The following is a 72,089-nucleotide window of genomic DNA, read 5'->3' as shown; positions in this document are numbered from 1 at the left end:
GCACTCAAATCAACACGCTCTCTACCGTCTCCGAACAAGTTATCCGATCCGAAAATCGCCTTCATAAGCAGTTGAATGATCGGATGGACACTATGCAAGCCACTCTACTTGCTCAAATTGATGCAAAAATAGACACTATGCAAGCCTGCATTGGCACTCAACTCACTGAGGTCATCCTTCGGCTCAACCAAGGTGATGCCAAAAAGGGGGAAGAAGAGCAACGTAGAGCAGCAGAGGCAAGAAGACGTGAAGAAGAGTCCAGAAGAAAAGAAGAAGCCGACAGAAGAAGAAGAGAAGGCGATAGGTCAGGAGGAGCCAGTTGGTTCAAAAGATGAACAACTTATCTCTTCTTTACTTATCGCAGCCGCATCTTATTTTTTTCTGTAGGTGTAATAAAAATGCTTATTGTACTTAATGAAATTCATTCTCTCAATGAAGTTCATTTTAATGCTTTCATATTGTTCTTGGAGCACTTAAGTTTTGTCATCACCAAAAGGGGGAAATTGTTGAATCCGATATTTTGGTGATAACAAACAACAACTCATTGTATAGGAATGTGCTGCCAACCATTGTATTTCAGAAATCTACTACAACTTCTACCGGAAGCTTGTCAACCGCCTTTGCCCTCGACCGGCTGAAGTCACAAGCCTATCGACTGGCTATCAAAACCAGCAGAGGATAAATCTATCTACCGGAAGCTTGTCAACCGCCTTTATCTCTCGACCGGTTGAAGTCACAAGCTTATCGACTGGTTATTCAAACCAGCAGAGGACAAATATCTCTACCGGTAGAATGCCAACTGCCTATCTAGATATCTCGAGACAAGTACCTGTGACAAGATGTTCTTTGCAGGATCCTTTATTAAAAGCAGAACCGGCGTTTCAGAAGATTTGTTGACTCCTGCAAATCAAGACAACAGGTTGTACCAAAATGGCAAAAACACAGAATGACTGCAGATAAAGCATTCGACCGTTTATTCCAGTTTTGGACCCTGGAAGTTGTCTGCAGTGTACGATCCTCATGCAGAATCATCAATGCATTTATGAGCATTAAATGTGCATTCAATGCAGCATCAGAACGTTCAAAATAAAGACGTTGATGATTGACCTATATAAAGGGAAGATTGCTCAAAAAGAAAAAACAACAAGAACAACAACAAGTGATACGAGACAACGAAGAGAGACAAGCAACTCAGAAAAATTTCAATCACTTGACTAATATCAAAAGTCCTCATCTGATATACTTGAGCACACTTACAAGATCATTCATCTGCTGCTCAAATAAACCCTCGCCTACAGTTCACATATCTGATCGTCAAGGATCATCCTAGGGTTTTCAAGCCTCTCGACCGCTCTGCAGTCTGAGAAGCTCAACTCAACTATACTCAGTGTTGAAGAGACTTGAAGCTGCTCTGAAAGCTTCCACCAGTCTGATAAGAACTGAGAATCTTATCTGTGTAAATCTAGGAGTTTCGGATTAGGCATTGGATAAGTCCTAAGTCTGAAGTGGGTGTATTACAAGACGTTGTAATAACCAAAGTCTTCTAGTGAATTCCTTCCTAAGTGGAAGAAGGGGAGACGTAGAAGGATTAAGCCTTCGAACTTCCATAAAATCGTGCTTTAGCATTTACTGCCATTTATCTTACATCCTGCTCATACACTGCATTATAAACTTTGCATCACTAAAACCTCTGAACTATTTCCGCACTATTTAAGTTGTTCAAAACGTTTTAGAAGTTGAGAAAACTGATTAAGTGAACTAAACCTCACTTGATCATTTTAAAGAAGAAGAAGAAAAGTTTCAGAGTGTATTCACCCCCCCTCTACCCTCTGAACCGATCCCAACAGCATGTCATCGATGCATTGTTGAAGTGGTGTTGATAGATGTAGTGTCATATCAGTATTCCCAATGAAAAAGAGCTAAAATTGCTAAAAATAAAAAAAATACCGAACTATTGAAATTTGATCATTGGAAACTAAAATCGCAAATTGGACGTGATCCCATGACAACAAATTACTACAAGAAAAATGATCATCGACAACGGCTAAAAATCGTTGTCGTCCCTAAAAATTTTTGTTAAAAGCAGTGTTGTTAAAAGTGATATTGCTCACAGACAACGGTGAAAAACTGTTGTCTTTTGGTCTACGACACCGGTTTTGCAATAGTTTTTCACCGTTGTGTTTTTGCGCATTCGACAACAGTTTGACAACAACTTTAAATTATTGTCTTTGAGTGATATAGATAACAGTTTTGCAACGTTTTTAAACCGATATCTTTGGGTGTAATAAACAACACTTTTACAACAAATAAAAATCGTTGTCTTTTTTCTAAAAAAAAACAAAAAAATTAAAATTAATAAACAATTTTTCAGTATTATAAATCATTTAAAATGTAAAATTCAAAAATAAAATTTAATACACAAATTTTCAATATTTGAAAATAATATTTACAACATTCTACGGTTGAACCTTTTCCAACTCTTCCCGAACTTGGAACTTCTTGTCCTCCATGGATTCCAAAGTTCTCCGACAACCACCTCATTTTGAAGATCCCCACCCCCCCCCCCCCTCCGACACTTAGTGCCCTTTTCATGTTTATTCTTTCCTTACAATCCAATAAATATATGGGATCCTTCAAAGGACCTGATCGTCACTACAAGAAAAAAGGTCATAGACAATATTTTTTATGCATTGTCTATCAGTAATACAAGAAAAAATGCCAATAACAACGTTTTTTTTATGTTTTCGTAGGCCATTTAAAATTGTTGTTAAAAAGTGCGCTAAAAACAATGGTTTTTTTTTTCTATTGTCTTTGCCTTCAAAAAGACAACCGTTTTACAACGATGAAAAACCGTTGTGTTTGCGCTCAAATACAAACCGTTGTTTTTTATCGTGTATTTTAACAGAAAAAGTTTTAACAACAGTTTTAAAAAGCCTACAACAACTAAAACAATGTTGTCTTTATTTAAAAAAACAAAACAAAAAAATTAAAATTTAATATACAATTTTCAATATTATAAATCATTAAAAAATTCAAAATTCAAAAATAAATTCAATATTCAATATTACAAATCACTCAAAATTTGAATCCTAATTCCATGAAGATTAAAAAAAATAAAACTATATTGCATTAATCTTGATAACTAGAGCCAGTACTAATTATTTCACAACTACACTTGCTTAATTGGCCCGAGATTTCTCATAAAAGCTGCAACGATCTCTTTTCCTTTACTTTGTATATCCAAACTGTAAATTATTCAACAAACAAATAAAAAACAAAATCATTAACACAATTCAAGTAAATAAAATTCCTAGCGAATAATATCTTTAAACTCATATATACTTAAATAAATATGCTTGAAAAATAATATATTCAAACCCCTAGATTCATTTCTTCACGGCCCCAATATCTTTAAACGTTTACTTCGCTATCTCAACGGCACTCTTGATTATGGTCTTCATATCTGGAAGGATACTGTTTTGTCTCTGCATGGCTTCACTGATGCCGACTGGGCTGGAAATCCTGATGACCGGTGTTCTACTGCTGCATACGTCATTTTCTTGGGCCCCAACCCAATTTTCTGAAGCTCAAATTAAGAAGCAATGGTCGCTCGCTCGCTCGTCAGCCGAAGCTGAATATCGCGTCATTACATCTGGTGAGGCCGAACTCACTTGGATCAGCTCTCTACTTCGTGAACTTGGCATCTCACTGCCCTATTCGCATCTCCCATGTTTCTTCTCAAGACCAGCTGGCAGATGCACTCACAAAACCATTTAACTCTGCTGACCTACGTGATTTAACGTTCAAGATTGGTGTTTTCCATGAATCACCATCTTGAGGGGGTATGTTAGCAAATATTTTTGTAGATATTGTTGGAACACGGTCGTTCTTCGGATCGAAAAAAAATGATACTCGTTGCAGCGGAAGTTTAAAATTTTATATGAAACGATTCCATATGGGTATCAAATTCCTACGATTAAAATTGATAACATAAAATTTAAACAATATAAATTTTACCACAAAATCTCGAAGCGAGATTATGGACATCAACAGATTAAACTGCTCTTGTTGTATATCCCAAGAACTGATGAATGAACAATTCTTCAATCAGGTTCACGAACAGAAATTTAATCCCTCTGACAGACTGCACTAGAAAGTCTATCAGAAGTTTCTACGATGAGATAGAACAGATATGATCTGTTAAATCAGTCTGCAAATTCAAAAATTCACAGACTGAATTTTCGAACACTGTAGGGAAGAGGGGCGGCCGAAAACCCTAAGAGAGGAGGCTCTAGGTTTTCGAAAATTTTGTGACCTGTTGTGTCTAATTTCTGCACTGCAATAACTTATTTATAATGTGGGCTGCTAACAGCTTAGGGCCCATTAGTCATAAGTTCAAGCCTGACAAGCAAAGCTCGCATGTTCAGAAATTAATATAAAATTCATCGTGACTCAGATAGATAAACCAATTTCACCAATGTGCACAGAAACCATTTCTGCATCTTTTAAAGTCAAGATAAATTTTCTGAATCCAAATTCAGTGATTTTCAAAAATGTCCATCACTATGTCATTTTAGGAAATCTTACTCCCTCTATTCTTAAATAAGAAGTCCAACTTCTTTATTCACTAAATTTAACTCTTTAAATTTAATTATCTCAACGGAGATTAGAAATCCATTACTTGTGTGACCCTCAATGGTTCAGGGATACAGCTAGCCGTGGGCTCACAACTCCTTGTGACTCGGAACAACAATTTCCGACTTACCCAACGAATCATGGTAAGAGCGCCTAGCAACATCGCCCCATGATTCTCTAGGTATCACTAATAGTGCCTGCAAGAACCAATAGATTTTGGTTAGCGTACAGTACTGTCCTTTCATCCATATATCCCGATCGAATCAACAACCATTGGTAAATCGAGAGTCGTTCGAGATTCGATAACTATGCAATGCATCTTGAAGATCAAATAGTGACATCGCATGTGCTACTAGGAAACCAAGTAACCTAAAACACATCATGTACTCTGGCCAGAGATTCGTCACACTAATATCTCCTCAAATTGCATAGGATATCCACACTCGAAAGTGTGCGGTGTATCCTTGACAACAAAGCATCGACTCCTATATGTGTCGTAAATGTACCCAATCCCGACACCTGATGACCTTAATAGAGTCGGTAAACGAGTCAAAGCACAGTACTAGAATATAGAGTCTCAATGATGTTTCAAGTAATAAGGACTAATGGTGTACAACCAAAACCGCGGACTATATCCACTCGATAAGTGATAACCACTTGGAAAGTCCGAATATGGTAGTTCGATCATTCATCATATGAATATCCATTTGCATGTTTCGAACATCTCTATGTTTCATACCAATGAAACATGGTACTCGGCATCGCAAATGCTAGTCTCAATCTCGAGCGATCCTTATCCTTATTTGTGGACGGCTCAATTGACTAGGAACTGTTTAGAATATACAGTGAACATAAGATGTGTTTCATGACAGTGATCTCTCTATATTCACTATCTCATCTTACTTAAGTATATTCAAGGCCTTTATTAAAATAGCAATAGTATATCATTATATAATAATAAGATAAAGTGAACGCCATTTAAAGAACGTATATTACATTAAACAAAGATTGTTTACAAAAAGAGACTCTCAAAGCCCTTAGCCACAAGTTGGCTAGCGGGGCATCAACTCTTTCAATCTCCCACTTGCCCTAAAGCCAACTAGTCATACTACGTAGTCCCATTGCTTCGCAATGTTTGTCAAATAATGGTCCTGGCAAGGGCTTAGTAAGTGGATCATCGATATTGTCTGCAGAGGTCACTCTCTCGACAGTGATGTCTCCTCTTTCCACGATCTCCCGGATGATGTGGTATTTCCTCAGTACATGTTTGGATCTTTGATGAGACCTTGGTTCCTTTGCCTGAGCAACGGCACCCGTGTAGTCACAGTACACCGGGACTGGACCAACAGCTTCAGGAATAACTCCCAACTCTTGGACGAAATTCCTCATCCAAACGGCCTCTTTAGCAGCAGCTGATGCCGCAATGTATTCTGCCTCAGTGGTGGAATCCGCTGTGGTGTCCTGCTTGGAACTCTTCCAAGAGACAACACCACCATTGAGCATGAACACAAATCCAGAGGTTGACTTCGAGTCATCCACGTCACTTTGGAAGCTAGAGTCGGTATAGCCTTCTAATTTCAGATCTCTTCCTCCATAAACCATGAATACATTCTTAATTCTTCTCAAGTACTTAAGAATATCCTTCACGGCTTTCCAATGCATTTGACCGGGATTGACTTGATATCTGCTCGTGACACTCAGAGCAAATGCCACATCCGGTCTGGTAGATATTATCCCATACATGATACTCCCTATGACTGACACATATGGTATGTGTGTCATTTTCTCTATCTCTTCGTCAGTCTTGGGACACATAGACTTGGATAGAGAGACTTCATGACACATAGGTAGATGTCCTCTCTTGGACTCATCCATTGAAAACCTTTTCAATATAGTGTCGCTGTAGGTAGCTTGAGTAAGTCCTATCATTCTCTTAGATCTATCTCTATAGATCTATATCCCTAGAATATAGGACGCCACACCCAAATCCTTCATCAAGAATCTACCTGACAACCATATCTTTGTTGACTGCAACATCCCTACATCATTCCCAATGAGTAAGATGTCATCAACATAAAGTACTAAGAATGTCACAGCATCCTTAACTACTTTCTTGTACACGCACGGTTCCTCCGGGTTCTTGATGAAATCAAAGTCCTTTATTGTTTCATCAAATTTCTGGTTCCAACTTCTTGATGCCTGTTTGAGACCATAGATCGATCTCTGAAGCTTACATACCTTATGCTCGCTTCCCATGGATGTGAATCCCTTGGGCTGCATCATATAGATCTCTTCCTTAATGTTTCCATTAAGGAATGCAGTCTTCACATACATTTGCCATATCTCATAGTCATACCATGCAGCAATGGCAATAAGGATTCTTATGGACTTGAACATTGCGACTGGTGAAAAAGTTTCATCATAGTCAACACCTTGTCTTTGAGTGTAACCTTTTGCAACCAATCGTGCCTTGTAGGTCAGTACCTTACCATCAGGCCCAAGCTTTTTTTTGTAGATTCATTTACACCCTATTGGAACTATTCCATCGGGAGGATCTACTAAAGACCAAACTTGGTTTGCATCCATCGAGTCTATTTCCGACTGCATAGCTTCAAGCCATAAGTTCGAATCAGCATCAGAAATTGCTTCCTTGAAGTTTCTCGGATCACATCCAATGTCGGGTTCACTTTGATCCCCTTTAAGAAGAAGACCATATCTAATAGGAGGCCTAGAAGTCCTCTCGGATCTTCTAGTAATAGGCGTGTCTTGTGATGATTCTTAAGGTATAGGATCGTTATTTTGTATCTCGGGTTCTTCTCGAATTTTTTCGAGTTCCATCATCTTGCCTTTCTTATCCAATAAGAACTTCTTCTCCAAGAAGGTAGCATTCCTTGAAACAAATACTTTTGTTTCAGTAGGATGATAGAAATAATATCCGATTGAATTCTTCGGATATCCTACAAAATAACATAAGGTGGATCGACTATCCAACTTATCTTCCACTGTCTGCTTCACGTAAGCATGACATCCCCAAATCCTTAAGTACGAATACTTAGGAGCTTTGCCATTCCATAACTCGTATGGTGTTTTGTCCACTGCTTTAGTGTGGACGTTGTTCAACAACAATACCGCTGTTTCAAGAGCGTAGCCCCAAAACGAAGGTGGGAACTCAGTAAAGCTCATCATAGATCGAACCATGTCCAACAAGGTTCGATTGCGACGCTCCGAAACACCATTCAGCTGAGGTGTCATAGGAGGAGTCCACTGAGAGAGAATCCCATTCTCTTTTAGATAATCCAAGAACTCGGTACTTAAGTATTCTCCACCTCGATCTGATCGAAGTGCTTTAATACTCTTACCTAGTTTGTTTTCTACTTCAGCCTTGAATTCTTTGAACTTTTCAAATGATTCAGACTTATATTTCATCAAATATAAGTACCCATACCTAGAATAATCATCAGTAAAGGTAATGAAGTAGGTGTGACCAAATTTTGTACCAATACTAAATGGTCCGCAAACATCTGTATGGATCAAATCCAATAGATTTTGACTACGCTCAGGTTTTCCTTTGAAAGGAGATTTAGTCATTTTTCCTTTCAGGCAGGACTCACAAGTAGGTAGAGAGTTAATATCAGACATATCAAACATGCCCTCTCTTACTAGCTTGTTCATCCTCCTTGAGGAAACATGACCTAGCCTAGCATGCCAAAGGTTTGCCGGGTTTTGATTATCAATTTTCCGTTTATTTGTTGTTACCGGTTTATCAATATAATTAATTGGAACGTCTTTTAATTTTAAGTTATATAGATCGTTTTCAAGTTGTCCACATCCAATTAAACATTCATTCTTGTAAATATTGCAAATCTCATTCACAAAATTGCAAGAAAAATCATCTCTATCAAACATAGAAATAGAAATAATGTTTTTAACCAAATCTGGCACATATAAAACATCTCTCAAAAATAACTTAAAATCATTCTGCAAAATTAAACAAATGTCTCCCACAGCTTTGGCTTCAACTCGAGAACCATTTCCGAGCCTCAGCTGGGTCTCACCCATCCTAAGCTTGCGACTTCTTGTCATCACCTGCAAATCATTGCAAATGTGAGATCCACATCTGGTATCCAATACCCAAGAAATAGTATTAAGTGAAACATTTATTTCAATATAAAACATACCCTTCGCAGTTCGCAACTGCTCGAGATATTCCTTGCAGTTACGTTTCCAATGACCGGGTTTCTTGCAGTGATGGCAAACATCCTTGGATTTTTCCACTTTTGAAGCCTTTGTCTTGTTTTTCTTCTCGGGTCCGGTTTTCTTGGATGGGGCAGAACGTTTCTTACCCTTTGTACTTAGCCCCTTCTTAGCAGAAGAAGAGGAGCCCACCAAGAGAACCGGTTTATCCTTCTTTAAAGTGGCTTCATAAGTTACAAGCATATTGACCATCTCTTCAAGGGAGGCCTCTATCTTGTTCATATTGAAATTCACCACAAAACCATCAAACGATGAAGGAAGAGAGAGAAGTAATAAGTCTACATTGAGTTCATGCTCCAATACCAATTCAAGCGTTACCAACTTTTGAATGAGACAAATCACGCGTACCCCATGATCACGGACTGAAGTCCCTTCACGCATGCGACACGTCATTAACTCTTTTACAGTAGCGAACCTTTCAGCTCTCGATTGAGCCCCAAAAAGTTCCTTGAGTTTTGCGTGAATGTCAGCAGCATTCACGGTATCCTCAAATCGCCTCTGGAGTTCATCAGACATCGAAGCTTGCATATAGCATTTGGTCTTGATATCATGGTCCCACCATTTATCAAGTTTGGCCAACTCTTCCGGACTTATATCAGCTGGTGCTTCCTTCGGAGGAGATTTTTCTAACACGTAGAACATTTTCTCCGAGCTCAAGACAATCTTCAACTTACGGAACCATTCCGTATAGTTTGCGTCAGTCAGTTTGTTTTGTTCGAGAATAGAGAATAGTGGATTGCGCGAATTTATCTTAATAAAATATTGAAAAGAAACAGACAATAATCAGTGATTGTTTAATTAATTTACTAAGACATAAAATAAGGTGAAATTTATTTTATGAATCTCACTCCCACTATTTTAACGATTTCACAACCCTCTAGTGAAAACGAGAAACATTTTCTTTAGTGAGAACAAGGAGTCCAATTGACAAACTATAGTTCCGAATAATATCAGCCAACCATAATTTTCAAAAGGTAGAGCCCAATTGCTTCCAAAGCAACCTCCATGTTTTTACCTCATGTCCAATAAGGGCCCAATAATATGACGCTATTTATTGTGACACGTCAAGATGACCCATCAATATTAAGTTGTGATGGACGGTCGCCATGTGGATCTCCAATAATATGAACCAATCCCATGGGAGTTCCACCCAACTTACAACATGTGTCGATCCAATGTACAACTTTCCGTCGAACGGGCCCCCCCAATAATATGAGTCGGACCGTATCCGCGGGTAGCATCTCATACATTGATCGTTAATGGAAGGTAGAAACATTTAAAAAATATTTAAATGCCCTTTTGTTTATCTTGATATCAATTTTAAATCATATTTAAAATGAGGGATTTTAATTTCGAAAATTTGTCTCATCATTTAAAATTTGTATGCTTGCGGGATTCATACAATTTAGTCTAAACATGCATACAATAATAATATCATATATTATTTTAGGATGATCGATTCCATTACTAATCGACCCGTGGTTGCCAATCACGAGTCTAAGTCCAATCCTAGGTAATATGCAAGTATGCAATGCAATCCTATTACATTGAGCTTCCAATTTACATTTCTTCGGTCTTTATTGTCTGCTGGGCCCACCTTTGTCTTCAAATCTTCATCTCCCACTAAGTCTAAAATTTACAATAAATTTCGATCACAAGCAGGGGATACATATTTAAGGGGTGGGAACGGGCCATAAACCAGACCCACTTTTATTACATATGACAATTCATATTGGGCCATAAACCAGGCCTATTAATAAATCTAACAACAATAATTAAAACCAAATGTAAACAACCTAACATACACCTATAATATTGGTCATGATAATCGATCATCCTTATCCAATAATATTTAATTCAAAAATTAATTTATTGGATATCATGCAATGACAATAAATATAAATAGATAAAATCATATTTCATACATAAAATCTTATCTTATATATAAAATCATATTTTATCTAGTTTATCCATAAAATCATATTTTACATATAAAATCCAATTTTATACATAAAATCATATTTTATTATCAATTGTACCAAAATTATTAATTTTATAAAATCTAATTTAATGGATAAAATTTATAAATTTTCCAAAAATTCAAATTTATCCAAAAATCAATTTTTAAAATTTCGGACTCAAACAATTTGATCCGATGCCTCGTGGACCAATCAAAATCAATTTTCAATCGGACCAAAAACTGAAATTTCAAAAATTTCAAAAAAAAATCAAAAAATTAAAATTTAAAATTTCCGGACTGCCCGGGACAATCCCGGGCAGCCCGGCCTCCACGTGAGACAGGGCTGCCCACGTGGAGGTGGGCAGCCAATCGCTGCCCGATTGCCTTGGAATTTAATTTAAAATTTTCGTTTTATTTTTATGAAAAATCGAGGCTGGTACAATCGAATAAATTTTAATCGTAAAATCCGAGAACAACCTGGCTCTGATACCACTATTGGAACACGGTCGTTCTCCGAATCGAAAAAAAAAATGATACCCGTTGCAGCGGAAGTTTTAAAATTTTATATGGAACGATTCCATATGGGTATCAAATTCCTACGATTAAAATTGATAACATAAAATTTAAACAATATAAATTTTACCTCAAAATCTCGAAGCGAGATTATGGACACCAACAGATTAAACTGCTCTTGTTGTATATCCCAGGAACTGATGAACGAACAATTCTTCAATCAGGTCAACGAACAAAAATTTAATCCCTCTGACAGACTGCACTAGAAAGTCTATCAGAAGTTTCTATGATGAGATAGAACAGATATGATCTGTTAAATCAGTCTGCAAATTCAAAAATTCACAGACTGAATTTTCGAACACTGTAGGGGAGAGGGGCGGCCGAAAACCCTAAGAGAGGAGGCTCTAGGTTTTCGAAAATTTTGTGACCTGTTGTGTCTAATTTCTGCACTGCAATAACTTATTTATAATGTGGGCTGCTAACAGCTTAGGGCCCATTAGTCATAAGTTCAAGCCTGACAAGCAAAGCTCGCATGTTCAGAAATTAATATAAAATTTATCATGACTCAGATTGATAAACCAATTTCACCAATGTGCACAGAAACCATTTCTGCATCTTTTAAAGTCAAGATAAATTTTCTGAATTCAAATTCAGTGATTTCCAAAAATGTCCATCACTATGTCATTTTAGGAAATCTTACTCCCTCTATTCTTAAATAAGAAGTCCCACTTCTTTATTCACTAAATTTAACTCTTTAAATTTAATTATCTCAACGGGGATTAGAAATCCATTACTTGTGTGACCCTCAATGGTTCAGGGATACAGCTAGTCGTAGGCTCACAACTTCTTGTGACTTGGAACAACAATTTCCGACTTACCCAACGAATCATGGTAAGAGCGCCTAGCAACATCGCCCCATGATTCCCTAGGTATCACTGATAGTACCTGCAAGAACCAATAGATTTTGGTTAGCGTACAGTACGGTCCCTTCATCCATATATTCCGATCGAATCAACAACCATTGGTAAATCGAGAGTCGTTCGAGATTCGATAACTATGCAATGCATCTTGAAGATCAAATAGTGACATCGCATGTGCTACTAGGAAACCAAGTAACCTAAAACACATCATGTACTCTGGTCAGAGATTTGTCACACTAATATCTCCTCAGATTACATAGGATATCCACACTCGAAAGTGTGCGGTGAATCCTTGACAACAAAGCATCGACTCCTATATGTGTCGTAACTGTACCCAATCCCGACACTTGATGACCCTAATAGAGTCGGTAAACGAGTCAAAGCACAGTACTAGCATATAGAGTCTCAATGATGTTTCAAGTAATAAGGACTAATGGTGTACAACCAAAACCGCGGACTATATCCACTCGATAAGTGATAACCACTTGGAAAGTGCGAATAGGGTAGTTCGATCATTCATCATATGAATATCCATTTGCATGCTTCAAACATCTCTATGTTTCATACCAATGAAATATGGTACTCGGCATCGCAAATGCTAGTCTCAATCTCGAGCGATCCTTATCCTTATTTGTGGACGACTCAATTGACTAGGAACTGTTTAGAATATACAGTGAACATAAGATGTATTTTATGACAGTGATCTCTCTATATTCACTATCTCATCTTACTTTAGTATATTCAAGGTCTTTATCAAAATAGCAATAGTATATCATTATATAATAATAAGATAAAGTGAACGCCATTTAAAGAACGTATATTACATTAAACAAAGATTGTTTACAAAAAGAGACTCTCAAAGCCCTTAGCCACAAGTTGGCTAGCGGGGCATCAACTCTTTTAGATATTCATAAATTTGTATTTATCTCCTTGTCTTATCTCTTAAGTAGTTTACATGTATATCATAATATAAATAATTAGGACTTTATATTGTGTATATTTTTTATGCTTTCTTAGAAACTTTTTTGTATCTATATATACTCATTGTTTATATCAATAAAAGTTAAGTTACATAAACTTCTATAATATTCATCAAGTAGGTGGACAAAAATATAAATCTTACATGATATATTTTCTAAACGCTAGAACAAAAATGTATAACAATATATAAATAACTTAAATTTATTTGTCTAATTACCCGCTAAATATTACATGATATATTTCCGAATATATGTTTCTACCTCAATTCAATCTTATTTACTTAATTACATCTTATGTAAACCTTAAACTACTAAGTATATATTATTTAAATTTTTTTTTGAAAAATAATACGATAATTCAAAATGGTTGACCCTAGGGGACCCCATTCCATATGAGCCATAGTCTCATTGGCTCAGGCGGGGTTAAATCGAGGGACGTGCACGAGCGATAGGTACCTGAGGGAGGGAGCAACATGACCAACCCCAGAGCATACCCCACAATATTTCAGCAAGAAAATGCTCCACACTAGGATCGAAACGCTGGGGTTAAAAAAAATTTAATTTGGTAACAAATCTCACAATTATAAATTCACATGATCTATGTGGATATGGTGGGTGTGGTATGTGTGTATTTTATATGGAAAAAAAATACGCAGTGTTCGATGGAAAATGGCTGGCTCGAGCAAAAAAGCAAAGAATTCAAATCCGAAATGGGAAAATTTGAAATATGGACTCCATCAATGTTAAATAAAAAAATACCCCGAAATGCATCATAAACACGGGTTCTTAATGTTTTCCCATATTGTCCTTCTCCTTATACTCTTTCTCCCAAGCCTCCACTTTCTTAGTGGCCTCATCCTTCCTCCGAAGAAAGGACTGAAACGATGCCGGATCATAAGGCGGAGCCATCGCGCATGGATTTGAATCGACAAACCCTTTAACCATAGATTGTTCCAAGTATTTCCTCAACAACCCTTTTTGAGGGCAAGCCATGGATTCAGAGCAGATTTCGACGGCTCCTTCTGGCACTGTGGGCTTGTATTTTAACAGCTTAGCATACTGATTCAACACATGGAACATGTAATCGTAGACGTAATCCATTTTCAGGTCTTGTTGGATGAAGCTGCTTCCTACCTTACCAATGTCCATTGCCTGTTTTTTTTTATCAAATCAATATTGTATAAGCCATCAGGCTAGGGAATTAATTACTACACTCTGGCAGAAGGAATTTGCAATTTTAATAATTTCTCTAGACTTCTTAATTTGTATCCTGACCATGGTTTCAAAATCAAAACTGATTTTGGCAGTGTATGCGAGAGTTTATTTTGAGTGCTTCTAAGTTAAATTATAGCATGTGAAGTGTTTAAAAATTATATACAGACGCTTTGAAATACTTAAATAAATTCTTGCAAACGTACACTATAATTTGTTACGTTCTGAAACCAAGTTGGCTCCTGGAATGGAAGGTGAAATTGAAACTGAACTGATTCGATACGATTTGGGTTCTTGAACGTGTGTTGATTCTTGTTCTGATAGTGTCTGAATTGATTTGGACTAATCAAATTTATTACTTTAATGTTTAGTAGTAAAAATCGGAGAAAATTTTCTGTTACAAATTGATGTAACATTGTTTGTTATATCTAATTATTTTTTGATAGATGTCTCTTGCCCCATTACATCAAAGTTTAATTTCTCTCTACACCAAACACATGACAAAAACTGATTGGTATAACGGACAATGTTACACCAATTTGTAACAAATGATTTTTTTTCACAAAAACACACTATATATAATGAAACGATAATTTACATCATCAAACCAGTTAATTTTAGTTATTTAATAATTAATTAGCGCTACTTCCATCGCAATGATATATGCTTAAGTGTTACAATATCTCACATTGAAATACTAAACTAATAAAGAGTTGATTATAAACCCTTGAGGCAACCCATCCAATAGGCAAGCCTTTTGAGATGGACACCTCATGAGTTTATAACCTAACATTTGGTGCTCTTGTTGAGAGTCGGTGTAGCGGAAGGGGCGACCTAGGAAAGGGCTACCACCAAAAAGAAAGGTGAGTGAAAGCCGTCTAGAGTAAGCCGCCACGGACGTCGGCTTCTCAAGGGGTCGGCAATGTTACAATATCTCACATTGAAATACTAAACTAATAAAGAGTTGGTTATAAACCCTTGAGGCAACCCACCCAATAGGCAAGCCTTTTGAGATGGACACCTCATGAGTTTATAACCTAACATTTGTTGCTCTTGTTGAGAGTCGGCGTAGCGGAAGGGGTGACCTAGGAAAGGACTACCACCAAAAAGAAAGGTGAGTGAAAGCCGTCTAGAGTAAGCCGCCGCGGACGTCGGCTTCTCAAGGGGTCGGCAATGTTACAATATCCCACATTGAAATACTAAACTAATAAAGAGTTGGTTATAAACCCTTGAGGCAACCCCACCCAATAGACAAACCTTTTGGAATGAACACCTCATGGGTTTATAACCTAACATTAAGTTTTGTAAAAACGTGCAACCACTTTCAAATGAATTAAATAGGTATACAGTTGGAAATTTGTACGTAAATTTGTTTTTTAAATATTTTCATAATCTATATGAAAATCAAATAAACATATATATATTTGGGATGGAATGCAAGGAGTATAAATAGTATCCATTTTTATATATAAAACGAAATAAAAATGGGGAGAAAATGTACTATGATCCTGTAATTTTGTTACTTTGCGATTTTTGTTATTTGTGTTATTAAATTTCAGTTTTAATCTTGTATTTTTTTTCTTTTGACAACTTTAGTCATTTTTTATTGGAAGTGCTGATGTGACACTAAACATGTCATCGCCATATGTATCAGCACACCACACTGCATTGGTAACATGTCAACGCCAAGTAGAAAAAATAACTAAAATTACTGAAAAAAAGATATCCGATTAAAATTGAAATTTGACGATACAATAATCGTAAAGAATTAAACATATTGGAGCCACAAAACAATTCTTCCTGAACATGGGGGTGAACAATTTAATTTTTCTAGATCAACTAAATTAAATTGTCTATATAAGCCTTTGGATCTTAAATATATAACAAGTTGGGAAAATGATTTTTTGCGTTCATTAACTTGTTTATCTTTGATTTTGGTCTATTAACATTTCAAATTTTAGTTGTGATATGTTAATTTTTAATTTTCAACTATATTTTGGTCTAATGATGATGTGACATCTTGACAAATCAACATTTTTCAAAGTCACATATTCATTTTGGGGAAATTGTATATATCACCTCTGTGAAATATCGGGTTTGGGTATAACTCCATGTGAAATATTTTTGAGCTTATAACTCCCTATGATTTCATTACAGCACACGCATCCCATTCAAAATTTTAGTATGATAACAAATCAAAATGACAAAATTGCCCCTATCTATCTTCCCAAAAAAAGTACGGATCGGGAAAATTGATGTGTGTGTTTTGTTCATCTGGACAAGAGGGTCACAGATCGGGGTTTCTTTGAAAGATTGGTGGTCGGAGTTGGTCAGAAATGAAGGAGAACCAGTCCGCTTCGCAGTCAGTATCTGCGTAAGATTGTTGCTGGAGCCTGACAGATTGAGGGAAGAAAATGAATGGGAAAAGGTCGAGGCTTGTAGGGGAGGTGAAAAGGAGTCTAAATCAAGCAAGGCGACGTCGGAAATATGGCTGGTCGGAGTCGCGATCGGAGAAGATGAAGGTGACGGGTTCAATTGCCGAATTGACTTGATAAGGGTATTTTAGACCGAATTTATAAAAAAAACACTTGCATTTTCGCATCTAACAGCGCGTGAGCCACAAAACACAGCGGGAGGAGTGCGCGTGCTACCGATCCAGAAACACAGGGGGTTTTTAGCTAAAAAAAATTTCACAAGGGGTTATCAGTGAACACGAGATTTCACAAGGGTGATATATGCAATCTTTTCCTTCATTTTTCAATGTCACGTCAATATTTGGACCAAAATAACCGAAAATTTAAATTTAGTCTAAGAAAACCAAACTTTGAAAACTCAAAATTGAAGAAATTAGTATAACAAAAATACTATTTTCCCTATTTAACAAACTAAATTAAACTGTCTATATATGTCTTTGGATCTCAAAATTTAACAATAATTTGTGATTTCAGTCACACTTCCACGTAATTTTGTTTCTTATTTCTAGGAACCAGCTAGAACTGAATCGTAATTTATTTATTTATTTTTATATAAGGATTCTTAATCCATCAAAATTATGTTGACTCACTAATTTTATTTGTTCTGATCACAATTAACACTAACATTAATGTGAAGGAAAAATAACTTTTTTTCAACTAACTTGTCCAATTTCGGGTCTTAATCTGTTAATAAGTTTTCAAATTTTGATTAACTAAATTTTAATTTTCAGCTATTATGGTTTACTTATTAATGTAGTATCAGACACATCATCAATTTATAATGTTATGTTAATGTTTTTCGACTCACATTTTCCAATGTTACATTAGCATTCCAGCAAAATAAAAGTAAACACACACACAAAAAAAAAAAGAGTTATTGCACACCGTAGTTCACATTATAACTAAGGTCATCTCCAACTCATTACGCAATCTTGGTGTAACACTAACTTCAAGATAGAGTAATTCCTACACTAAATACAAAACTCATCTCCAACTTATTCATTCTAAACTCTACACTAAAAAAAATATTCTCAGAATATTCTCTATTATTTTACTCACAACAACTAATTTATTCCACCAAATATTTTTAAACACAATATATAATTAAATATCATTAATATCTAAAATAATAATTTCTATATAAATATTCATTAGAAATATTAACGAATTAAAAATTTAACTAAATATATTTTAAAAATTATTTTAAAATATTTAATTTTATTTATTTTAATATGTGCGTCCTACTAAATATAGTAAGACACCTTTATAATTTTAGCCTTTTTAAAAAATTTTGTGATTTTTTAAAATATATCATAATATTTTTTATGTAAGATTTTAATTAATATTTATATTAAAATATTGTTTTTTTATAATTCAAAACATAAATTTAATTATTTATTACATAAATAAAGTTTTTAACTAATTTATTCCACAAAATATTTATAAACACAATAATTTATACATTTATTATTATTTTATTAATTAATATAATATATTATTATAAAAAAAATAATTAAGTGATGCAATTATCTATAAACACTTTTTTTAAAAAAATTATACATTTATTGAAAATATAATCTGATTATTTAAATTTTAAATCAAAATATTCTAAAATTAACAATTACAACAAATATATTAAATTTAAAGATTTGAAAATTTAAAAAAAAGAAGAAAAAAAATAAGAAAACAACATATACAATCTATTACAAAAAAGAAGAAAATATTTTTTTTTTTTAAAAAGGAAAATCTATGCTATTGCTACAGTGTTGCACCAAATTTATAGCATTCTTCCAACATAGCGCTAAAGGTTAGAGGTTCACCAATTTGGTGTTGGGTTGGAGAAATCGTAAGACCATGTTGGACTACGTTAGTTCAAACTTATAGCGTTCATCTAGAATGTCATCACGCGGTTATTTAATTTTATAGCATCACTAGAGTTCCTGTGAGGCCCACGTCCTCAGTCCCAAATGTCACCCCGGCCCAATACCTTATTAGGTATTTAAAACTCTTTTCTTCCAGCATTGTGATTAAGGTAGATGTAAGAAAAGATAATTAGCTGAAAAACTTTTCTCTATCGTTCTATCGCTCTATTAGTACGATCGTGAAGTCTCACTTGGGAGGATTCCAGCCGAGCTCTCTTGCAGTCAAGTAAACTTCGTCACCAAGTAGAAAATCGTAAGTAGTCGAGTATTTTATTGATATCTTTATGATCTTGATTTTTATGTTATAAACTTATGATCCAGTCTGAGAAGTTAAGCCAGACATTATGATCCAATCTGAAGAGTTAAGCCAGATATTTATGATCCAATCTGGGGAGTTAAGCCAGATACTCATGATCCAGTCTGGGGAGTTAAGCCAGACATTATGATCCAATCTGGGGGAGTTAAGCCAGATAATATGTGTGAAATTTTGAACTCGTAATTATTGTGAATATTTTAAGCAGTATCATTCATATGTATATCTCTTTCAGATGAGGATACAATTGAGGATCAAGAGTCTGCTGAATTTTGGGGTTGGTGAATGATTTGGAGTGCATAGTTGCTGTTTTTATTCTTCTTGTTTAGTTTGAAACATTTCATTTAAATTTCTTAATAATCGTTCTTTTAAATGGTTTGAAATAAGTTAGTTGTTGAAATTATTTGTTAAGGAATTGTAAGACATTCTGTTTTGTTTTGGGAAATAAATCTCGTTTATTTTCAGGCTTAGTGTTCTTTGAAAATTTAGTTAAATTGTACGTATATTACAAGAACACTGTCAATGTTCATGCCATACAACTCGGGGCGTGACAGTTCCTATTTGAAGGAATTCAGCATGATCAAAACCCGAAATGGAGCAAGTTACTGGACCAATTATTTTTTTTCCCTATTATGAATATTTAAACTCGAACAATAAAATAAAGAAAATTACCTCTTTCTGATGAGTATTTCCCCAATCAACAGCAAATTTAATCGACGGGCACATATCGTAGTCTTTAATAGGCCAATAATGTTGTAATGGCATCAAACTTCTTGAGAAGAAATCGTAGTAGTGAGGTTTTACCAATAATGTCATGGACTCGCAAGCCATTATGTATTTCTCACTCACTGACCAGCCTACTCCTTCAACATAAATTTTGTACCTGTGTTAATTAAATAAATATGTAACATCGTAAATTGTTTTAAAATTATATAATTATTATTTTGAGTATATATATCAATAATAATATGAAGCTAGCTAGCTATTCTACCTGTGAGTGCATTGTGTGCTCAAGTCTGAGTGCTTGAAGCCTTGTCTTCCTTCATGTTTCCAATCCTGAGTATTTATTTCCTCATTTTAGCAACTTAACTTAATATATCCGATATATTTTTTAAAAAAGTGAGACGACCTTTTGGAGCTTGTTCGCCCCTACAAGCAGTAGAAGTAATCAAATGACCCATTTTTCGATTTTTGCACTAAATCAAATGACGATGTCATCCCAATTACAAGTACAAAATAGCCATGTTCAAGACAAAATTGATCGATCTTATTCAAACAAGATAAATTTTTCCATTTCAGTTTTATCCTAAATTATTATAATTAAGTAGAATAAATCTACGAAACAAAATATCGCCGCCAAGATTCACTGGTAAAATTAACAGCGACATACATACCTGAGCGTAAACACGAGCATTCCAATCTTGTTCTTGTGAAACATTACATCTGAGCAAATCATTCCTCTTTGGATTAACAGATGGATTTCCCTTCCAGTGAGAATATGGTTCCTTCTCCATCCAGCTTTTCTTCTTACTCCCTTCCGCCAAATCGTTGGATAATGCCTCCCATGGTTTTATATTAATCTCTGGCCTAAATAACGGAAAACATTCTCAGTTAATATATTTATCTACACGAACACGCGTGATCAAGAACGGAACTAGGATTTTTTTAATGAATCTGAAACTTTAATGTTTTAAATATATATGCATATAAATATTTATATATTGTATGTGCGGATACCGCTTTAAATGTATTATATTAATTAGTTCATATCATATCATATCATTCAATGATAATCGATAATTATATATATAAGAGTCAACTATTATGCAGTTAAATTGGTATTATTATATACGTACATCTAACCTATGTTTAACACATTGCCACTCCAAACCTTTTTTTTTCTTTTCTGTTTTTCATGACCTGGCTAGCTTTAACAATTACAAGATAAATCCAATCATAATCTTTAATCTTTTTATGCGGAAACGATTCCACGTGTAATACTATCTCAAAACATCTTGATACTAATTTTTTGAATATGTCGCTGACTCGAATATTAACAATGGAAAACACGTACCATCCCCAGAAAGACCAATCAGGAAATAAGATCTCCACGGAGGAGTCGTCGCCACAGTATCGAAACAAAGCTGGATTGTTATTCAAATCCTTCCTTATACTGGGCCTGTCGGAGCAATCGAACATCAACTCCAAATCAGGCACTCTGCCTGGATACCTCCTCAGCAACTGAAGGATGCCCCATATAGTAAAAGTATCCCTACTCTGAAACGCTTTTCGATACGTTTCGACGTAAACCTTCCCATTCAGTATCACGAGTCGAAAATCGGCCTTTGGACGAGCATTCATCACCATTTCTTTAGTGATCCCCGTCTCCCGCCACACCCACAAGTCTTCGTAAATCCAACGGAAGTGATCCGGGCACGTAGTGGGCGACGAATCGTTGTTGTTTTCGGCTAAGAATGTAGTCGAGGGATAGTAATTAGCCGGACATGTTCGAGATAAGTTGCCTAGTGAACAATTCAATGGGAAATATTGTAAGGTTTTTGGAGTGGAAACTCTGTTTTCAGGAGTTTTAGGACTAATAATACTCTGTCGTGAATTTCCAGCTATCATCTGCAACAGGGGAAGTGATTAAACAACTTTTTGAAAAAACAAAAATTCCCAATTTTTATTATTGGACATAATATATTAATATATATGACTCACATTAAAAGAAGGGTCTACGTAGTCGCGGGAAAAGATGAAGAGGCCGAGAGCAAGAACGAGCAAGAAGACCGCCGTCAGCCAAGTCTTCGTTAGCGGCCGCCGGATCATCGCCTCCATGCCTTTAACCAAGTCCGATTCTTCGCTGCAAAAATATCCCATTTCTAGAAACTTATAATAAATTGTTTCCCTGAAATTCAAACTTGGTTTTGATTTGTTTGTTAATCAATTCATTTGACTATTAGAAACAAAAGTAGCCATCAAGACTAAATGGGAGAGCGACTATATATATGTATATCACCCTTGCATACATTCTCCTTGTTTCTCCATAGACTATGTTAACTTTCGCGTACATGTGAAATTTATTATAAGCATCTAGAATTTAATGTTTTTCAAATTGTGGAAGATAGCGTGTCAAACCTAATCGCGATTAGGAGAATTTTAAAAATAATATTAACTAGTCATTAAAAAAATATAAAAACTTTCATGAAACCATCTCATTGATCAATTTTGTGAAACAGATAATATCTAACCCGACTCAACTCATGAAAAACAATGATTTTTATATCAAAAATATTATTTTCACTGCAAATATAAATCGACACCTCTAAAAAATGAAACAATTGCATGGTAGAAAGTATAAAAATATTTCAAAAGGGTCATATTAAAAAATTATAAGAAAAAATGGATATGAGATATTATACATAATCGGGTTTGATCATAAAAAAAAATTCAAATATATGGATTTTAAATGTATTCAAATGTAATTTTGTTGCTTAGAGATGTAAAATCATATACTTCAAACTCATCTCTTCAATTTTTATATAGTATTTCATGTTAATTATGATGAATTTCAAGTTCACTCAATAATAATGTCATTTGAAATTCATTCTATTTTATATAACTAATGTATAAATAAAAGACTTGATCTATTATTTCATTGTTTCAGTAAAAGTACTATAATTAAAATCTATTGATTTCAAATCCTCCTAAGTGCAAAAATAAAAATTGAGCTAAATTGGCAAAGCTTTTTTTTTTTTAAAAGAAGAAAATTTTTAATTTTTTTTCTAAAATCATATCAACAGAATTAAGTGGTTGAGATATAAGATATGAAATTGAAGGTTGATAAAATTTGATTATAATAACCTTCTTGTCTTGTGTACGTAGAAGTCCTTTTAAGGAACTAATTGATGAGTTAATTGCCAATCACTCTCTAAACTAATTTATAACTTATTTATAAATCCATACATAAATAAAACTTACTTTTAACTCTCTGGAGAGAGAAACTTTTGTTTATGAATACCAATTATACCTTTATCTCTTAAAATTCTTTAAAAAAAAATAAAAAAATGAGAGAATGGATAATAATAAAAACAAAACTAATCCAAATAGTATATATATAAAAATTCAAATTAAAATCAAAGAATATAAACCATATCATATGCATGCTTATGTTGATACAGGAGCAAGTATGTGTTTAGGAAGCAAACATATACTTCCAAATCATTATTGGAAGAAATATGATAAAAGATTAAAAGTTCGAATAGGAGATGGATCAATAATCATGCTTGATACAGTAGCAGAAAAATTAAAAATAGAAATTGAGGAAACAAAATCTGTAATACCCATTATATACCAAATAGAATCAGGAATGAACATTATAATAGGAAATAACTTTTTAAGAGAATATCTTCCTTTTACACAATTTGAAAATCACATAACTTTAAACAAAGGATCATCAATGATTTATATTTCTAAAATACGAACAGCATTTCGTGTAGGAAATGAAGGATTTACAAAGAATTTTCATAAACGAAATACAAATCCAATAGAACTAAAAATAGAAAATATTTTAACAATTAATCATGAAAAAGAAATCATGAGAAATTTCATGATATTTGTTCTGAAAATCCTCAGGACAAAATTAAGAAAAGAAAACAATTTATTGCTTCAATAAAACTTAAAGACCCTAATATCACAATCCGTGAAGCACCAAGAAGATGCAACATGGATGATGTAAAAATATTCGAAAAAGAGCTTCAAGAATTACTAAAACTTAAGATAATCATCCCAAGCAAGAGTCCACACTCTTCACCAGCCTTTTATGTCAGTAAGAAAGACACTGATAAGAAAAGAATGGTAATTGATTATCAAAAAATGAATAATACAACAATTATGGATGGATATTACATCCCAAACAAGAATGATTTACTATCTTATATAGGAAGAATGAAATATTTCTCCAGTTTAGATTGTAAATCAGGATTCTGGCAAATTCAGCTAGAACCACAAACACAATTAATTACATCATTCAGTTGTCCAAAAGGACAGTATCAATGGACTGTATTACCTTTCGGACTTAAACAACCACCAGGTATCTTTCAAAGATATATGGATGAATCTTTTAAATCATATGTAGATTTTTGTTGTGTTTATATAGATGACATATTAATTTATTCAAAAACACTAGATCAACATTATAAAGAGCTCATGACAGTATTAGATATTTGTCATAAAGATGGAATTATACTTTCTGAAAAGAAAGCACAATTGTTTAAAACAAAAATAAATTATTTAGGATTACAAATAGAAGATGGAAAACATTGTTTACAACAACATATACTTAAGAAAATTCACGATTTTCCTAGTGAAATCAAGGATAAAGATCAATTAAGAAAATTTTTAAGATTATTAACTTATTCTGGAAATTACATTAAGAAACTTGCAGAAATCAGAAAACCTCTTCAGGTAAAACTTAAACAAGACTACAAGTGGAAATGGTTTAAAGAAGATACTAATTATATAGATACTATTAAAAAAAAATAATTAGTAATCTTCCTGAGTTATATTTTCCTTCCAATAAAGATATAATAATAATTGAAACAGACGCTTCAGATGAATACTGGGGAGCATGTTTAAAAGCTTATACAGGAGAAAGAAATTTAGAAGAACTTACTAAAACAACCACTAGAAAAAATGAAAAATTATGCAATTATACATCAGGGTGCACAATTAAATTATCATTCAAATAAAAAAGAATTATTAGCTTTAATATTCACAATTAGGACTTATGAAATTTATCTTATTCCTAAACCATTTTTAGTAAGAACAGATAATATGAATTTAACATATTTCAAGACAAGGAAAATATCAAGAAATGCAGGGAGAAATGCAGCAAGGCTAATTAGATGACAATTGGAATTGAACCATTATCAGTTCGAAATCCAACATGTCAAAGGAACTTATAATTCATTACCCGACGCATTAACCAGAGAACTTCATCCAAATTATACTATCCGTAGTAACGGAATAACAAAAGAGATCCTAAGTGATCCAAAAAATGACCACAAGTCATCTGAACATGCCTTAGAAAGCATGGAAAATATAAATTGATGAAATGAGATTTATATTCAGAGACATGAATTATTTTATGACTTTCAGTCATCCGAACATGCCTCAGAAAGCATGAAAATATAAATTGATGAAATGAGATTTATATTCAGAAACATGAATTACTCTATGAGTAAAGACAATGAATCTCATTTATGAAGATTGATTCAATTCTTGCAAAAGAATTTCATAAATGCAACATAATAAAACTATCCGAGTTACTCACGAAAAAGAGCTAAATTTCTAACCAGTTATATATATATATATATATATATATATATATATATATATATATGTTTTATTGTGCAGGATGAAACAATTAAATCAATTAGAAGAACAATTGATTGACATAGATGAAGAAATTCAGATTCTTCAACAAAGAAAAAATAATATAAAAGGAAAAATTCAGAGGATTAAAGAAAAGATGACAACAACATCATCATCATCCTCACCAAAAACTACAATCAAGTTAGCAACTTCATTTAACAAAATAATGGAGATGAATGAAAAACAGTCAGTGGTCACAACCAACACTGATAACCAAGAAAAAGAAAAGAAGAAAGAACCGGTAGTCACAGCCAACACCGAAAAAAATGAAAAAAAAGGACGTTTAATAGTACCCTTGAAGCAAGAGAAATAAAGATGGTCAATCTGCGACCACAAAAACCAATTTTTGAAAAAACAAATTTTCCAGAAAAACTCAAGACTGAATTCTTTAAAACACTAAACTATTTAAGAAAAGCCAAACCATCTGCAGAATCTTGGCTACAAACTTGTGACACACAGAGCACATCAAGAGCAAGAACACTGCAAGGTGCTCCAGTGCATGAAGTCGCAAGATTCTTTTCAAATGGATTATTAAGTGGATTAGAAGTCAGTCCCAACAATCAAGAAATAGAACTATTTCCATATCAGTTGAGAAATAGTATCATCCAGTTCAAAAAAGCAGTCTTTAAGGACGATCCAGTATTAACATTGAGTATTCACTCAACCCTTCCAGATTGGGATGATAACAAATTCTATCAACCAATGGTATATATTCAATGTCGAAAACAAAAAGACAAGTTCTTATTCGAAGGATCAAATGAAGAGAAACCAGTAATGGATATCTCAACACTTCCTGAGATAAGAATAAAAAAATTGATTGACATGATCTCAAAGACAGGAAAGATTGATGAAAACTCAAAGGTTAAAATAAATTTTGCAACCAGTAAAATTTTATTAACCACTGGACACAAGGAGACAATCCAAAAGAAAGAACAAGTCATGTTAGCTCAATTCGAAGCTTCAATCTATGAAGCAAGAGTTGACATGACCCGAGAAACCCAACAAATGCTATGTCAAAAACTAAGAACAATGATTTCCACTCACAAATGTGAGCATTGCCAACCCATTCAGACAGAAGAAACATCTGTCAAAGAGGACAAACCAGCTGTCAAAGAAGACAAACCAATAAAGAAATGGTCCGAATATACCAGTGATTCAGAAAGTGACACAATGTAAAAACAAATGAAATCGTGGACCACACCACATGTGAAAGGCATCCACTCAGATGTAAAATGAGTTGTTTTCCATTATATAGTATGGTCCCCCTCTTCCTTTATTTTTTCTACTATATGCGTTTCTCCACGCCTTTAAAAGGAGATGTTTGTGTTGTAAATGAATAAGTGAAGTTTGAGTATCTCTCTCTTCTCAAGTTTCCTACAATCTGGTTCATACAAGACGCATGAAAACTATCAAAAACTAAGAAACATAAAATCAGAAACAAAAATAAGTCTTATGGCTAATAACTAAACAAGCAGTGCGTAAGGAGGATAAGGTTGGAAACCAACCATTGAAAATTCATGGTTAGAGTAAACCTGGAGATCCATAGAGCAAGTACCAGTTGATCAAGTGATCGTTAAGGGAAAGCAAGGATTTGGCCTCTGCTCAAAACCAAGATTCATTCAAACAAGGTAACCTTCCTAAATCTCCTGCAGTTCTTATTTTAAAGAAATAGTCAAAATACATTAATCATGTCATCATCCTTTATAAAAAATGGAAGATTGATAATAAAAAGCTGGTTTGAAATAGAAGATGATCATGAATATGATACATTTCATGAATATCATTTAAATACTTCTGATTTAACCATATTCGAATCAATTTATCAACTAAAATTTGTAATTATAACCTATGAATGGAACCAAACTAATCTGAAAACATTTATTTGTTATAAATGAATCAGATCTGTAAAGCCATGAATGAGAAAATTCATAAGAATTTGAATAATTCCGCAACCTGGTATCAGAGCCGTTAAATAAAGCAGATTATTAATGCCTGGATTAACTTTAGATATTGAGATTAAAAATTTATTTGATAAAATAATCTTACTAAAAGATTTACGTCAAATAGATCAATTATGGAATAAAATAAAAGATCTCCAAACCTTTTATTTCAAAAATCATAAAAAAGAACATTTTTCAAGCAACTGGAAAATGATAATTCAAATTTCTGAAAACGATGAAATTGAAGACATAACAATATGTTATGAATAAGAACAAACTTTGTTATCGAAATCCGATCAACAAAAATAAAATAATAAAAGTAATAATTTTTACTAAATGGAAAATGTATGAAAATACAAAAATGAATATCTTTAATTTATATTCTCAAAATATAAATTTTGATATAGAAAATTGTGAAAACAATTTGAAACATCTTAAAAATTGTCAATCTTCAATTGATAGTTTCGAAGATTTTCAGAATTTATTAGAACAGATAGATTCAACAAAAAAGATTTTAATAACCTTAAGAAAATTAAAAAGTTCTATCATCTGTTAAAATGACAGAAGTAACAATTTCAATCAAAATAGTCAGATTGATGAATCTGAAGAGAACCAAGAGTATAATTTAAATATTATATTTAATCAGAATAAGTTTGCTGAGATACAGAAAACAGGGTTTTTTAATTCAAAAACAAATCTAATAGACCAACCAAGAATATTAAGAAAGATTTCAAATTTTATTAATCCTAGAAAAAATTTCATTTATTATTCGATTCGTACAAAAGAATGATCTTGTAAAATAAATAACGAATCAAGGTCTAATACTCTGAAGTTATTAACAACTCAAGATATTGATATCATCATGGCAAAATCCAGTGAAAAAGAACGATCTGAACTGAAATATGTTCACATTGGAGGAATCGAAATAATAGTATCAGCTCACTATCGAGAAGGAATAGATACACCAATTAAAATCACAGTTCGTGACAAAAGGATACGTAATTTTGAGGATTCTATCCTTGGAAAAATTGAAGGAAACTTATGTTACAAAAAGATGAAATTTTGTATTTATCCACAATACAATATATCTCTTTTTTATAAAAACATTAATGACGTTTTAACATTAAATTATTACTTTTATAGAAATAATATTATGTTAATAGGAAACCATCCGATCAATATAAACTATGTTGTCGGTTTAGCAATAAGTAATAATTCTCAAACAGGAATAGTTTCAACAAAATCAACTATTTCTGTTGAAAGAATGTTTGAAAATATTACAAAAATTGAACACCCTCAAAAAACATTTATTGAAAAAATAAATCCCTATAAAAGATGGAGTTCAGATGACTTCCAAATCACAAAATAGTCTGTACCAAGAAGATCATTATCATTTGCTAGAAATGATGAAGATATTCTTGAAAAGATTGGAACCATGAATCAAAATATTCTTAAAATTAAACAAGCTATTGTTAATGAATCAACCTCATCGCAATGAAGTCCTTAATAAAATTGGAAAAAGACCTATGAGATTTAGAAAATAATATCAATAAGATCAATCTATCAATACAAGAATTAAAGAAGAATTTCAAAGAATATATTGATTTAGCAACGACTAGATTAATAATTAAACAGGAAAGACATAGTAATGAAATATTAAACTATCTTAAAGAAGTTCTTCCAATAGATAAAGGAAAAAGGAAAATGGAAGAAGAACCACCATTCAAAATTGAATCATGGTATAAAAATCCCCTTAGTTATGGCAAACATAAGTATGGAGATGTTTAGTGAAACAGACTCATCTGATTTTGAACAAATAGGAGTAAATACAGAAGAATTATATCATTCACATCAGGAATCAAAACAATACAGAGATATGGATATTTCAGAATCAGAATCTGAAGATGATTCTAGACCACGATTAAATCTACGAACGAATGTAGAAGGTAGTGGTGGAAGAGATGATGAAGAATTTAAATATAACAGAGACCAATATTCTGGATCTTATAAAGATGTTAAAGATATTCTTAGAGAATAAAAAACATCAGGATTTGTGAAACAGAATATCTTAGATTTAGGTTGTTCAACAGCCAAAGAAAGAAAATCAAAGATAGATCATTGGGCAAATGAACTATCAGTACAAATTCAATTAACACCATTATTAGACAAAAGTGAGAATATTCAAGTTTTAACTCATGGGATGATAAAAATGACATTGGTAGGAGCAGTAAGAACTTGGGCTAAAAACCTAGTAATTACTAATCTACCACAAGGAATGACAGGACATCGATATTTCGAACTATTTGTTGATGCCTTGCACCAAGAATTTTTAGGAGTTTCTAATAATGATGCTAATCTGGTAGCTAAGAACATAGAACAAAATAGAGCAATTTTTATTCTAGATAATATTAAACTATGCAATTTATGTTATCTAGAAGAATTTAAATGTGATTAAGAAACAAACTATTATCAGTTAATAGAGGCTGATAAAAAAGAACATTATAAATTAAGTATTTTTAATAAAATACCTAATATACCAATAAATAATAAAGATGAATTATTAACTAGCGCTTATGCCAAAACACTAGGAGGAGCTATTAAATTCATTAAAGATGTTATAACAAAGAAATGTCATGAAGTAACATTAAATAAAAGAATATTCAGATCTTACAAACAAAACAATAAACTTTGTTGTGACAAAATAGAATTCACAGTAAAGAAATACGACTGCAAAACAAACATGTCACACAAACATTTAAAACGACAAAAACAGAATAAATTTAATAAACCTTATAAATCTTTTAATAGAAAATTTATTCTCTATAAAAAAAAGAAATTTAAAAGGAATTTCTTCAGAAAACCTTATAAAAAAAAATTTTATAAAAAATTTGATAACAAAAAATCACCTTGCCCAAAAGGTAAAGGAAAGAACTGCACATGTTGGTTGTGCAATAAAGAAGGTCATTATGCAAACGAATGTCCAAAACGAAACGAAAAGAAAAATAAAATTAAACTTCTTGAAGAAATATATACTATTGGATTCTATCCAGTAGAAACAATTGAATTTTCATCCGACGATGAAAATATTTATTATCTTGATGAATCAAGTGAATAAGATTTTGAATCCGATTCCACATTTGATAATTCAAGAAATAATAATGATTAAAATAAAGACAAGGACATTTTCGGAAAGACAAATATAGAGAGTAAATTAAAACTTATGTTTGATTTAGGAAGTTATCTACAAGTTGCCCATAATTGATTGACTAGTATTTAATATTTTAAAATAGTACTAATTGACTTTGTGCAGTTAGGCGCGCGGCTATGACGAATTACGAAAAGCCGTGAAAATTGAAGGTGTGGTGGCACATTACTTGCCAAATGAAAATTAAATCTCTTTTAATTTGAATAATAAAGTTTTAATTTCATGAGAACCACATGATTTGTTCAACGTAAAGTCTTAACTCAAACAGTCAAACGACTTTAGGTTAATTTTATAAAATAAATCTCCAACTCAATCCATCTTGTAAAAGTATTGCTTTTTATTGCATAAATAAATCGGATCGATCCTACTCATGAATATAAATTTATGAGACAATCTTATATGAGACTTACTCTTTGTTCAAATTCAAATTCATTAATTTTTACAATTATTTAAACTGCTTAGTACGAGATTCGAAATGAAAAAATATTTTAATTTTTATTATAATTTTAATTATATCAAGTCAAATGATCGCTTAAAAAAACATATAAATATAAATAATTTAAGAATATATGTATAAAACTTAGAATTTTTACTACTAAAAAGTAATCATTAAAGAATTTTCGGGTTTTCCTTATTTTTTTTGTTTAAAAATTTCATATTATAAGTTGGATATTTAGAATTTTTAAGTTCGTTTTTTTAAAAAAATATTAAAATATAAGTTAATAAAAAATCTTTAAAATGCTCACGTTTTTTCGCGTTCAATTTATATATAATTAACATCAAGGTCACTGTTTTTTTAATTTTTTTGCTTGAACGGAAGCATTTTTTTTTCCATGTTTTGCACTTATTCGCGTGTGTGTTTTTTTCTTGCTTTTTAGAACGCTAGTTTAAATAAAAACTCATGGAAGAAAAACAATCAACCGAAAGATACTCAGATAACTACTTAGGTAGTATTTTGTAGAGCTTTTAGAAAATTCTTATCAATTTTTTTTAACACAATTTTATAATATTTCAAAATTTTATTAAAAAAAATTCAAAAGTACTTGCTAAAAGCTCTACAAAATACTAACTTAATCCGAAGAGACAATTGACCGGTAAAGAAAAGTAACCGGATAATTTCTTTTTTTTTTTTGAGTACTAATCGGATAATTTCTTTGATCCCATAAAAGAGACAAAATTTTATATATCTTTCTAAAAATAAAAATATAAATTTTGTAACAAAATATCGTCATATTTATCTTTTAATTAATGCTCGGCGCGAGGCTACTCACATTTTTTCCATTTGGGCCTCCCTATCCTACGAATCCCATCTCAACTCTCAAGTACTATTATCTAAATAATTCCCTATATACCTTTGACACTTTTCCAATCCCATCTCAACTCTCAAGTACTATTTAATTAATTAATTGTGCACTAATGAAAAGAAAAATAAAATAAATCACAAAAATATAAAAATAATGAAAAGAAAATAATTATCCCTCCACTAAAAAAATGAAAAAAAATTGAGAAAAAAATTAATATTAAAAAGTTTTTTAAAAATAGTGGTCCAAACACCTTCTTAATTATTTTTAACTTTAAAATTGTTTTTCTAAAATAGTTATCTAAACATATATTTAACTATAAAAACATTTTTATAAAATATTTTCCAAACATATATCTATTCTTAAAATAACTTTTAAAACATTTTTTAAAAACATTTTTATAAAAATATTTTTTTAAAAACACGTCCAAACAGAGCCCAATATTATTTCACTATTCCACGCCTAGAAAACACACACAAACTTCCTTAAGCTGAAAATGACAATGTTGTAAAAAGCATGAAGGGCGTCAAAGCGTAGAGGTCAAGCTTCAAGCTTTTCAAGCTTAAGCGAGCTTAGAACGAGCTTAAGCCTAAAAAAACGTTTTCAATTTTTACTATAATTTTAATTATTTTAAAACAAACATTAAATAAAATGTTAGATTGACCATAAATATAAAATTTAATAGATATTCAAATTCTAAACTATAAATATACATATTTATAAAAATGTTTTCATTTTAAAAAAACAAATGAAAATTTTCATTCTAAAATACGATCGCTTAATCGAGTTTAAATATATTAAAATTTAAGCAAGATTAAGTGTCGCTTAAACGAGCTTTTTAAAACACTTCAAAATGAAGAAAATTTGCGATAATCGTGTAACTTCACCTGTATTGATTTCTAACTATTGAAGGTAGTCAAAATTTTTGGTGTCACATTAATAAATTGTTTTTTTTAGTTTTATTTCTTTTTTGTCATAATGTTGGTGTGTCATCAAATATTGCTGATATAGTACTATCAGATAAATTAACTTCGTACTTTCGCCAAAAAAAATGAGAAGTTTAAGATTGGTGCACCAAATTTAACGTCAAGAAGTGTACGTATGGAAGGGCTCTTTTGACAATGTAAATGTAACCAAACAATCCAAATTTAATAGTTTGAATTTATTAGTTATAACTTGAAGAAGAAATATATATCGTATAATATAGTCTATTATATATATTATTATTTAAAATATATTTTAATATAAATAAAATTTCATTTCATTTAAATTATAATCATTTTAAATTTATAACTTAGGAATAAATAATTCATTCAAAATTTAGTATCACAATGCAATAGTCATTCAAGCAAAAGTTAAATCACAATCCAATAAATTGAAATCTAATCACTGTTCCACTTGTTTTATAGATAAGGAATTTTATAGAGAAGGTTTTCGGTAGGTTTCATTTTTACTAAAAAATAATTTTTATCACCTATGTTTAAGTTGGTAGAGCATGTAAACTTTTGAAAAATAGTCAGTAATTCAACTCTTCCTACCAACACATTCTTGAGTGAGTCTATCGCACAATGCTTAGTGCAATTTACTCAACCATAGTAGTTTGCAAGATGCTATTGGAGTAATCCGGAGATTTACACAATATGCACAAGAAATTAGTGATTATTGATTCTCACATCACTTATTGTAATTACAATGATGGTGAGGTTCATTATTATTATTATTATTATGGTTAATTACGTTTACCTCACTTGAGGTTTATAACAATTACGATAAAACCCAATTAATTTTGAAAATAACAAATACCCTCTTAACATTTTTTTTTATTTCTATCTAACATATAACCCCGGCCTCCAATTAAAAAAAAACAATAAAAATATATTATAATCCAAAAAAATTTCTAGAAAATTCCATATTTACCCTTGTACTAACATTATTCATTACAATTTACAACTTCAACAAAATGCCATTTGGTTGTAATTTTTAATGTTTTCATATTTTTTTCACTATTACATTTGAAAATTTTGAATTCAGATTACTATCAAATTTGATTGCACTTAATTTTATTAATGTTATAACCGTGTAGATTATATTTTATTGGTCAAATCAAAATATTAAAATCAAATTGAAGGGTATACTATTTTATTTTGCTTTATTAAAATTTTAATGCATGAAATCCCAAGGTATATTTGATTGTGCATGCTTTATACAATATTTTTATTATAATTTTAACATATGAAATCGTAAGGACGATTTAGCATTCTAATTTGAATATTATGTACAATATAATCGATATTATTATTATTAGACAAATAAATTAAGTGTAAACATTTTATCTTAATTTGAAATCAAATATGATGAGTATTAAAATTTCATTTTTAATTTAAACAATTAAGAAAACGTCTCAAAAAAGTATGAAAACATTAAAAATTACAATAAAATGATATTTTGGTCAAGTTTTAGTATATAAAATTATTAATTAAGAGGGTAAATTTGGAATGTTGTTGTATTTTTTTGGGTTATAATATATTTTCTATTGAATGTCTTAATAGAGGGGTTAATATTTAAGGTGAGTGACAATGTTAAAAGGATATATGTTTATTATTTTTTTAAAATTTATTTGGGTTTATTTGTAATTGTGATAAACCTTAATAAGGGTTTGAATCTTCCCTAATGGGAAATGTACTATTATCAATACCGACAGAAACTTTAAAATTTTAATTTCACCAGTAAGAATTTTTAGTTCAATAAAAAATTTCTAACAAATCTTATTATTTTTAGTTTGTTTGGAGCAAAAAATGTTGTCTCGAGAGAAAATTTAAAACGTGACGCTTGGATTTTTACATAGCTTGTGATGTTTGAGTTATCATTGTCCTCGTGGTGTCAACAAAGGTCTTTTAGCGCGCACACTCGGAAGGTTTTTGAAGTTCTTATGTGATGAGTTTTCACAAAAAAAGTGTACCTTGTTGGTATGAGTATTATCTATCAAATTTTTTTCAAGTCATCCTCAATTGTGCAATCACATACCTACACAGTCTCAAAATCTCTCTCACTCCGCTATGGAGTCAGTTCATTTATGTTTCCCTTCGCCTAAAAACTTGCTAGGAGCCGCTTTTTGTTCGTACAACCTCTTGATACCGACGATCATTCCCCATCTTCTTATCAGTCTCGGACATCATATACCATGTTAAATCTTTTAATAAAATGACAATTTTTTGTTTTAAAATCTATATCCGGCCGGTCAACATACATGTCCGATTTCCATGAATGACAACATGATATATCATCTAGAGAGGAATTTCGACATATAATAATTGACCTTCCAAGTAAAGCGATCACATATGACACTTGTACAAAAAGATGAAAAGGGGTTTTTATTATATTATTATTAGATATAACCTTTTCTAAACATAATGGAGTCCAGACCAACCTACACTCAGTCTATACTTTTCTTTAGGTCTTCTCCAATAATGCAACTATTTAAAATAACGTGAAATACCATTTTAATCCTTCATTTGCGGTTTTGTCCCTCCATGAAGCGCTACCTTTTCCACCAAACTAACGCCCCTCGTATTTTCTTAGGTCAAATTTGGTGTAAACATTTTATTTTTATTATTTTTAATTATTATAAATAATATATATATAATAATATAATATTTAATTGTTTTTGTTTTAATAATTAAATATTTAAACATAACATTTTAGTATTATTATTCAATTAAATTTATAAACAGATGTTTACGTTAATTAAATATTCAACTCAAAAAAATTAAATATTAAACATTTAAATATTATTATTTACATTTATTAATAATATAACTATATAGTATTTAAAAAAATTAAATATTAAACATTTAAATATAATGCAAAACTTGTTATTGTGGTTGGAATATTATCTTATTACTTATAGGCTTCACAAATCACAGCACAGCCAAAATCGTTTGTCCCCTTATTTCCCAAAAAAATATTTTCTCCCCAACCTCTTTCTTTCCCCATTATCTCATGCGTTATTTTGGAGGATTTTATGAAGTTGCGGGGTTGCTCTTCAGGAGGTAAGTTTGTTCTAATTCAAGAAATCATATTATGTTTTCTTTGCTTGATCAAGTTTGGATATTTCAATTTCCATGGAACAATTCTGGGTTTATTTGTGACATTTGGATTTTGAGTTGTTTTTGATGGTTTGTTTGGGAGTCCTTAATTGTTAATTAACCTTTGATCATTCTTACTAGTTTTGTTTCTATGTTTAGAATTTGGTTGATGCATTGCATAGTGGTAATCATATCCTGGGGTTATGAAGTTTACCTTGGGATATATAGACTCTAAAGAGATAATTTATTATTGTAGGTGATATATTTCAAAAATTGATCAAGTGAAAATTATTTATGTGAATGAGTCTTCAATATTATTCAACAGTAGAACATCTAATTTTTTATTTTTATTTTTTTGGTTTAAGCGAGCTGAATCACTGTTGGTTGGCTCAATTCTACCAATGCAGGATGCAAATTTATTTGCAGACTAGTTTGATGAGCAGTCTCATATAGTAAAATATAGTCTCACCAAGATGATTTAACTACAATATACAATAGTTGTCAAAAGCTCGAGGCGCATTAAAGCGCACAAGTGTCCTCTGGCTTTAAGCGCAAAGCGAAGCCCAAGCTTTACGGAAGAAAATTGTTCTTAAAAAATATTAAAAAATTCACTTTTTAAATAAAATTTATGAAACATAAGAAATCAAGTATTGAAATCATCATAATCTTCATCTTTTGAATATCAAATATTAAAATGCAGAGGGCAAATGACGAGATGACACAAGGGCAGAGGCGTTGGGGGAGGAAAGACAATTTGATGTTGGGGTTTCTGTGCTTTTTAATTTTTAGGATAAATTAAGGATAAATTGCACTTTAAAAGGCAATTTCACTCTCGATATTTTTTTTTTAATAAAAAAAGGCGGTTCTTCTCCGAAGCACGATTCTATGTGAAGCGCACAGAAGCGCAAAAAAGCACACGCTTCATGGAAGTCGTGCACTTTGAAGCACACTGAAGCACAAGCATTGCGCTTCGTTGGGCTTTGCGCTTAAAGCGAGCGCTTCTGCACTTTTGAAAACTATGCAATATACTACTGTATATATTTCTCATCATTTTGACGTATTTGTGTATTTTGTTGAAATATTGTTCATTATAGTATGTTAAATTCGTATGTTTAATTCATTTCGTATCTTGACGTGTTAATTTTTTCTATAATTTTTTTTTCAAATAAAACGTTTTGATTTTTATTTAGTTAAGCTCACTCATATGTAAAATCTTGGTTTCATCGCTGGGTATCACTAGTTATAACTTTGAGGAAAGCGTGAGATCCATCAAATCATGTTTAGGCACCCTCAACATTCTCCAGAGAAAGGAAAAATTGTATATATCACTTTTGTAAAATTGTGTGTTTGCTGATAATCCCCTATGAAATTTTTTTGAGCTAGAAGCCCCTTATGATTCTAAATATGTAGCATACATCTCATTCTGGCTAAAAATTGACTAAAATGTCCTTAATTTTATAATACAATTTAATATTAAAATATATTTCGTGTATGACAAATATTATGATAAAATAATTATATATAATTTTCATAGTTATTTAAATAAAATTTGATTATTTTACTCAATTAAATATAGAATTATAAAACAAAAATAATTTAAATATTTATTTAAGTAAGAGTATTTTTGTTTTTAATTGGAAAGGGTGTGTATGTTACAAATTTTGAATCACATGGGGTTATTAGCTTAAAAAAATTTTATAGGGAGTTATTAGCAAACTCGAGATTTCACAGGGGTGATATATGCAATTTTCCCCATTGAAAACCATAAAATAATTTCTAGGACTAAGTTAATCTTATTTAACCATATTTGTCACATTCTTTTCAAGATTGTAAACCAACAATTGAAAAATATTTGAAGGATCCAGCTTTATCAATTCCCTCAAGATATATCTTGACATATTTAGGTATGTTTGGGAAAGCTTCTTTTCCTTCAATATTTAATCATATTTTTTAAAATTTTGTGAAGAAAAAGCTCAAAAGTGCTTATTAAATGCATTCTCAAAAACTACCTTAGAAACAACTACCAACTATTTATAATTTAGTAAAATTCAATATTACTATCAAGCAGATGAAATAATAATTTGATGATAGTTTCAAAAGTTTTCTTATTCTGAAATGATGATTATATATTACACAAGTACCAAACTAGCAATGACTTTCACACGATCCTTGTAAAGTACCTTTGCAACCGCACCTTATCGAGGACTATGGTAAGAAATATTGTCACGATTGATAGTTGTGGTGATTTCAGATACCCTTTTAAAAATAACTCTTTTAAGAAAATTTTATTGTCATGATTGATAGTTGTGCTGATTTAAATATTAGGAAAAATTGCATATATCACCCTTGTGAAATCCCGTGTTAGCTAATAACCCCCTATGAAAATTTTTTAAGCTAATAACCCTCCGTGATTCTAGATTTGAAGCATACACATCCTTTTCAGCTAAAAAATGACGAAAATACCCCTACATAAAATAAATGATAAATTAAATAGTTCATAAAAGTCAAGGACATTTTCGTCATTTTTTAGCCAGAAGGGTGTGTATGCTACAAATCTAGAATCACGACGGGTTATTAGCTTAAAAAATTTTCACAGGGGGTTATTAGCTAACACGGGATTTCACAAGGGTGATATATGCAATTTACCCTAAATATTATTCAAAAAGGTCTTGTTGGCCAAAAAATATTTTCATAAGACTACTCATTCTTTGTTTCATGCGGGAGGAGAACCTCTTGATATAAATTATAAATTACCCAGAGCTTATATTTGCAAAGATAAAAATTGTATTGCAACAAGATTTTTATTAGCTAAAGATATTTCTAGCCAACTTATACTTGTTCGTCTTTTATTTATAAAATTTATTTTTTAATTCACATAGATGAAAAAAGAATTACAAGTACTTATGAAGAAAAACCTATTTTTTTTCCAGTTTATAACAAAATCTATTAATAAAGTTTTAAATGAATTACAAGATAAAATGATAGAAATTTTTTTCATATAAATTATTTAAAAGAAGAAGTCAATTCCTTAACCATTGAAGAAAAAATTAAAGAATCCTAAATTACAGGAAAAAAAATCAAATTTGTTCAAAACAAATTTTCTTTAAAAATTAATTTGTAATGATCACCCAAATGCTTTTTGGGATACAAAGAAACATATTGTTTCTCTTTTTTATGAAGAAACTTTTAATGAAAAAATATTCCTACCAAGTCTCGCCCTTGTCAAATGAATTCTAAATATTTAGAATTATGTAAGAATGAGATACAAATCTTTATTAGATAAAAAGTTAATAACTCCTTCACAATCTTCTTGGTTTTGTACTGCTTTTTATGTTAATAAACATTCAGAAAAAGATAGAGGTGTTCCCAGGTTACTAATTGTTGGGATCGGTTCAGAGGGTAGAGGGGGGGTGAATACACTCTGAAACTTATCTTCTTTCTTTTCAAAATGATCAAGTGAAGTTTAGTTCACTTAATCTGTTTTCTCAACTTCTAAAACGGTTTGAACAACTTAAATAGTGCGGAAATAGTTCAGAGTTTTTAGTGATGCAAAGACAAGTTATAACACGATGTATGAGCAATATATAAGATAAATATGCAGTAAAGACTAAGGCACGATTTATGGAAGTTCGAAGGCTTAATCCTTCTACGTCTCCCCTTCTTCCACTTAGGAAGGAATTCACTAGAAGACTTTGGTTATTACAACTTCTTGCAATACACCCACTTCAGACTTAGGACTTATCCAATGCCTAATCCGAAACTCCTAGATTTACACAGATAAGATTCTCAGTTCTTATCAGACTGGTGGAAGCTTTCAGAGTAGCTTCAAGTCTCTTCAATAATGAATACAGTCCGGTTGAGCTTCTCAAACTGCAGAGCGGTCGAGAGGCTTGGAAACCCTAGGATGATCCTTGAAGATCAGATATGTAAACTGTAGGCGAGGGTTTATTTGAGCAGCAAGTGAATGATCTTGTAAGTGTGCTCAAGTATTGCTTCAGTATATCAGATGAGGACTTCTGATAGTATTCAAGTGATTGAGTTGATTGAGATTTTTCGTGTTGCTTGTCTTCTCTTTTTCACTTCTTGAGCAATCTTCCCTTTATATAGGTCAATCATCAACGTCTTTATTTTGAACGTTCTGATGCTGCATTGAATGCACATTTAATGCTTCATAAATGCATTGATGATTCTGCATGAAGATCGTACACTTCTTTAAATGCAGACAACTTCCAGGGTCCAAAACTGGTATAAACGGTCGAATGCTTTATCTGTAGCCATTCTGCGTTTTTGCCATTTTAGTGCAACCTGTTGTCTCGATGCAAGAGTCAACAGATCTTCTGATACGCCGGTTTATCTCTCGATGCAAGAGTCAACAGATCTTCTGATACGTCGGTTCTGATAAAAGATCTTGCAATGAACGTCTTGTCTCAAGTATTTGTCTTGAGGTATCTTGATAAGCAGTTGGCATTCTACCGGTAGATAGATTTATCCTCTGCTGGTTTGAATAACCAGTCGATAGGCTTGTGACTGCAACCGGTCGAGAGACAAAGGCGGTTGACAAGCTTCCGGTAGATAACTTGAAGGGTTTAGACGGTTGCGGTAGGAGTTGTAGTAGATTCCTGAAATACAAAAGATTGGCAGCACATTCCTATACAATGAGTTGTTGTTTGTTATCACCAAAATGTCAGATTCAACAATTTTCCCCTTTTTGGTGATGACAAAACTTAAGTGCTCCGAAAGCAATATGAAAGCATTAAAATGAACTTCATTGAGAGAATGAATTTCATTAATTACAATAAGCATTCTTATTACACCTACTGAAGAAAAACAAAATGAGATACAGCTGCGATAAGTAAAGAAGAGACAAGTTGTTCATCTTTTGAACCAACTGGCTCCTCCTGACCTATCGCCTTCTCTTCTTCTTCTGTCGGCTTCTTCCTTTCTTCTGGATTCTTCTTCACGTCTTCTTGCCTCTGCTGCTCTTCGTTGCTCTTCTTCCCCCTTTTTGGCATCACCTTGGTTGATTCGAAGGATGATCTCAGTGAGTTGAGTGCCAAGGCAGGCTTGCATAGTATCAATTTTTGCATCTAGTTGAGCAATTAGAGTAGCTTGCATAGTGTCCATCCGATCATTCAACTGCCTATGAAGGCGGTTTTCGGATCTGACAACTTGTTCGGAGACGGTAGAGAGAGTTTTGATTTGAGTGCGATGATGGGCAGTGATCTCTTTGGACAGATGAGCAAGGTCGCTAGACACGGTCTCAAAATGCCGAATCATCGTCGTGCGTGAATTGTCAACCCATGAGGATGTGTTTGTGATGGCTTGTGAAAAGGATCGAACTGTTTGCAGGAGCTCATGAAGCCTATTCATCAATGTGTGATCCAGAGCTGCTGCCATGGCTTCAATATATGAGTCATCAGTCTGAAGCATTTGACTCTGTGTGTCATTCCTTGGTAAAGCCGGGCCAGACTCAAGATGATGTGATGCTGGTGATCTGGCTGGTGAGCTTGCTGATGGACCTTCCAATAGTGGTACAGTTGGAGATGTAGGGGTCTCGACTGCAGCCAAGATGGTTGGTGGAGTAGCAGGATCAGCACTCGGTTCATCCATTAGGAGATCTTCCACAAACTTTTCAGTAGATGGAGACGGTTGAAGTGCTGGGTCAGCATCAGTCACTGGCTATTCTGGAGGTTCAAGTGATACAATAGTGCTTGGTATCTCTGTTGGGGGCACTACTGCTTCACTGCTGCAAGGAGCCTCTGTCACAGAGGTGACAGGAATTTCTTGTTCAATCACTTCTAAAAAATCTTGTAGACGACTGGGAGAGGTGTGAGCGGTCGCCGCTGGAGATGAGTGAGCAGTCACAGTTGCTTCCGGTTGAATTACTACTTGGACTGCGGTTGAGGCGGGGTCGACCGATGAAGATGCTGCCACACTCGATCTTAGAGCGGATGACTGAAACAGGTCAGCAGTGATGAGACCGGTCAGAATCCCATCTGAAAGAGTAATAGCAGAGACGTCTTCTTCACCCTGATCTTGGGTAAGAAAAGTCTTCATCATCACCTGTGCTTCCAGTCCATAAGCCTGTATACAAGCTGCTGAAGCTGTCGTCTTTACGTTGTTAAGAGCTTGGAAGTGCTGAAGTAGTTGAGTGATTTGACGTAGACTATTCTGTAGTCCAGTAAAAATCACAAAGTCATCGGTGGCGGTAGGACTCTTGGATTTGAAGTTCTTGAGACGCTCAGTAATCAACAGAGATATCAGGCTTCCTCGAAGCTTCAAGTCGATGAGCTGTCTTCTTCCCAGAGCCTCCACGATGTCTTCAGTGTCAGCAAAAAGAAGCATCTTCTGCTCAATAACGTTCAGAGCTTTCCACTTAGGAAATATTTGAGCAAGCGTCAGGTGAGTACGGGAATGATGCCATCTGTCAAAGCGCTGTAGGTGACGCTTGACAGTGCGGAGAACGTGAGAGATGATCAAGTTGAGCTCTACAGTAGCTGCTGGTTGAGCCTTAGGTGAGTAGATCATCACACCTTTCCCTTTGTCCTTGGGATCAGCGAGAGTGACCTTTGGAGTTGATGAGGCACCTTCCCTGATTATCACACCCTTGGTAGGACGTGGAGCAGTAGTAGCAGTAGTGGTAGTAGTCTCGACCGTTGGCAGAATTGGTGTTGGAACGGTAGAAGCAAGTCCAGAAAGGGACTTTAACTTCTTGTGCTGCCTCTTCTTCTCGCCTGCAGGCGTGGATGGCACAGCTGCTTTGGAGACAGAAGGAGATGACTTGCTGAAGGCTTGAATCAGTGGAACGTTCTCACGTGATTCTTCTTCAGAGTCAGACTCTATGATAAGTTGACGCTTGGCAGATTTCTTGGTATGGGCTGGTTTGGCCGCTATCGGGACTGTTGAAAGCGGTTGAGTGACAGCAACAACACTTGCGGTTGAAGGCAGAGTGTCGACCGCAACCTCTTTCTTGTTCAGAAACTTGAAGATTGTAGACTTGTTGAGCCATTTGGTGGGATGCAGAGGCTCAGTCTTGGAGAAGTCTACTCCAAGGACGCTCAAGGTGTGGCAAATTTGCAGAGCAAATCCCTCGGATTGCCCTTTGCCCCTGATCATTTCACATAAAGTAGTGAACAATATGTCTGACCAGTTGATGTTGATTTTGGAGGCGATACAAGCCATGTATTGGAATTTCTCCATCGTCACCTTGTCGTACGATCCAGCCTTGGCAAGAAGATTCTTTACCACGATGTTGGTCAATAGCTTGAATGGAGCTTTAAGAGATGTCTTCTGAGCCGGCAGTTTGATCGGAGCATCAGTGGTTGAGAATTCCTTCAACCAGTATGAGCAGTTACCATCGGGAAGATCCGCGCATTTTGTCAAACCCCTGGAGGGCAGATCAAATGTTCTGGCGAAGAACTTTTGATTGAAGGAGTAGGACTCTGTCCGGATCAAGCATTGGACAGTCCCATGCTCGATTTGAGCGGTTGCAAAGAACTCCTTCAAGACAGGCAGATCGCAGATGGCGCTGCTTCCCAAAAACTTCTTCATTCCAGAGGCTTCAAGCATGGTGAAGACCTCAGTGATTCCTGCATTGTTTGCCTCAATAACGGAATCAAAGTTGATTGCAAGGCAAGTCTTCTGGATCGACATGATAGCTGTAGATAAGAACTCGAGCAGAGAGTAAGCAAAAGCTTGAGAGTAATACGATAGAACTTTTAATGCAATATGAAAGCTTTAGCAATGGTGAAAGGTTGATATACGAGTGTAAAGAAGTATATATAGGAACCTATGGGTCATATGGTGATGTCATGAAAAGTATTTTTGAAATTCAAAAAGTTTTGAAGAGTATAATCACCGCGCCCAATTAATGTCATTTGGTTCAGAGCACAAAGCTGCTAGTACGGAGCCTGTCAGAGACTAGCTAAAGGCGGATGATATGCCAACATTTATGGCAATGTAACAGCTAAGCTATTAACGTCATACTAGCAATCATTCCCCCTAAAAACATGCATACTAACTTAGATCTACTAAGCCAAGAATATTTCGAAAATATGAAAACTTAGCGTCCGGTAAAGGCTTGGTGAATATGTCTGCTGCTTGCTGATCGGTAGAGATGTATTCCAGCCTGATTTCCTTCTTTAAGACATGATCTCGGATAAAGTGATGCCTGACATCAATGTGCTTTGTCCTAGAGTGCATCACTGGATTGTGAGTGATGGCTATGGCACTTGTATTGTCACAGTAGATTGGAGCTTCACTCGACCGGATTCCATAATCATTAAGCTGCTGTTGAATCCAGAGTATTTGAGCACAACAGCTGCCAGAAGCAAGGTATTCTGCTTCGGTGGTCGAGGTAGCAATTGATGTCTGCTTCTTACTTGACCACGAAATTAGTCTATCTCCAAGGAATTGACATGTGCCACTTGTACTTTTGCGATCAATTCTACAACCTGCATAATCTACATCTGAATAGCCAATAAGATTAAGATTTGAATCTTTGGGATACCAAAGACCCACATTAGTAGTTTCTTTAATATATTTAATTATTCGTTTGGCGGCAATGAAATGAGATTGCTTAGGTGCTGCTTGAAATCTAGCACATAAACAAACTGAATACATGATATCCGGTCGACTGGCAGTCAAATAAAGCAATGAGCCAATAAGGCTTCGATACATTGTTACCTCGACCGGGATTCCCCCTTCATCTTTATCAAGCTTGATTGATGCACTCATGGGGGTAGATACAGTTGAGCACTGTTCCATTCCAAACTTCTTTACCAATTCCTTGGCATACTTGGATTGATTGATAAATATTCCAGTTTCAAGTTGCTTCACTTGCAATCCAAGAAAAAAATTTAGCTCGCCCATCATGCTCATTTCAAATTTCTCCTGCATCATCTTAGAGAACTTTGAGCACAACTTGGGGTTAGTTGACCCAAATATAATGTCATCAACATAAATTTGTACTAGTAACATATGATCACCTTTTACAAACTTAAACAAGGTCTTATCGACCGTTCCAATTTGGAAATCATGTTCCAGTAAAAATTTTAGTAATGTATCATACCATGCACGCGGTGCTTGTTTTAATCCATAGAGGGCTTTGTCAAGTTTATAGATATATTGAGGATGAGTAGGATTGACAAAACCTGGTGGTTGTTCAACGTACACCTCTTCTTGAAGTAGACCATTGAGGAATGCAGACTTGACATCCATTTGATAAACTTTAAAGTCCTTGAAAGCTGCATAGGCAAGAAAGATGCGGATTGCTTCTAGTCTTGCAACTGGCGCGAAGGATTCCTCAAAGTCTATGCCTTCTTCTTGTCTGAATCCTTGTGCAACAATCCGAGCTTTGTTACGCACAACAGTGCCATGTTCATCGAGCTTGTTACGGAACACCCATCTAGTTCCAATCACATTTTGATTTTCCGGTCGAGGAAATAGATGCCAAACATTGTTGCGGGTGAATTGATTCAACTCTTCTTGCATAGCTTCAATCCAGCTGGCATCTGATAGAGCTTCATCTATCTTCTTGGGCTCTACCTGAGATATGAAAGCTGCATGCAAGAATTTATTAATCATTTGACCACGTGTTTTTCGAGGAGCAGAAGGGTCACCTATGACCAACCCAGGTGGATGATCTTTGTTCCACCTAAAATAATTCCCAAAAGGGTTGTCATCAATTGGTTGACGAACGTCCTCGTTTACTGGATCATCATTGGCAGGAGGATCGTTATCAACCGGTGGATCCTCTTCTGGCCTTGTTTGATTACACACGGTAGAGGGAACTGGATCATCCTTCTTTGGAGGATATGGATCACTGTCACTCTCTTCCTGTAGATTTGTGTTTTCCAGTCTATGACTCAGATCATTTATGCTCCCTTGAGTTTGTTCTGTACAAAGAGTAGATTCATCAAAAACAACATGAATGGTTTCCTCGACCATTAGTGATCTTTGATTGAACACTCAATAAGCTCTGCTAACGGCTGAGTAACCAATAAAAGTTCCTTCGTCTGCTTTGGCATCGAAGGCTGTCAAATGATTTTTGCCATTGTTGTGGATAAAGCATTTGCACCCAAAAATTTTGAAGTATGAAATATCAGGTTTTGTGCCATTCCAGATCTCATATGGAGTTTTGTTAAATCGTTTATTAATCATAGATCTGTTTTGAGTATAGCAAGCTGTGTTAACTGCTTCTGCCCAAAGCCTTTGAGAAACATTTGAATCAGCAATCATAGTTCTGGCTGCTTCTTTTAAAGTACGGTTCCTTCTTTCAGCCACCCCATTTTGCTGTGGGGATCTAGCAGCTGACAACTTATGCTTGATTCCCTGATCATCTAGATAAGTCATAAGAGTGGTGTTTAAAAATTCAGTCCCTCTATCACTCCTGATTCTATCTATCACAGTAGATTGTTCATTTTGCAAGCGTTTAAAAAGCTTAATCAGGTGAGGTGCAGTTTGATCTTTTGAAGAGAGAAAGATGACCCAAGTAAATCGAGAAAAGTCATCTATAACAACAAGAGCATATCTCATTTCCCCCTATGCTTCTTACTGGTATAGGACCAAATAGGTCCATGTGAAGTAAATCTAAGCATTTGGAAGAAGACATACACCCTTTATTTTTAAAGGTTGCTCTCACCTGCTTTCCTAGTTGACAAGCAGGACAAACTTTGTTTTTTATAAAATCTCCTTCAGGCAGACCAGAAACCAAATCATGCTTCCTCAAGTTAGAGATGGACTTAAAATTTAGATGATTTAACCGCTTATGCCACAACCAATGTTTATCATGATGAGCAGTAAGACAAGTAGGTGAAGAAATATGTGAGCAAGACCAGTTTACCTTGTAGGTGTTTAGGTCTTTTACACCGGTCATAAGAGTCTCACCTTTGTCATTTTTCATGATGCAAGTGTGTTTGTGAAACTCGACCAAATGATCATTGTCACATAGTTGACTAATACTTATCAAATTATAGCACAGTTTGTCAACAAGCAACACATCTTTAATAATGATGTTACCATGGATAATCTTACCCTTACCCACGGTTTACCTTTGGAGTTGTCTCCAAAGCTGATCTTTGGTCCTTTGCACAGTACAACTTCTGTTAGAAGTTCTGGATTCTCTGTCATATGCCGTGAGCAACCACTATCTAAGTACCAGGTAGTGTCCTTGATAGAAGTGGTCTTCTCGCCCGTTTGGACTTTTAGTACCTTCAAAAAGTGAAGAACTTTTGGTACCCATATCTAGTAGGGTCCAGGTCGGATTAGCCCTTTCGGGACCCACACTTGGAACACCCTTACAGGTTTGCCCGTGTGTGTGTCCAGAAATCTGTGCGGTCGATAAGCAGTAAATGTGTGTGCTTGTGAGGTTGCTGTGTGCTGCTTGCCTTTTTGATCTTTATCAGTTAGCCTGTACCTCTTTTGAACTGGCCTGCAATTAAAGTACTGGTAAGGCTTCTCCTTTGACCATCTTCTCTTAGAGTAGTTAGACTCATTCCATGGCCTTTTGAAATTAGATTGGTTTCCCTTTCTTCTTTCATTAGGTTTTGGTTTAATCCAAGTTCCTCTTTGATTAGAGATCTGGGGATCCACATATCCCAGCCCTCTATGCTTAGAGCTTCGTTCGTTAGATACTTTCTGATTTTTGTCAAAGCTGCACTCATCATGTTCATATATCGTGCTAGACCTGACAAATCTTATTTTGTTAAGATTGCCTTTGTCCAGGCTTGACTGAATACAAGATTCCATAGACTGTTCATTTGTTCCAAACCCTAGACCGGTTTTTTCATGTGTCGGTCTTTGGATTTCTTGAATCTTGTCAATGGTTACAGAAGATTTATTCCAAGCCTTAATTGTTTCAAGTAATTTTTTGTTCTCAATCAAGGTTGCTTGGAACACTCTTTTCAAGGTGTCATTCTCAGTAGCCAGCAGACTTAGCTTGACCTTAAGACCATCAAGCTCTTTTCGCTGCATGCAGCTTGATTCGCTTGACTTATCTTTTAGGTCAGATCTTTCTGCCTTTACCTCCTCGAATTCCTTGGATAATGCTTTGTATTCATTAGCCATTTCGTGTAAAGCAGTAACTAGATCACTGTGAGTAAATTCTGGTGAACCAAAGTCAAATACCTCCTCAGCTTCTTCTTCGATGTCAGCCATAAGGCATTCCACCTTTTCATCATCGCTGTCATCTGAAGAGCTTCCGGTATTGGGGTTGTCAGAGTCAGACTCAGCCCACTTGCTTTTGCTTTCGTCTGCTACTAGAACCCTTTGGTCTCTTCCTTTTCTAGACGTCCTCTTGTCCTCCTTGCCCCTTCTTCTTTCGAAGAATTGCTTCTGATCATTGCTCTTAGGCTTGGTGCAATCTACAATGAAGTGGCCTGGCTTGCCACAGTTAAAACAAGTAGGACCATCGTCTGTATGATCCGATTTATGATAATTTTTAAATTTAGAATTGTTTTTACGCATAAATCTACCAAATTTCTTGACAAAGAGTGTCATGGCTTCGTTGCTGATTTGCTCAGCTGATCTCTTTGGAGCTTCCTCGACCGGTGGACGTATCACCGTTGAGGTTAAGGCCTTGGTTGGTTGAGAGGTAGATGGTTCATCTTCTGTCCTCATGTTGAGCTCGAACTCGTAGGCTTTGAGATCTGCAAAGAGATCATGCAGTTCAACCTTGCTTAAGTCTTTTGACTCCCTCATGGCCACTGTCTTGATCTCCCATTCTTTGGGCAAAGCTCTCATAACCCTCACAGCAATTTCACGGTTAGTATAAGTTTTTCCTAAAGCAATAAGATCACAAATGATACTACTCCGTTCATCAAATTCAGCCATGGTTTCCCCTGGCTTCATTTTGGCATTGTCATATTTTTGAATGGCCATGGTGAGCTTGTTTTCCTTGGTCTGGTCATTTCCTTCACACAGCTGAGTGAGCTTCTCCCAAATATCCTTTGCTGTGGAGCATGACTTGATTTTGCTGAACATGTTCTTGTCCAGTGTTTTGTATAGGATGTCCCGGGCCACATTGTCAAGATTGGCCTTCTTTTTGTCCTCAGTAGTCCACTCAGCTCTTGGTTTCTCAATCATTTGTCCTGCACCATCGGTTAGAGCTGGGTTGACCTTCATGATTTTGATAGGACCGTCTGTTATGACATATAGCATGTCATCTTCCTGTGCTGCAAGATGTGCCTGCATGCGAATTTTTCAGTCATCATAATCTTCTTTAGAAAACATAGGAATTTTGTTGAAAGAAGTCATGATTTTAAAACTTTAGATCAGCAGTTGATAAAGGAACCCGCTCTGATACCACTTGTTGGGATCGGTTCAGAGGGTAGAGGGGGGGGGGGGGGGGTGAATACACTCTGAAACTTATCTTCTTTCTTTTCAAAATGATCAAGTGAAGTTTAGTTCACTTAATCTGTTTTCTCAACTTCTAAAACAGTTTGAACAACTTAAATAGTGCGGAAATAGTTCAGAGGTTTTAGTGATGCAAAGGCAAGTTATAACACGATGTATGAGCAATATATAAGATAAATATGCAGTAAAGACTAAGGCACGATTTATGGAAGTTCGAAGGCTTAATCCTTCTACGTCTCCCCTTCTTCCACTTAGGAAGGAATTCACTAGAAGACTTTGGTTATTACAACATCTTGCAATACACCCACTTCAGACTTAGGACTTATCCAATGTCTAATCCGAAACTCCTAGATTTACACAGATAAGATTCTCAGTTCTTATCAGACTGGTGGAAGCTTTCAGAGTAGCTTCAAGTCTCTTCAATAATGAATACAGTCCGGTTGAGCTTCTCAAACTGCAGAGCGGTCGAGAGGCTTGGAAACCCTAGGATGATCCTTGAAGATCAGATATGTAAACTGTAGGCGAGGGTTTATTTGAGCAGCAAGTGAATGATCTTGTAAGTGTGCTCAAGTATTGCTTCAGTATATCAGATGAGGACTTCTGATAGTATTCAAGTGATTGAGTTGATTGAGATTTTTCGTGTTGCTTGTCTTCTCTTTTTCACTTCTTGAGCAATCTTCCCTTTATATAGGTCAATCATCAACGTCTTTATTTTGAACGTTCTGATGCTGCATTGAATGCATATTTAATGCTTCATAAATGCATTGATGATTCTGCATGAAGATCGTACACTTCTTTAAATGCAGACAACTTCCAGGGTCCAAAACTGGTATAAACGGTCGAATGCTTTATCTGTAGCCATTCTGCGTTTTTGCCATTTTAGTGCAACCTGTTGTCTCGATGCAAGAGTCAACAGATCTTCTGATACGCCGGTTTATCTCTCGATGCAAAAGTCAACAGATCTTCTGATACGTCGGTTCTGATAAAAGATCTTGCAGTGAACGTCTTGTCTCAAGTATTTGTCTTGAGGTATCTTGATAAGCAGTTGGCATTCTACCGGTAGATAGATTTATCCTCTGCTGGTTTGAATAACCAGTCGATAGGCTTGTGACTGCAACCGGTCGAGAGACAAAGGCGGTTGACAAGCTTCCGGTAGATAACTTGAAGGGTTTAGACGGTTGCGGTAGGAGTTGTAGTAGATTCCTGAAATACAAAAGATTGGCAGCACATTCCTATACAATGAGTTGTTGTTTGTTATCACCAAAATGTCGGATTCAACACTAATAAACTATAAACCTTTTAATAAGGTTTTGAAATGGATTAGACATCATATTCATAATAAAAAAGATCTTTTAGATAGATTTTTTAGTGCATTAATATTTTCAAATTTTGATTTAAAATCATGATATTAGCAAATCCAAATAAAAGAATCTGATAGATACAAAACTGCTTTTAATGTTTTTATAGGACATTATGAATGAACAGTTATGTCTTTGGTCTGAAGAATGTACCTTCAGAATTTCAACAAATTATGAATGATATTTTTATTTTTTTTAGTAATTTTATTATTTTTTATATTGATGATATTTTAATCTTTCTAAAGACATTGAATCATATTTTAAACATTTTAAAATATTTAGAAAAGTTTTTATTTAAAATGGTCTTGTTATATCAAAATCCAAAATGCCTTTATTTCAGACTAATATCAAATTTCTTGGTCATGTGATAGAAAAATGTAGTATTATTCATGTAGAAAGATGTATAGAATTTGGTTCTAATTCCTGATGAAATAACTGACAAAACTTAGTTACAAAAATTTTTAGAAAGTCTTAATTATATATCTTCCTATAATAAAAATCTTACTAATGATTCTACTATTTTATATGAAAGACTTAAAAAAATCCTTCTCCTTGGACTATATAACATATTGAGGTTGTTCGAAAAATTAAAAAAAAAAAAGTTAAATATCTTCCTTGTCTTATGCTAGCTAATCCCCAATGGAAAAATATTGTTGAAACAAATGCCGCTGATATAGGTTTTGGAGGAATTCTTAAACCGATTAAGCCTGAAATCAAACAAGAATATCTTGTTAGATTTTATTCTGAAAAATGGAATAATGCCCATAAAAATTATGCTACAATTGCTAAAAAAATTCTTGCTATTGTTAGATGTGTATTTAAGTTTCAAGATGATTTATACAATCAAAATTTATTAATAAAACTGATTGTAAATCGGCTAAATTTATGTTTCAAACAGATTTTAAACATGATGTTTCTAAACAAATATTTGCTAGATGGCAAGCTCATTTAGCTCCTTTTGATTTTGACATAATTTATAAAAAAAAGGTGAAGAAAATAGTCTGCTTGATTTTTTAACTCGAGAATATTTGTCATATTTACAGATATTAGTAATCCAGGGAGGGGAACTTATTCTTTTTATAGAGGAAGAGGAGGAAGGAGAATATCTTCTCAAATTATTGTCCAACATGGTAACAAGAAGCTTATAACTCAAAATATTGCAAGTTCATTATTTCAGAGAAAAATAATCCATTATATGATGAGTTACAAGAATTTTTGAAACAGAAAAAAGAAAAAGAAGGTAATATTTCTGAATCCTCGGCATCATATGTCAATATTATAAAAGAATATGAAAATGATTCTCAATATATTGAGAATGAATATCAAGACTTAATTCTTATCATAGATGAAAAAAACATTCAATGGATGGAAACTCCGTGGACTATCATGGAAAGATATTTATCCAACACATCATATGTGAATGGATCTCATAAACAAAGAGGATTTATGAAAATATTCTTTTATCCACAAATACAGTGGAAATTACTCATTTATCTGGAAACACCTAACAAGGATTTTATAACTTTTCAAAATTTATTGTCAAAAAGATCATATCTATTGAAGAATGGGGAATATCTCAACTAGTTGAGAAAAAATTCTCTTATAATAAAATGAATTTTAAATTCAATTATTGAGATTATGTAGAAGGTTTTAATATAACCTTATTCTATGAAAATCAAAAAAGAAAACATTCGTGGTTTTTAAAAATTTGCAAAAATGTTTTTTATCATCCAGTTCTTAACTGATTTTTAGACTGGTGGAAGATATTTGGTCCCTCGGCAAAAATTTTGCCTGAAATCCTTAAAGGATTAATGGAAGAATGAATTGATTGTTCTCCAAAAATTCAAAAATTATACTCACAAACTATTGAGGGCAAGACAACTTGTATCTTCTTCATTGAATTTGATATTCCATGGATTTGGAAATAGAAGTCCCAATCAGGTTATACAGACAGAGGAATTCTTTGTCTCTCGAGAAAGAGTTTTACCAAATTCAAGGAAAAAATGATGAGAGATTACCCAGAAACAAGAAAAATATATGGTGAAGAAACCATAAAGAAGATTGATGAAAAAATCAAAGCTTATAAGCATGATTTAGAAAATAAACACGAGAGAGAGACTCCTAGTCCCTTCAAGATAATCACTCAAAAATATTCAGAGGTCTATTCGAAAGTAAAAAAATGGTTGAGTTATATCTTGAAGAGATGAAGAAAGATTTATGCAGGAATCCTTCCTACTCAGATTCAAAATCAGATACTTCTATGGCTTTGAAATCCAGTTATACTAAATTCCATCGTCAAATGTTACAGGATGCGCAAGATCCTGAGGAAAAAATTACATATTCTTCCATTGATAAAGTCTTTGAATTTTTAAAAGAATCGTTAAAAGAAAACATCAAAAAGAGTGGTTTATGATGGAAGCGCACAAATATATTTGCCCAAGATGTTTCTGCTACAAACAGTAGAATTTTTTTTTGATCAACTCATTATTGACAGCCACAATAAGCGACAAAAGAGTTTTGAAAAAAATTACTCTTATCTATAGAGGAAAAGGATTCTCAAAGAACTAAAAGATTAATACAAATCACAATGCTAAATTTCAGGCTTTCAACATTATATGGGAAAATATCCTGCCACAGACGAGTGCATCCAGCAAAATCTTCTCAGAAATATGATATGACAGAAAGATGACCACCAAGCAAGACTCCAAGTCAAAATCAACTTTAATAAAGTAAAGTATCTTTTATAAAACAACTTTAATAAAGTAGCTTTAACTTTTATAAAGTTTTATTTTAAGTTTGAAATCTGGGGTTTCATGTCCGGCTTTTTCATCTATAAATAGGATAATTTTTATTTTGCTAGACATAACCGTTTCCACTACCACTCTTTTCTTTATTTCTTTCTTGTAATTATTCTCTCGGAGCTTTGTGAAATATCAATACTAATGAGTGTTTTTGTAAGTCTTCGTTCTTTTAAAATTTCTACAAATTTAAATTATTTTGCTTTTGTTTAATTAGCCTGAATGTCAGGTTAAACTTCTTTTGTATTAAATCATGATCTGACTATATAGTTATTTATAACTTGGTTTTTATATTATTGATGGACTAGTAAAATATAGATCAATTTTTTTGGGGTTGAATCAATATGTTAAATCACAGGTTCAAATTTTTGATTAAAACAGTTAAAAAACTGAAAGAAAACTTTTAATCAAACATTTGAACATGTGATTTAACATATTGATTTAACCATTAAATATTTGATATATATTTTACGAGTCCATCAATAATATAAAAATCAAGTTATAAATAATTATATATTCAGATCATGATTTAGTACAAAAAAGCTTAGCCTGTCATTCAGAATAATTAAACAAAAGCAAAATAATTTAAATTTGCAGAAATTTTAAAAGAACGAAGACTTGCAAAAACACCCAATAGTATTGATACTTCACAAATCCCCGAAAGAATAATTACAAGAAAGAAATAAAGAAAAGAGTGGTAGTGAAAACGGTTCTACCTAGCAAAATAAAAACTATCCTATTTATAAATGAAAGAGCCGGACATGAAACTCCGGATTTCAAACTTCTACTTTATTAAAGTTGCTTTATAAAAGCCACTGTACTTTATTAAAGTTGATTTTGACTTGGTGGCTTGCTTGGTGGTCACTTTTCTGTCATATCATATTTATGGAAAGATTTTGCTGGATGCACTCGTCTGTGGCAGGATATTTTCCCATATAATGATGAAATTTAGCATTATGATTTTTGATTAATCTTTTGGTTTTTTTTAGAATCCCTTTTCTATGTAGATAAGAGTAGTTTTCTTCAAAACTCTTTTGCCTCTTGTTGTGGCTGTCAGTTGATCAAAAAAAATTTCCACTGTATGTAGAAGAAATATCTTGGACAAATATCTTTGTGTGCTTTCATCATAAACCACACTTTTTGATGTTTTCTTTTAATGATTCTTTTAAAGATTCAAAGACTTTATCAATGAAAAAGTCTGTAATTTCTTCCTCAGGATCTTGCGCATCCTGTAACATTTGACGATGAAATTTAGTATCACTGGATTCTGAATCCATAGAAGTATCTGATTTTGAATCTGAGTAGGAAAGATTCCTGCATAAATATTTCTTCATCTCTTCAAGATATAACTCCACTATTTTTTCTTTCGATAGCCTCTGAATATTTTTGAGTGATATCTTGAAGAGACTAGGAGTCTCTTTCTCTTGTTTATTTTCTAAATCATGCTTATAAGCTTTGATGTTTTCATCAATCTTCTTTATGATTTCTTCACTATATATTTTTCCTAATTCTGGGTCATCTCTCATCATTTTTTCCCAGAATTTGGTTAAACTCTTTCTCCAAAGACAAGAAATTCCTCTGTTTGTATAACCTAATTGAAGCTTCCATTTCCAAATCCATGAAATACCAAATTCAATGAAAAAGATGCAAGTTGTCTTGCCCTCAATAGTATGTGAAAATAATTCTTGAATTTTTGGAGAACAACCAATTCATTCTTTCATTAATCCTTTAAGGATTTCAGACAAAATTTTTGCCGAGAGACCAAATATCTTCACCAATCTAAAAATCATTTAGGAACTGGATGATGAAAAATATTTTCGCAGATTTTTAAAAACCACTAATGTTTTCTTTTTTGATTTCATAGAATAAGGTTTTATTAAAACCTTCTACATAATCCCAATAATTGAATTTAAAATGTATTTTATTATAAAAGAATTCTTTCTCAACTAGTGGAGATATTCCCCATTCTTCAATATATGATGATCTTTTTGACAATAAATTTTGAGAAGTTATAAACTCCTTTTTGTTGGGTATTTCTAGAGAAATGAGTAATTTCCATTGTAATTGTGGATAAAAGGAGATTTTCATAAAATTCTCTTTGTTTATGGGATCCATTCACATATGATGTGTTGGATAAATATATTTTCATGATAGTCCACGGAGTTTCCATCCATTGGATGTCTTTTTCTTCTATGAAAAGAATTAAGTCTTGATATTCATTCTCAATATATTGATAATCATTTTCATTTTTTTTAATAATATTGACATATGATGCTGATGATTCGAGAATATTACCTTCTTTTTATTTTTTATGTTTCAAAAATTCTTGAAACTCATCATATAATAGATTATTTGTCTCTGAAGTATTACTCTCAGTTGAACTTGCAATATTTTGAGCTATAAGCTTTTTGTTACCATGTTGGGCAATAATTTGAGGATATATTGCCCTTCCTCCTCTTCCTTTATAAGACGAATAAGTTTCCCTACCTGGATTACTCATATATGTAAACATGACAAATATTATCGAGTTAAAAAATCAGGCAGACTATTTTCTTCACTTTTTTTTATAAATTATGTCAAAATCAAAAGGAGCTAAATGAGCTTTTTATATAGCAAACATGTGTTTAGAAACATCATGTTTAAAATATTTTTGAAACATAAATTTAGCCGATTTACAATCAGTTTTTATAATAAATTTTTTATTGTATAAATCATCTTTGAAACTTTAATACACATCTAAAAATAACAATAATTTGTTTAGCTATGGTAGCATAATTTTTCTGGGCATTATTCCATTTTTCAGAATAAAATCTAACAAGATATTCTTGTTTGGTTTCAGGATTAATCTGTTTAAGAATTCCTCCAAAACCTATATCAGAGGCATCTGTTTAACAATTATTTCCATTAGGGATTAATTAGCATAAGACAAGGAAGGTTTTTAACATTTTTTTTAATTTTTCGAACAACCTCAGTATGTTCTATAGTCTAAGGAGAATGTTTCTTTTTAAGTCTTTCATATAAAATAGCAGAATCATTAGTAAGATTTTTAATATAGGAAGATATATAATTAAGACTTCCTAAAAATCTTTGTAACTTAGTTTTGTCAGTTATTTCATCAGGAATTTAGAACCAAATTTTATACTTCTTTGTATAGGAGGAGTAATACTATCTTTGTCTTTCATATTACCAAAGAATCTGATATTAGTCTGAAATAAAGACATTTTGGGTTTTGATATAACAACAAGACCATTTTGAATAACAAATTTTTTAAATATTTCCAAAAAGTTTAAAATGTGATTCAATGTCTTTAGAAAAGACTAAAATATCATCAATATAAAAAATAATAAAATTACTAAAGGGATAAAAATATATCATTCATAATTTGTTAAAATTCTGAAGGGGCATTCTTTAGACCAAAAAGACATAAATATCCATTCATAATGTCTTATAGGAACATTAAAAGAAATTTTGTATCTATCAGATTTTTTTATTTGGATTTGCCAATATCCTGATTTTAAATCAAAATTTGAAAATATTAATGCACTAAAAAGTCTATCTAACAGATTTTTTTATTAGGAATATGATGCCTAATCCATTTCAAAACCTTATTAAGAGGTTTGTAGTTTATTACCAACATGGGAACACCTCTCTCTTTTTCTGAATGTTTATTAACGTAAAAAGCAGTACAAGACCAAGGAGATTGAAAATGAATTATTAACTTTTTATCTAATAAAGATTTTATCTCATTCTTACATATTTCTAAATATTTAGAATTCATTTGATAAGGGCAAGCCTTGGTAGGAATTCTTTTTTCCTTAAAAGTTTCTTCATAAGGAAGATGAACAATATATTTATTTATATCTCAAAAAACATTTGGATGATCATTACAAATTTCTAAAGAAAATTTGTTTTGAACAAATTTGATTTTTTTCCTGTAATTTAAGATTATTTAATTTTCCTTCAATGGTTAAGGAATTGAGTTCTTCTTTTAAAAAATTTATATGAAAAATTTGTCTATCAATTTTATCTTATAATTAATTTAAAACTCTATTAATAGGTTTTGTTATAAACTGGAAATAAATAGGTTTTCCTTCAAAAGTACCTGTAATTTTTTTTCATCTATGTGAGTTAAAAGATAAATTTTATAAATAAAAGGAATACCAAGTATAAGTTGGCTAGAAATATCTTTAGCTAATAAAAAGCTTGCTACAATACAATTTTTATCTTTGCAAATATAAGCTCTGAGTAATTTATAATTTATATCAAGAGGTTATCCTCCTACATGAGACAAAGAATGAGTAGTCTTATAAAAATATTTTGTGGGAATAAGACCTTTTTGAATAATATTTAAATCAGCACCACTATCAATCATGATAATAAAAAAAGTTATCTATTACCATTTTTGAGATATTATCATGCTTAAAACTGAAAGGTGGTTAATAAGTGCATTTTGTATGCATTAGTTCATGATAGATTTATGTCTATTTTGTGTGAATTCATATTATTTTTATGTGTTTTAGTGCATGTGTGTGTATTTCACTCCTTGGGTTAATTTTGTAGGAAAATATATTTTTGAAGAGTGAATTACGGACTAGCTTTGTTCAAAAAATCAAATTTAATTTTAGAGAGCTCCAAATCCAATCTCTACTGTTCAAATTAAAGTTCAAGATGTATGGAAGCTTCTGTCCAAATTTCAGCTCAATCTGACGGCTAGATCTTGAGATATGAATTTTTGAAAATCGTCGCTCGGTGCAGAATTTTTGTACTGCGCGCGTGCGAGAATCAAGCTCGCGCGCGCGCGAGTTTCGTGTCCAGGCCTCTGTTTTTATGTGTTGCGCACGCGCGAGGCCTATGCCGCGTGCGCGCGCGTGTTCGGGGGTCATATGTGTTTCGAAAAATCCTTGTTTTGAGAGGAAATTAATTGGTAGGCATTCCGGATCATATATATACAAGATATAACATATTTTTGAGGGTTCCGAAGTTCCAGAACGCGCACAACAGAGGAGGCGGCTACAAGGCTTGGGAGAGAAGATTTCTTCTTTCTTTTCTTATTTTTATTTTTATTTTTGAATTATTATTTTTAATTATTGAGTAGTTTATTTTCAACCAAGACGGCGTGATTGGGCCGAACAAATTCATGTAGAAAACTTGGATGTTTGTTTGAGATTTTTCAGAGTTGATTTTATTTTATTTATTGTTAGATTTATATTTATCTTGTGAATAGTCTGATCAACTGTTTTCTTGAATGTTAATCAATTCCAAATCGATAGAGGAGGTTTTGATTTTGATCACTCTGATAATTAACATATTGTAAAACCGACTAGAAATAGAATTCGGTATCAGTGTGCGGTTTGGGTGTAAACTGAATTTTCACAAATATTTAATGCATTCAAATTTGATTAGAATTACGAAAGATTAGTTCATCAATATTTGAATAGGTTTGATTGTTCTAGAAATAGTCATTTGAACAAATTAGGAGAATTCCCGTGAATTAAGATTAAATCTGAGTCCTGCATCGACTACATGTTACAAGATTTGTTCGGTACCTACGTGTGTCTTGGTTGTCTTTATTTTAATTATTTTTATCTTTAGTTATTTTTATTCGTATTTCTTAAGCAGTTTTTATTTTATATTCTTATTTTATTTAATTCATAATATTTTCTATCATTTTGTCTAGATTAAGTAAAATAATTAAATCTTGAGAATTGACAACAGTCCCTGTGGGATCGATACTTGGACTCTCAGTTTACTTTACTATTACTTGACCTGGTGCGCTTGCCAGTAGATTTTTATCAAACCGATTTAGCCGGTCAAGTTTTTGGCGCCGTTGCCGGGGGCTGTTTAGTTAATATTAGGATAGATTATTTGCTTGAGACTAGATTTTTTTTCTTGCATTTGTTTAATTATTTATTTTAATTTTAATTTTATTCTCTTTTGCTTGTGAGGTACTTGGAGATGGACCATCGACAGGTGTTCACAAGATTTGGCCAACAATACTTGGAGCCTTTCTATGCTGCTTGGGGGAGATTCAATGATTTGGCAAACAGATTTCAATGCCATCAGTTTTCGACTTACACCCTCACTAAAATTTTTTATGGTGGTTTGGATGAGATTACAAGAAGTTGGGTAGATTCTGGAGCTCTGGCCACTGGCAGTCAATTGTTTAGAAGAGATGAAGACAGTGCGATGCACTTGTTGAACGATATGACAGATTTTGACTACCATTGGCATGTGATCTTTCACTGCAGGGTTGGAGTCACCAATATCCTCTAGATATCAACTCTAAAAATTTTGCGAACCAACCACCAGAGCTTCAAGAAGAGTGTATAGGGCGTTCCGAAGATTATGTGGCTCAGTTGGAGAATTTTTTCCGGTAACAGACAGAGACAAATCAATTTTTAGAAAGCCGCATAAGTCTTTTGGATGAACAGATTGCGCTTATTAGAGAACCAATTTTGGATATCTGCCAATTGGCTGAAGTAACTGAGCCAGAGCATGAAGACATCATTTTTGAGGAATCTTCTTGTGAGGATGAGCCAAACATGATAGTGGAGGAGGAAGAACCATTCAAGGAGAGAGATTTTACCTCGTCAGTGGTCGTTCTATGTACACCGTTAGAAGATACTTTCTTGCCATTGATGCCAATCCCACAGTATTCCATCCTCTATGACCTTCAGCCTAGATTCGGAGTCTCCTTCCAAAAGAAAAATTTCAGAACAAGTGTTGTTGGACCGACGAGCTTACAAAGTATATATCACGCCAAGCTTGAGGGCGAAGGAAATCAAGACCCATACGTAGAGTTGTATGATTCTTACTATGGGCGGCAGCTGCTCTTTGATGGTTACTTATGCATAGTCGGGCATTAGACTATAAATTTAGCGCTGACTGGGAGGCAACCCCGTGTTCTTTTTTTTTTATTTTTATTTTATTTTTGATTTTTGTTTTTGTTTTTGTTTGATTTTTGTTTCTTTCCCATGCCAGTTGGTCGTGCCTGCCGATATATACAATCTGCTGCTGCTGTCCTAGCTGATACTATCAAGAAGGAAGAGGATGCATCGAAAACCAGGGGAGTGTTATTTTTGTTCTCATTGTGTTTTTGTTTGTCTTTGCATTTGTGGGTTTGTTATGCATTCTGTTCATTGTTCTGAAGCATTGAATACAATGCTTTGGATAAGTATGAGGGGATTGACTATGTTAGAACCTAATGGGGGGGGGGGGGGGATTTAGGTTCTATTGGCAACTTTAGCAATTTAAAGCGATTATGCAAATACGCAAGCGGAAGACTTAAAGCAATTAATAATAAGTGCAGTAAATAAATGCGTAATGTAAATAAAGCAGTAAAAGGGATAATAGATGTTTATGGAAGTTCGACGATAAATCGTCTATGTCTCCCCTTCTTGGTTAAGATCGATTAACCAAGGATCCACTAGCACTTCGAACGGCTTGGCTTTGATGGCTCAAAGGATAGCCTTACAACTTGACACGATCACCGTGCCGATACAACTCAACACTTGGCCTTAAGGGCTCCAAGGATAGCCTCAACAATCACACAACACTTGGTTTCACACTCAAGTGTTTACACCAAAGATTTTCACAACCCCGGATACAACTCGATATATGAATATATTTTGAAAGCTCAAAAGGGCTACAAATTTCTCAACAAATAGCTCAAATAATGCTTAAGAGGATTGAGAGACTTGAAGATGTTGGGATGCTTGAAATGGTCTCGGAATGCCTCTATTTATAGTTGAAAATTCGGCATCGATCGGAACTTCCGTTCCCAGCATCGGAGCTTCCGAAATTTGAATTTTGAGTCACGTGGTTTGTACAGGATCGGAACTTCCGATCCCACTTCGGAGCTTCCGATCGGCGCATTAAATATGTTTTCGGGCAAAAGTCTTCCGGACAAGATTATCAGGCCGCCGTAGTAGATCGGAACTTCCGATCTATGATCGGTGCTTCCGATCTCGTCACTTCGTATCTTCCGTTCTGTTTCCGAACAATATAAAATTCCTTGAAAATAGATCGGAGCTTCCGAACCATGATTGGAACGTCCGATCGTCCCTTAGCTTCCGAAGATCCTTCTGTTCTGGATCGGAGGTTCCGAACTCCAATCGGAACTTCCGAACTCGTAGTATAAGTCTTTGAAATTTGTTTCTGATCTTGAATAAACTTGAACGAAATTGAGCCTTGAAAATTTTAACTCTGTAATAAGCTCATTGTAAACATTAGTAACATTTTAACCTAGATTTGTTAATCATCAAAACATAAACAAAAGGGCCTTGTTAATGCATTAAAAACATTAATCTCACAATCGAGATTTATATGCGTTTAAGGCGTAACAATCTTCCACTTTTTGATGATCACAAAACTTGGTTAAAAATATAAAATAAAAATAGACAGTAAAAAGCATATAAGTATTTAAATTACATGTAAAAACTCCCCCTGAAATAAGCAACAAAGTTTTTAACAAATAAATAGTTTTTACTCAATTTAACTGTTAAACCAATTAATTTTCCCCTTTTTGTGATAAGCAAAAAGTAATAATAAATGAATAAAAGAGAATGAATATAAAATATTTTATTCCAATAGAATTTAAATTTTACATAAGACCAAATACAACTTAAAATGCAAAATAAAAATCTAAGAGTCATCATCGCGAGTCGGCGGAGGATAGCGAGAGGTGAACTCATCAAATCGGGTCTCCAAAGAAGCAACTCTAGCAGTCAACTCGGAAAAGTGAGTGTGCATGCTCGTCTCCATACGATGAAGTGTCTCGAATAGACGGTCGCTAGGGAATTGGTTTGCTGGGGTTGCAGGGACCTCAGGAGTTTGGAAAGGAACATCTTCAAGGTTTGCCACAAAGGCCTCAAAACCGGAAGATGATGGAATATCAGAGTTAGGAGGACCAGTCGGAAAACCTTTGATTTGGATAGAGTGGGGAAGAGAGGAATATGGTAAATGAAAGGCAGAAATAGGTGAAAATCTAGAAAATACTCTTCCTCGATCTTCAACCCATCGAGAGTACACAGAATTCCAGGATAAATCCATCCTGGTGATAGACTGATGGTTAAAGATGTGACTTGGTGGGATTTCAATAGAAGGTATCCCCTCAAATTCAACATCGAAACGACTCAAAATCCGGTTGATAAATCGGGCATAAGGAAAAGAAACCTTTTTCACCGTCTTTGCCGTGTGATGCATAGTCTGCATAACAAAGCACAGAAGGTTAAAAGGTCGAGATGAAATGATATGAAATAGAATGTATAAATCTAAATATTTGCAAGTGGAGAGGTCTCCACTGTGAGGAACGATAGAAGTGGTAATGAGTTTTTGAATGATTTGAAAATCAGGATAAAGACTCTTGAGGTGGATACGATCATCAACAGCAGTAGCTGGACGACCAAGAATGGTAAAAAGTAACAACTCGCGATCAAAAATAGGATCATTTTGAGGCCAATTTTGCGAGAAGTATTCACCGGGTCCATTCCTGGGAAGATCAAACCAGGAGGACAAATCAGCAGAAGAAAAACGAATATGCCTGCCTTGAACAATCGTGGCAATGGTGATCTCACCATGACCTAATTCGAGTTCAAGATTTGCATAGAACTCGTGAATGAGAGAAATGTAGATGGAGTCAGGGACAGATGGAAGAAAGAAAGATTCCCACTGTTGAGCCTTGATAAGGTCCAACAGAAGGAGATGAGACTGGGCTAAATAGGCAGAATCTAAGATACGACAGGATGAATAGTACGGTCCTGATAGTCTTCGGGAATGGGCCTAAAGATGGCAGGCTGGGTCGGATCATGGGATTGGGCTTGGCTTGTAGTGGCTACAGCACGACGGCGTTTGGATGCCATTTAGAGAGGTTTAGATCGGATTAAAGGGAGAAAAGAAGATGATTTTTAGGTGTGAAAAATCGGAATGAGCGATCTGATATTTATAGGGACGAAATCGATCGGAAGCTCCGATCTGCGATCGGACATTCCGATCGTGCGGTCGACTTAAATCAAGACACGTGTCAATCGGAAGCTCCGAACGTTCTTCGGATGTTCCGATCCTGAAGAGGTAATTAATTTTAAGGCGGTGAAAATAATTCAAAAAGCCGGATAAGATGTGGATCGGAAGTTCCGATTTGTGATCGGAGGTTCCGATCTATGTCTTGGAGGGAAAATTACCGCGTAGAATAGGAAATGGCGGGATAGGGATCGGAAGTTCCGATTCTCAATCGGTGTTTCCGATCCGGAATCGGTGGTTCCGATCCAGAATCGGTGGTTCTGATCCACCTGAGGTAAAATTGCGATTTTTGACTCTTTAATTTTAAATTTTGCAAATTAATTTTTAAACAGATAAACCATATAAAAATGTGAGCTTTTTAGTATTGAAAAATACAATTAATTTGTATTCTCCAACATTAATTTGCTTGATTTTTTAATATTAAGCTCTCCCTTAATATGACATTAATTTTAACTTATGTCTACAAGTGATTACAACTCAATCATGCCAAGTTCACCACGCAAACGAATAAAAGTATTTTCATCTAGTGGTTTTGTAAAAATATCGGCAATTTGATTTGACGTGTCAACATATTGAAGTTCAACTTCATTTCGTTCGATGTGGTCACGAATAAAATGATGACGAATGTCAATATGTTTGGTGCGCGAATGTTGAATCGGATTCTTTGTAAGACAAATGGCGCTAGTGTTGTCACAGAAAATAGAGATTTTTGAAAAAGAAACGCCATAGTCGAGCAATTGATGCTTCATCCAAAGAATTTGTGCACAACAACTACCGGCAGCCATATATTCGGCTTCGGTCGTTGACAACGCAACACAGTTTTGCTTTTTGGAAAACCAAGAAACTAAACAGTTTCCTAAAAAAAAAACAGGTTCCACTAGTGCTTTTCCTGTCCACCTTATATCCACCAAAGTCGGCATCACAGTATGCTTTTAAATCAAAGAAAGAATTTTTCGAATACCACAAGCCGAGATTTGGAGTATTTGAAAGATATTTGAAAATGCGTTTTAAGGCGAACAAATGCGATTCCTTTGGACATGATTGAAATCGTGCACACAAGCAAACACTAAACATAATGTCCAGTCTACTAGCAGTAGCATATAATAAGGAGCCAATCATACTACGAAAGGAAGATTGATCTACAGTTTTACCATTTTCATCCTTGTCGAGTCTGATTGCTGTGCTCATCGGTGTGGATGATGATTTTGTGTTCTCTATTCCAAACTTCTTTAGAATCTCCTTGATGTATTTGCTTTGGTTCACAAAGAACCCATCCTTGCACTGCTTGATTTGCAATCTGAGAAAATAGTTAAGTTTCCCCATCATGCTCATCTCAAAGTGTTCCTGCATAAGCTTGGAGAAATCTTGACAAAAAGATTTGTCAGTAGAACCAAATATTATATCATCAACATAAATTTGCACAATCAAAAGATCATTTTTGACATTCTTGGTGAATAAAGTAATGTCGATCTTTCCTCTTGAAAAACCATTTGAAAGCAAGAAAGTAGACAATTTATCATACCAAGCTCTAGGAGCTTGTTTCAATCCATACAAAGCTTTGTTTAATCTTTACACATGATCAGGCAGTAAAGCATCAATAAAGCCATCAAGTTGTTCAATATAAACTTCTTTTTTCAATTCACCATTCAGGAAAGCACTCTTAACATCCATTTGAAATAACTTAAAATTTCTAGAGCAAGCAAAAGCAAGTAGCATGCGAATGGATTCTAGTCTAGCAACAGGAGCATATGTCTCATCATAATCAATGCCTTCTTCTTGACTATATCCTTTAGCTACAAGCCTAGCTTTATTTCTAGTGATAGTGCCATGCTCATCAAGTTTATTCCTAAACACCCATTTAGTTCCAATAATAGATCTATCATGCGGCCTAGGAACAAGATACCAAACATTATTGCGTTTAAACTCATTCAATTCATCTTGCATAGCAATAATCCATGAATCATCTAATAAAGCATCATCAATGCACTTAAGTTCAACATGCAAAACAAAAGCAAGATGATTGCAAATATTATTAAGAGAAGAATGAGTGGTTACACCCTTCGAAGGACTTCCAATGATAAGATCTATAGGATGATCTTTGTGAAGCGTCCAATCCTTCGGAAGTGGTGTTTCCTCAACAGAAACATCTAAATCATTTAGACTTGATGAAGCCATCTCTTCTTCGAGTAATTCTACATCATCATTGTTAGTGCGAGAGACTATTGACATAGATTCATCAAATACAACATGCATAGATTCTTCAACAAGTAAAGTACGTTTATTAAAAACTCTAAAAGCCTTACTTGTTGTGGAATATCCAAGAAAAATACCTTTGTCGGATTTGGCATCAAATTTGCCAAGGTTGTCTTTACCGTTATTATGAATATAGCATTTGGAACCGAAAGCTCGAAAGTATGAAATGTTAGGCTTTCTCCCTCTCCATAATTCATATGGAGTTTTCTTGAGAATTGGCCTTATTGATACACGATTGATAATATAACAAGCAGTGTTCATTGCTTCAGCCCAAAAATATTTTGGTAGAGAATGCTCACATATCATGGTCCTTGCAATCTCCACAAGTGTCTTATTTTTTCTCTCAATGACCCCGTTTTGTTGAGGAGTCCTAGGACAAGAAAAATTGTGACCGATGTCTTTTTCTTCACAAAAGTTTGAAAAACTCTCATTTTGAAATTCAGTTCCGTGGTCACTATCGATCTGTTTTATAGAAAGATTTTTCTCATTCTCAACTCGTTTGAAAAAAGTTTTAAAATAATCCAAGGCATCATTTTTGTGGGCTAAAAACAATATCCATGTGTAACGTGAAAAATCATCCACAATGACAAATGCATAAAGCTTCCCTCCTAAGCTAGCGTTCCTCGAGGGACCACATAGATCTAGGTGGAGAAGTTCAAGGGGCATAGAAGTTGATACAAAATTTTTGCTTTTAAAATATTCTCTTGTATGTTTGCCAAGTTGACATGCATCACAAACAAAATCTAATTTTAAATTGAGTTTTGGCATACCAACAACTAAATCAAGTTTAAAAAGTTTTTCTATGGTACTAGGACCAACATGACCTAGTCGTTTATGCCAAAGAATATTGTCATCAACATTCAAGGATACAAGGCTTTTGATATTTGATAAAGATAAATTATTTAAAGAAACCTTGTATACATTTTCACTTCTATATCCTTTGAAATTTATGGATTTGTCAGTCATGAGTGATATAGTGCAGTGTTGGGGAGTGAATTTGACTTCATAACCTCTATCGCACAATTGACTTATGCTTAGTAAGTTATGCTTAAGCCCTTTCACTAGGAGTACATCATCAATCAAGCAGGATTTAGATATACCTATTGAGCCGATTCCTTCGATAACTCCTTTGCTGTTGTCTCCAAAGATGACAGTTCCCTTCTCCTTTGGTTTGATGGATTGGAGTAGATCTTTGTTCCCAGTCATATGTCTAAAACATCCACTGTCTAGATACCATATGCTAGAGAACAGTTTTCCTATTTCCCTGCAAAAATTGGTTTTGGTACCCTTTAGTTCTTTTGGGTCCACAATCTTAGAAAAGAGAGATATAAAATAGACTTCTAAAAGTTCAGTCTCTCATAGTAACATCATCGCCACTTTCTAAGAGTGCTCCCAGTAGTAGGTAGGGCTATGGCCTCTTTAAAAACCTATTTTCTTGGACAGAGCAATGTTCATCACGAAGACCAGTCGCAAGTCAAGGCAGTTTAAACCGGTTTATGATGAACTCCCTTAGATCATGATCTCATAATGCCAACTGATGAGTTGTTAAGTACTTTTAGGCCTCCATTTCATATAACTCTTTTGATCATATTGAAATCTTAAGGATCTACATTTATATCTAGCATGTCCAATTTTACAACAATAAGAGCATGTAGGGGGTGATCTCATTTTTGCTTTAGCAATTAGACTAGTAAAGTCTATTGATTTCTTACCGTACCCTATTTCACCCTTATCAAAACTACATTTCTGCATGCTAAGTAGATTATTCAATTTATTACTACTGACATTGAACTTATTAAAAGATTTTTTTAAGTGGGCTATGTCATCCTTTAATATTACGTTTTCATGCCCCTTAGTTTCTAATTCATTTTTAAGGTTTTTATTTTCCTTTCTAAGTGACTTAGCCATATCAAACATTTGTTTATATGCATGTAGTAGTTCGTCATAGGAAGGTACCTCGTCATCGTCGTCGGAGACGATGTCATCACTTTTAGCCATGAGGCAGATGTTTGCTTCCTCCTCGTCATCGTCGCTATCACTCCAAGTGGCTATGAGTGCTTTCTTCTTTCCCTTGTCAACTTTCTTCTTGAGAGGACACTCATTTGCATAGTGGCCTTGTTGTTGACAGTTGTAGCAGGTAACTTCTTTGTCCGTCGTCTTTTTAAAGTTGTTTCCTCGCATAAATCTTTTGAATTTTTTTGCAAAGAGTGCCATATCATCATCTCCATCTTCTTTGGATTGGCTAGATAGAGCAATCCCCTTTGCCTTGATATCTTCTTTCTTTATTTCCTTCCTTGTTGACAGTTCCAACTCATGGGTGGGTTTTTAGAGTCCCATGAAGTTGATCAAGATCATAGGAAGCGGTGTCGCCTTTGTTGGATTCTATGATAGCCGTCCTCTTGGCATCCCATTCCTTGGGTAAGGCGCGTAGAGCTCTCCTCCACACTTGTTTGGTTGGATATTGTTCTCCGAGTTGGGCTAGCTCATTGATAATTTGAGTAAGCCTTCGGAACATAGTATCTACATCTTCATTTGATTCCATCTCGAATGTTTCGTATTTGAGTTGGAGTAGATCGATCTTCATTTCTTTGACTTGATTAGTCCCTTCATGTCATATCTCCAACTTGTCCCATATCTCTTTAGCGGATGAGCACATTGAGATCCGGTTGTACTCGTTCATATCTAAGGAACAATGAAGAATATTCATGGCTTTAGCATTTTGAGATATAAGTTTCATATCCTCCTTAGAAAAGTCGTCCATTCCCTTAGGAATTTTGACACCCTCAACCTCTTTAGTAGGTATGTAGGGGCCTTTCACAGTAACCTTCCAAAGGTCATAATCTACGAATTGGATATATAGGGACATTTGGTTTTTCCAATATCCGTAGTTTATGCCATTGAAAAGAGGAGGACGATTTGTTGATTGCCCTTGAGCATAGTCGCTCGCTAGATTTGCCATAAGAACCTTTTTGAAAATATTTTGAAAAAGGTGGCTCTGATACCACTTGTTAGAACCTAATGGTGGGGGGGGGGGGGATTTAGGTTCTATTGGCAACTTTAGCAATTTAAAGCGATTATGCAAATACGCAAGCGAAAGACTTAAAACAATTAATAATAAGTGCAGTAAATAAATGCGTAATGTAAATAAAGCAATAAAAGGGATAAGAGATGTTTATGGAAGTTCGACGATAAATCGTCTACGTCTCCCCTTCTTGGTTAAGATCGATTAACCAAGGATCCACTAGCACTTCAAACGACTTGGCTTTGATGGCTCCAAGGATAGCCTTACAACTTGACACGATCACCGCGCCGATACAACTCAACACTTGGCCTTAAGGGCTCCAAGGATAGCCTCAACAATTACACAACACTTGGTTTCACACTCAAGTGTTTACACCAATGATTTTCACAACCCCGGATACAACTCGATATATGAATATATTTTGAAAGCTCAAAGGGGCTACAAATTGCTCAACTAATAGCTCAAATAATGCTTAAGAGGATTGAGAGACTTGAAGATGTTGGGATGCTTGAAATGGTCTCGGAATGCCTCTATTTATAGTTGAAAATTCGACATCGATCGGAAATTCCGTTCCCAGCATCGGAGCTTCCGAAATTTGAATTCTGAGTCACGCGGTTTGTATAGGATCGGAACTTCCGATCTCACTTCGAAGCTTCCGATCGGCGTATTAAATATGTTGTCGGGCAAAAGTCTTCCAGACAAGATTATCAGGCCGCCGTAGTAGATCGGAACTTCCGATCTATGATCGGTGCTTCCGATCTCGTCACTTCGTATCTTCCGTTCTGTTTCCGAACAATATAAAATTCCTTGAAAATAGATCGGAGCTTCCGAACCATGATCGGAACGTCCGATCGTCCCTTAGCTTCCGAAGATCCTTCTGTTCTGGATCGGAGGTTCCGAACTCCAATCGGAACTTCCGAACTCATAGTAGTATAAGTCTTTGAAATTTGTTTCTGATCTTGAATAAACTTGAACGAAATTGAGCCTTGAAAATTTTAACTCTGTAATAAGCTCATTGTAAACATTAGTAACATTTTAACCTAGATTTGTTAATCATCAAAACATAAACAAAAGGGCCTTGTTAATGCATTAAAAACATTAATCTCACAATCGAGATTTATATGCGTTTAAGGCGTAACAGACTAGTATTGCATTGTCTATGTGTTTGTGTTGCATCTGTCGTGTTTCGTATTTCTTTGCATACAGTTTATTTTTGTTGTTGTTTGCATTGTTATGAGTAGGATGAATCATAATAGCCAATGATGATGAAGTTTATTTGAAAAAAATGGATTTTTGAAAAAATTTTGCTCTTGACTGGACATGAGAAACTGTAGGTTGAACCGTAAATATTTTTAAGCACTAATGTTAGACGAGTGAATTGTAGCGAAAGATTTGATGAAGTTTCTATCTGTTTGACCATTGCACGGCAATAGGTGGTTTGTGGATCTTGATTGTGTTCTATGAATTTTGATGAGGCTCTAGTTTACACTTATGATCTTGGGCGCACCTAGAAAAAATTTATATACAATTTCATCCGGGCCTTGAAAGGATTAAAATCCTAAAAAAAATAAATTAAATTTAAGGCTAAGTATGCGGATTCAATGGGATTGATGCTCCATCCGGGCTATAGACGAGGGGATTAGAAAAAAAAAATAGAATGATTTTTCGTATCCTAGCCAGTTATAGCTAAGTCAGCGGGTAATTATTGGGGCTAATGCAATACCGAGTGCAAAATTCGAAGGTGTGTAATTCATTATCTCACGGGAGGTGGGTTTAGTCTAGAGGTCATTGGAAGGAATGTGCACTTGAAGAGTGAAACTTGCACTGATTTGTCATAGGTCGCCAAACAGTTTTGAAACGAATTCGGTCTAAGTTGTATGAAACTGAAATGACATTTCACACACACATGTTCACGTTAAACCGAAGGTGTATTGTGAAAAGTTGAGAGCATGTCTGTGTTTTTTGTTTTGTGATTAAACTTCTCAGAGGCTTTGCACATTTATGAATCGTCCTTACTTATGTTTTTGTTTGCATTTTGTTTTTGCATGTCTTGCTCGAGAGCGAGCAAGAGTTAAGTATGGGGGTGTTGATAAGTGCATTTGTATGCATTAGTTCATGATAGATTTATGTCTATTTTGTGTGAATTCATATTATTTTTATGTGTTTTTATGTGTTTTAGTGCATGTGTGTGTATTTCACTCCTTGGGTTAATTTTGTAGGAAAATATATTTTTGAAAAGTGAATTACGGACCAGCTTTGTTCAAAAAATCAAATTTAATTTTAGAGAACTCCAAATCCAATCTCTACTGTTCAAATTAAAGTTCAAGATGTATGGAAGCTTCTGTCCAAATTTCAGCTCAATCTGACGGCTAGATCTTGAGATATGAATTTTTGAAAATCGTCGCTCGGTGCAGAATTTTTGTACTGCGCGCGTGCGAGAATCAAGCTCGCGCGCGCGCGAGTTTCGTGTCCAGGCCTCTGTTTTTATGTGTTGCGCACGCGCGAGGCCTATGCCGCGTGCGCGCGCGTGTTCGGGGGTCATATGTGTTTCGAAAAATCCTTGTTTTGAGAGGAAATTAATTGGTAGGCATTCCGGATCATATATATACAAGATATAACATATTTTTGAGGGTTCCGAAGTTCCAGAACGCGCACAACACAGAGGAGGCGGCTACAAGGCTTGGGAGAGAAGATTTCTTCTTTCTTTTCTTATTTTTATTTTTATTTTTGAATTATTATTTTTAATTATTGAGTAGTTTATTTTCAACCAAGACGGCGTGATTGGGCCGAACAAATTCATGTAGAAAACTTGGATGTTTGTTTGAGATTTTTCAGAGTTGATTTTATTTTATTTATTGTTAGATTTATATTTATCTTGTGAATAGTCTGATCAACTGTTTTCTTGAATGTTAATCAATTCCAAATCGATAGAGGAGGTTTTGATTTTGATCACTCTGATAATTAACATATTGTAAAACCGACTAGAAATAGAATTCGGTATCAGTGTGCGGTTTGGGTGTAAACTGAATTTTCACAAATATTTAATGCATTCAAATTTGATTAGAATTACGAAAGATTAGTTCATCAATATTTGAATAGGTTTGATTGTTCTAGAAATAGTCATTTGAACAAATTAGGA

At 33.9% G+C, this 72,089-nt stretch overlaps 1 protein-coding gene across 1 annotated transcript; it reads right to left on the bottom strand.

Moving 5' to 3' along the window:
* Positions 1-13,566: 13,566 nt before the first annotated feature.
* Positions 13,567-22,130, bottom strand: LOC140863607 (uncharacterized). The gene is made up of 6 exons (XM_073267146.1): positions 21,905-22,130; positions 21,258-21,811; positions 20,578-20,770; positions 20,175-20,239; positions 19,856-20,066; positions 13,567-14,414 (listed from the first exon to the last, which is right to left on the bottom strand). Exons 1-6 carry the CDS (start codon positions 22,061-22,063, stop codon positions 14,049-14,051), a joined length of 1,548 nt encoding a protein of 515 aa, XP_073123247.1. The 5' UTR covers positions 22,064-22,130; the 3' UTR covers positions 13,567-14,048.
* Positions 22,131-72,089: the final 49,959 nt, after the last annotated feature.

Source organism: Henckelia pumila, chromosome 4, assembly GCF_033568475.1.
Source record: "Henckelia pumila isolate YLH828 chromosome 4, ASM3356847v2, whole genome shotgun sequence".
NCBI classification, from domain to species: Eukaryota; Viridiplantae; Streptophyta; class Magnoliopsida; order Lamiales; family Gesneriaceae; genus Henckelia; species Henckelia pumila.
Note: the sequence above shows the minus strand (reverse complement) of the source record. Positions and strands in the feature narration are given on the sequence as shown.

Bases quoted from the DNA above. Each gene is read 5' to 3' on its own strand.
- LOC140863607 (XM_073267146.1), bottom strand. From the start codon at position 22,063: ATGGGATATTTTTGCAGCGAAGAATCGGACTTGGTTAAAGGCATGGAG. The intron at 20,240-20,577 runs GTATGTATGTCG...ATAAATACTCAG, and splicing joins ATGCTCGTGTTTACGCTCAG to GATTGGAAACATGAAGGAAG. The intron at 20,067-20,174 runs GTAGAATAGCTA...TAATTAACACAG, and splicing joins AGCACACAATGCACTCACAG to GTACAAAATTTATGTTGAAG.